The sequence below is a fragment of the Bradysia coprophila genome, unplaced genomic scaffold (genome assembly GCF_014529535.1).
Source record: "Bradysia coprophila strain Holo2 unplaced genomic scaffold, BU_Bcop_v1 contig_70, whole genome shotgun sequence".
Taxonomy (NCBI): domain Eukaryota; kingdom Metazoa; phylum Arthropoda; class Insecta; order Diptera; family Sciaridae; genus Bradysia; species Bradysia coprophila.
Window position 1 is genome coordinate 5,443,124 of NW_023503941.1, and position 71,215 is coordinate 5,514,338.

General features: G+C 37.4%; 8 protein-coding genes across 9 annotated transcripts; 4 read left to right on the forward strand and 4 right to left on the reverse strand.

Annotated features, from left to right (window-relative positions):
- Positions 1-913: 913 nt before the first annotated feature.
- On the forward strand, positions 914-4,480 carry LOC119083892 (plasma membrane calcium-transporting ATPase 3-like). 2 transcript variants are annotated; one of them, XM_037193703.1, is made up of 2 exons: positions 914-1,025; positions 1,086-4,480. In XM_037193703.1, exon 2 carries the CDS (start codon positions 1,091-1,093, stop codon positions 3,980-3,982), a length of 2,892 nt encoding a protein of 963 aa, XP_037049598.1. In that variant the 5' UTR covers positions 914-1,025; positions 1,086-1,090; the 3' UTR covers positions 3,983-4,480. The 2 variants fall into 2 exon arrangements, with proteins under 2 accessions (XP_037049598.1, XP_037049597.1); XM_037193702.1 differs by having other exon boundaries at positions 914-1,024; positions 1,078-4,480.
- An 8,263-nt stretch (positions 4,481-12,743) lies between these two features.
- LOC119083894 (neuroglian-like) lies at positions 12,744-16,757 on the reverse strand. The gene is made up of 4 exons (XM_037193704.1): positions 16,390-16,757; positions 16,191-16,320; positions 14,082-16,125; positions 12,744-12,767 (listed from the first exon to the last, which is right to left on the reverse strand). Exons 1-3 carry the CDS (start codon positions 16,493-16,495, stop codon positions 14,166-14,168), a joined length of 2,196 nt encoding a protein of 731 aa, XP_037049599.1. The 5' UTR covers positions 16,496-16,757; the 3' UTR covers positions 12,744-12,767; positions 14,082-14,165.
- Positions 16,758-19,993: 3,236 nt separating this feature from the next.
- On the reverse strand, positions 19,994-21,663 carry LOC119083943. The gene is made up of 2 exons (XM_037193758.1): positions 21,023-21,663; positions 19,994-20,882 (listed from the first exon to the last, which is right to left on the reverse strand). The coding sequence occupies exons 1-2, from the start codon at positions 21,607-21,609 to the stop codon at positions 19,994-19,996; spliced, it is 1,476 nt and encodes a 491-aa protein (XP_037049653.1). The 5' UTR covers positions 21,610-21,663.
- A 2,156-nt stretch (positions 21,664-23,819) lies between these two features.
- Positions 23,820-24,729, forward strand: LOC119083895 (DNA-binding protein SMUBP-2). The gene is made up of 3 exons (XM_037193705.1): positions 23,820-23,944; positions 24,013-24,249; positions 24,316-24,729. Exons 1-3 carry the CDS (start codon positions 23,941-23,943, stop codon positions 24,639-24,641), a joined length of 567 nt encoding a protein of 188 aa, XP_037049600.1. The 5' UTR covers positions 23,820-23,940; the 3' UTR covers positions 24,642-24,729.
- Positions 24,730-28,339: 3,610 nt separating this feature from the next.
- On the reverse strand, positions 28,340-35,255 carry LOC119083887 (magnesium-transporting ATPase, P-type 1-like). The gene is made up of 2 exons (XM_037193696.1): positions 35,002-35,255; positions 28,340-31,210 (listed from the first exon to the last, which is right to left on the reverse strand). Exons 1-2 carry the CDS (start codon positions 35,021-35,023, stop codon positions 28,410-28,412), a joined length of 2,823 nt encoding a protein of 940 aa, XP_037049591.1. The 5' UTR covers positions 35,024-35,255; the 3' UTR covers positions 28,340-28,409.
- A 7,971-nt stretch (positions 35,256-43,226) lies between these two features.
- Positions 43,227-45,604, forward strand: LOC119083554 (plexin domain-containing protein 1-like). The gene is made up of 6 exons (XM_037193272.1): positions 43,227-43,383; positions 43,725-43,969; positions 44,308-44,500; positions 44,557-44,772; positions 45,121-45,275; positions 45,339-45,604. Exons 1-6 carry the CDS (start codon positions 43,296-43,298, stop codon positions 45,501-45,503), a joined length of 1,062 nt encoding a protein of 353 aa, XP_037049167.1. The 5' UTR covers positions 43,227-43,295; the 3' UTR covers positions 45,504-45,604.
- Positions 45,605-61,071: 15,467 nt separating this feature from the next.
- Positions 61,072-61,973, forward strand: LOC119083558 (ryncolin-1-like). Its single transcript, XM_037193277.1, has one exon. It carries the CDS (start codon positions 61,086-61,088, stop codon positions 61,932-61,934), a length of 849 nt encoding a protein of 282 aa, XP_037049172.1. The 5' UTR covers positions 61,072-61,085; the 3' UTR covers positions 61,935-61,973.
- A 4,732-nt stretch (positions 61,974-66,705) lies between these two features.
- On the reverse strand, positions 66,706-68,126 carry LOC119083556. Its single transcript, XM_037193274.1, has 2 exons — positions 67,971-68,126; positions 66,706-67,908 (listed from the first exon to the last, which is right to left on the reverse strand). The coding sequence occupies exons 1-2, from the start codon at positions 68,032-68,034 to the stop codon at positions 66,818-66,820; spliced, it is 1,155 nt and encodes a 384-aa protein (XP_037049169.1). The 5' UTR covers positions 68,035-68,126; the 3' UTR covers positions 66,706-66,817.
- Between the last annotated feature and the right edge of the window lie 3,089 nt (positions 68,127-71,215).

A 71,215-nucleotide genomic window follows, 5' to 3' on the forward strand; every position in this document is an offset into this window, starting at 1 on the left:
CGGAAATGTTCGGCTATATATAGTTGCCGCGTCTCAAAAAATTTTCTTCCTTCTTTTTTTGGAAGTTAGACTGCGTCAAGTCCTCCGCTATCGCTCCGGACATGATTTTTGAACATTGGTTTTACATCTCACCTCACAAGGATGTTGCCCCGACGAGAATTCATGGCAGACTGACTTGTAGTATGCAAGAGTATACATAAGGGTACGAGTAAATACTCTTCAGTAAGTACTAGTATTTAATTATACCCTTATATATACTCCTGGAACAGCAGTATATAAAAGTTTATGATCATATACTTAAAGCATATACTTTTTGGCTCATTTTTTTTGCTCGGGAATATGCGAGATCAACACCTCGAGAGTATTTCGACATTGGGCGAGATAAATCGGTATATGCAGAAAGACCGACTGGACGACAGAGACAACCATTGACAGTACTGAGATACATTGCTCAAATCTACGCTCTATGCATATTTTAAGTGATTTAAGAAAAAGAGAAGCTGAGACGAATTGGAGAAAAATGTTTTTTCTTTTCATACATCTCGAAAATCTATAATTAGAACATTCGAACATGAATAAAGCAAAACAGAACTGTGTGATAGTCAAGAGTGTTTTTGTGACATTGATATTCAGTTCTTAGAAAAAGCTCTTTTAATCATGAACGTATGAGCTCTAAATTGACCTAAATTATAATCGTTTTACTGTTTTGGCGTCACCAGCATTACTTGTAATTTTAGGGGTCAGTCTCCCTCTTTCCGGGCACCACTTGCCCAAAGTGTTTATAGGGAAAAGGCGGCAGTGCTCGTAAGAGTACACCGATTTGAGATATTCCATAATCTTTTGTCTGTATGATTGTTACTATCACTCACTGATACAGTTGTGAGTAAACGAATTCCTGACCATCCTGACTAATTAATTCCGTCATTGTGGGTTGTTTCGCATTGAATATGCCACACAAACACGGTTTTGGTTGGTATCAATTTTACCGGTCAACGCAGTTATATCCACTGTTACTGACAACGAAGGTGAGTTTTTCTTCTCATCGAAATTTCGACAAATCTGTAAATTCGAATGAACGTTTTCAGTGACCATGGCAGAATGTTACGGACTAACGTTGAGCAGCTTATGCAAGTTAATGCAATACAGTGGTCAAGAAGGCGTCATCGAAATAAACAAGCTAGGTGGCGTTGAAGGAATCTGTGAACAATTGGGTACATCTCCGAGTAAAGGAATAACAAACTCAATAGAACATCAACGAGCCACATTCGGTAGTAATTCTACATCGACGAAAATTCGAGAAACATTTTGGACAGTACTGGGTGACGTCTTGCGCGATAAACTTCTCATGACGTTGTTGATTCTGTTTCTGATTCAGTACTTGCTGCTATTCGGAATTCACAAATTGATATTTGTGGCGGTGGTACTTTTCGTGACTGTTACGTTCGATTATTTCATTGTGCACAAGTATCGACGCTATTTCGATGTTGGGAGTGAATCGAAGCAGACTGTGACTGTAATTCGAAATGCGACTGTAACGAGCGCAGTTATTGATGACATTGTTGTGGGAGATGTGTGCATTCTAAATGAGAATAGTGTCGTACCAGCTGATGGTATTTTAATTGAAAGTGACGGTCTCAAGGTGGACGAATCGTTTATAAATGGCATGTCGTGTTATACCAAGAAAGGTAAACTTCTCGACGCAATGATACTCTGTGGCAGTAAAGTAATTGCCGGCAGTGGAATTATGGTAGTGACGGCTGTGGGAATGAACACGCGTCAAGGACAGATTAGTGAAATAATGGAAAAAAGAGCAAAGATCGGCAAAAGGAAAGAAATTGATAGTGGAGACAGTGGGCGAATTACGTTCGACGAAGAAGCAAGTATTCTCCGTCAAAAGATTCGAAAATTAATTTGGATAATTATTTGCGTTTGCCTGGTCATTGGTGGTATTGTTTTCGTTATTTTGAATGTACGGGGTAGCTCAGTACCGTTTAGTATGACCTTGGAAGAATGGGAAACCCGTTATTTGCAAAAGATTTTTGTCGAATCCATTGGTGTCTTTCTATCCGGAATACCAGAGAGCATCCTTTTAGTAGTTCCGATTACGTTGTTCCTCACGTTTATAAAGCTTTACCGGGAGAACATCCATTTACGTCGTCTAGACAAATGTGAAACGATGGGAAGTGTTTCGTCGATTTGCTTCGATAAAACTGGAACGTTGACCACGAATGAAATGGAAGTTGTACTGTCTCACATATGCGATCAGCAGCAAACGTGGACCACCGAAAGTAGCCAACCAGCTCTTCCGAATGACATCCTAAAGTTGATAGCAGAGAATATTTCCATAAACTCATCCACGCCATCAATCACGCGCATCAATACCGATGACAACGTGGCACAATTTGGAAATTACACTGAACGTGCCCTATTGCAGTTTGTTACCAAAATTGGTCTGAGCGTCCAAACAATCCGACTTGCGAACTCTACCCAGAGAGTGAACCATGTCTATCCATTCAATTCAGATCGAAAATTCATGGGCACTGCAATAAACAATGGAAACGGCTATCGACTCTTCATCAAAGGAGCGTCTGAAATTGTGCTTGGCAAATGTAATTTTATGTTCGGTCAAAACGGCGAACTGGCACAAATGACGGATACCTTGTGCGACCACCTCCAAAATGACGTTATAACGCCAATAGCTAGCAAATGTTTAAGAACGATCACCTTAGCATACCGTGACTTTATTACCGATAAAACTGCTGGTGTCCACGAAACCTATGTAGACTGCGAACCTAATTGGGACGACGAAGTGAATATTGTTCAAAATTTAACGTTTCTAGGCGTACTCGGGATTGATGATCCAATAAGACCCAACGCTGCTGACACAGTCAAGAGTCTTAAATCAATGGGAATCACCGTCCGAATGATTAGTGGTGACAACATCGAAACTGCAAAAGCGGTCGCATTAAAGTGTGGAATAATGGAAACAGATGGAGAGAATGTGGCCCTGGATGCAATAGAGTTTAATCGTTGCATTCGTGACAAGGACGGAGTTATTCAGCAAGATTTGTTCAATACTTTGACACCTAATTTGCGTGTGATTGCCAGAGCTTCACCTATCGATAAATACAACCTGATCGATGGCTTCAAACGGAATGGTGAAATTGTGGCCATGGTCGGTAACAGTGATGGAGATGCATTAGCATTGAAAAAGGCAGACATTGGAATTGCGCTCAATCGGTTGGGTGCTGGCGTGGCAAAAGACGCATCCACTGTCGTGTTAAAGGACGATAAATTAGATGGAATTGTGCGTACCGTGCTGTGGGGTCGTAATTGCTATGACTCAATTGCTAAATTTGTGCAATTTGCTTTGAGTGCCAAAGTGGTAATTGTTGCGGGCACAATTCTTAGTTCATTTTTGGTTCCCTGCATAGCCGAAACGTTTTATTGGATTGATTGGTTTCTGGCTATTGTGGCACTGATATCGACATTTTTTACACACAAAATAACGGACGATTTGTCACAGAAACGATCTTACGGACGAAGTGAATCGATAATTTCGAAGATAATGTTGAAAAACGTTTGCGTTCAGTCAATTTACCAAATTCTTGTGTTTCTTACAATTCCCTTTGTTTATAACCTGGTTTTTCGTGAATACTTGTTCGTTCCGGACGCTTTCATTTCGATGACGTTCTTTAACGTATTCAATTCAAGAAAACTTTTTGGGGAACGTAACGTCTTCGATGGAATGCGTTCAACTATTCCCTTGTTTGTCGTTTTGGTTGTTGCTTTAGTTTTACTACTTGGCTTCCTTCACATTTTTCCCTGTGGTAGTTACTGCTGCCCTCGTTTTCATTCACTTGAGTGGATTTTGACAATGTTGATTGGCTGTGGTATTTTAATCTGGCATCAATTACTATTGTGTTGTTGTAGAGAAAAACCACGTCAGTGTAAAGTTAACAAGGCAGGAGCGCTGGTTTGACTAGGGACCTGAATAATCTAGTAGCCCTATGCTAGTTTTGCGAATAAAATTTTTCAATTTATGTCAGTGTTCATTTGAGTGAGTTCATTTTCATCCAGTGTATTAGGTCCCTTATTTGACGTTTCGAAAATGAACCGCTCCTGCCTGGTTTATTTTACTCTGCCGTGGAAAAACGCGACGCACAGAATATTTCGGCGGTATGAGAAATGTGTGCTGTTGTCGGCGTTAACGAACTGTCGTAATAGCTTTTTATGGAAAGTTGAAATAATTTCTCAATAAATACGAGCAGAGAAAAGTACGAAGTCACAAAAATGTCTACAATCCAATTCCATCGATTCATTCCAGCCAACAATGCTAAGACATTTACCAAAATGTATAGAATGAATGAGAAGTAAGTAACATCAATTGGACTGTAATCGTTGCGCATGTGGCTTCTTCTCCAGCTGCAATCCACTTTAGCAATTCATGTAAATCAATATTTTCAATGCATTAAATTTCTTGAACATTTTCTGCCGGGTTTATTTTAACGTTTCATCGTTGGTATGTTACCGTCGTTGGTGATTTTTTGCTTGTTGTCATCAATATGCACACGTTCAATTGCCATCAAACACTCCCTCGCAATACGTTCGAGAAACAATAATGTGAGATTTGCAGAAATAAAACGTCAGCAGCGTGCGGAAAACTCAGGCTAATTTTCAAAAGCAAAATAAACAATAGTCTGAAACGTAAAGTATTCGATACGTGTGTCCTTACCTTGCGGAAACGTTAAAGTTAACAAAATCTTCCGAAAATAAATTGAGAGTGGCACAAAGATCGATGGAACGGAGTATGCTTGGAATTAAGCTCAGAGACAAAGAATGACAAATCAATGGAAAAGATCATACTCTGGAGACCACAGACCACCTGTGAGATGGAATAATATAGGGTGAAGTGCAGGCACGAATTGGCAACAAGTGGAAATGGATCGATCGGAATGGAAGAGAATTGGGGAGGCCTATGTCCAGCTGCGGATAGAAATAGGCTGAAAGAGAAGAAGAAGAAGTGTTACGTAGTTTTTCCTTTTCCATAAACAGGCAAATGACGCCCAAACAACAAAAAACAAAGAAATTCTATTTCGCGCTCTTAAAATTAGCTCAACCAAATCATTTTTGAAAATAGCAAATTTGCTGTCGGCGCTAGTAGTGCGTCCGCTAAGGCTGGGAAATACACTAGGATTGTGCAAATTGAGGTAAAATTGATTTTATGATTTTATTATGATCTCTATGGAATGTTGATTCCAAAATCATCAGGGGCAACTCCAAAAGCTCACTCGTTCCGCTGGGAGCGGCCGTTATGTCACTTTGGCTTCACTGAATTTTCATGCCAATTTCCAAACAGATATCGATGTGGAATAAGCTGTAAAATATTCTTAAATGTTCAAAAAAAAATTAGAAAAAAATTTTTGTTGTCAAAAAAACCAAAATGGCCGAAAATAATGGCGGAAGTTGGAGTTTCATTTTTTTCTGCTTAAAACCTAGAAATCCGATCGAAATACTAAAAAATCCCGAAAACTTTCTTCGGGAAGTTTGTAGCCAATTCAAAATCCTAAAAAATTTAAATCGGTCAAAAACTTCAAGAGATGTCTCGCCTGGAGTGCACTTTTTCATAGGGTATTTCAAAAGTGCCAAAAATATTTTGTTAATTTTTTTGGTTTTTGGTTTTGTTAACAAAGTTAAAATGTTTGTGGTAAATATGGTTATTATAAAATACAAGCAAAATAGTTGAGGTATTTTCCATACATCTGCAATACACGTACAATAATTGATAATTAAAATTGCTATCTCTCTCTCTCTCTCTCTCTCTCTTTTAAACAAAATTTTATCCGTCAATTTTACTTTTTTGTAAGTAGCTGTTGCCGGTCCTAACATTCCTAACAAGACATAAGAAACCTAATTCGATAACAGCGACATCACAAAAATCGTGAAGTCGATGGATTTACAAATTGGCATAAAGCTAGAGAACTTTTCAAAATTTTCGGCATTAGTCCCTGCTGTACACCGAAATTGCTGGTTTTCCGTTAAGATATTGGCAATTTTTACACTTTCACATGAGAGGTGAGTTTGTTTATATGAAATCGCTATGTCCTCCGCTACATACAAAGTTTGACATTCGACCCTACCTTGTGTTCATTGCTTTTTGGTTGTATGACGGTTACCGGTTACTTGACGAATATGTTTTCAACAAATACTATCAATTAACTTATTGCTCAAATAACTGTGTTGCAACTAATTCGTTCCAATCAGTTGTATCACGGTTATATAACGAATAAGTTAAGCTGAATACAACTTATTCGTTACATAATCCGTTGTAGAACGAAAAAGTTGGCAACGAATTGGTAACGTTTAGTAACCGCGGTTTTCTAAGGCTACTTGGGATGTCGAATGACAGTTGGGGTTTTGAGAGAGAATTCAATACGTTTTCTCTCAACCAATTTCAAAATCATTCGACATATTCCCTCTCCGTCGAAACGACCCAATACTCTCTCTAGCAAACAAACTCTCAGCTCTCTGTGTCAAATTCACACCTTATTTCTTTGTATTGTACGTTGTACATGTAAATTTCAAAGGCTACTTGATTCTTTCACCACCTTAATTAAAGTAGTTTGATTGCTAGAGAGGGTATTGCCCAGTCGTCATATTAACATCTCTCTGAATCGAAAACATCTCCTCTGTGCTAAGTCTTTAGCTGATTTTGGATATCTTTTGTTTCTTTATAGCACAGCTCGTCACCCATACTTGTTAGTGTTATTAGTCGGTGAGATTGGTTTTGAAATGACTACAAATAATTTGATTTGCATGCACCCCCTACGCAATAAAATTTATACGCCCTTAACTCATGTGAGTATTCGATTCGAAGCCGGTTCGTTGATACCACTTTTCATTAAATCAAATAGTCCAAGAAATACACTCGCCAACATTTTTATTTCCTAAAATGCAAAATCAAAATCATAAAGAAAATGAAACTGCCCGGAATGCTCAAGTAAAACTTAATTTGGAACCACTTTTTTCGAGAAAAATTAATTTTATGTTGAAATTGAGTTTGGGCAAATATTGCACCAATCCAACCACCGAAAAAGCCGAACAGGAGAAGAGTAGACTCCGATATTCTCCACGAATTTTCATCAAGACATTGCCGTTTATCAACGTAGTACACAAAGTAAGTCTCTATGTTGATTAAAATCCAAACCAATGCTGGATTTAACATGAAATATGCCGCTACAGTGCAAATCAGGCATATATCTGCCACATCCTGTTTCCAGATTGATGTTTGGCCTTGGTTCCGTCTACGGACTATGTACTGCCTTGAATGCATATCGCCTCGGTTTCCGGTTCGGTTTGAACCCCACTGTCGATCTCTGTGCATGTTAAGCTAGAAAATATAAAATCAATCACTGACAGCAGTTGCAATTTCTAAGGGATTATCAGTAATGATCATAAATGGCAAGTTTCTTGCATTTCAGTTAACATTAGATTCTTCAATTGAAATTCAAGTAAAGATAGATAACATTACGACACAGTAAACGCAGGCGAGAGTGGACGATTTGATGAGGGACCTGTAATTCATAAGTAGGCCTAGCTTTTAATATAAATGACAATTTATTTCATTAAAAAGATCCAAGGTTCTGAAAGAACAGGTTAAGACAGATGGGGTAAACGCACTCAGAACTAGAGATGTGCGGGCCGCCCGAAATTCAACTACCCGACCCGGCCCAGCCCGGCCCGACTGGGCTTGGGTCCGGGTTTCAAAAATTTGTCAGGCTCGGTCGGGCTCGGGTTTCAAAAACAAAGATTCGGGCTGGCCCGAATTTGTTCGTCTTTTAAAAAAATGTGAAATCTTAAAGAAAAATTTAAAGAAAAAATGCAATACAGTCCGAGAGTAAGCTTCCTTTGAAGTGTTCGATAGATTTGTAGGACTAGATTATTATAACGATAGGTAACCGAACGATTTCCACTTGGTAGGCGCGCCAATTTTAGGTTTTTTTACTTAATAAAAAAAATACGGGCCGAGTCGGGCCGGGCCGGGTTTTACTACAAAATTGTCGGGTCGGGTCGGGCTCGGGCATTAAAAATTTGTCTGGGCCGGGCTGGGTCGGGTTTTGAAAATAGGTCGGCCCGCACATTTCTACTCAGAACAGATTGTGTATGAAATCAACTTGAATCAAATGTTTTTTTTAGGAAAATTCGGAATTTTGTTTTTGTTGAGTTGCCTTTTTCATATAAACTTTGTAGCCGTTGACGAACCATACGAAAACCTCCAAAGTCGAATATCTCCGAAAATACAATATCTTTTTTGAAAAATTTCTTCTATTGTGGAAAGTATGGCTCATTAGTCTCAGAAGCCGGTATTAGGGCTCGCCCAAAAAGTGTTCCGGAAAATTCATCAACTTTGAAGTTATTTTCCCTGGCCTGGCCATTTCCTTTTTTTTCATAAAAGCAACGCACTTCAAGCAAAAGTGCTATTTATGACAGCTGTCAAATAGAGTACTTTTTGTATGAAATTTAATCCCCACTCTTTTTACAGTGTAAAATTTTGTAAGGAGCACTGTCAAGTTTCAGTACCCTATTTAGAGTACCACTTTTGCTTGAAGTGCGTTGGTAAAAGTGGTGTCATTCGAAACCTACGTTCAGGTACTTCTGACGAGATAGGCAGCTCTAATTTGGGATACTAATTCAAGTGTTTTTTGCACATACATTTCGTCACTACTTCCCCTCTCCTGATTTCTGTTCAAGGATTATGGAAAGTTCCATTTTTTGTTTGTATTGGGCGATTTTCCCCATGAAAGTTTCAATTTACTTTTACGAAAGATTTTTCATGTGACATAACTATTTAATTGGTCCCATTCCTCGATGAAATTCTTTTTTTTACTGTCTTTAACCCAATGGGTTATTAACCCATTCAAAATAATGTCAAATTCTGACGTTACAGCACTTCTTTTGTTCTAGACACTAGACTTTTTTCGTACGTTTTTGGCCATTTTTTTTCATTTTCCGGAAAAAAATTTGTTCGACAACTTCTCGTGGCAAACAAAATGGAACAAAGAAAAATCTTAAAGAACTTAAGGTGCACTTTACTTCACTTCAATTTTATTGTGTTCGTTCTACAAAGTCAACTGCTATTTAGGTCCCTAATTGGACTTTTTAACAAATAATCACTCCTACCTATGTTCACTTTGTACACGATAACATTATATCATCTCATTTAAAAAGAAAGCAACGCACTGCTCCTAGCATGAACACTGACAAATGTCCAATTTGGAGGCTTTTGTGATGAGAGCTACCGCTTAAGATTGATTGTATCGTGTGTTTTAACTCATACAACGAAAACAAGTCATCTATCTTTACGAAAGAAACGCAGTGCCTACTGTGACTTCATCAGCCTCCAAATATTTCTTATGTTCATGCTTGGAGCAGTGCGTTGAAGAAAGACATTTTTTTTAACACTAATACACAGCCAGTGAATAACGCAACGATCGATTTTTATAAATGGAAATGAATTTTGTGGCATTCTCGTCTCATTGATAATTCCTTATTCACACAGAAATGCATCTTTGATTTGAAATTAAATTGCATAAGAACGTACCTGGATGGTGAACAACACAACTATTGTAAAACGGAGAATAAATTAATGATGCACTTGTACACATTCACTTTGACAATGGATTGAGTCGGAATCGTTGCAAATTGCTTGCCGCAGCCGCATGCACATACAAAACATAAAAACATAAAAACAGTGATAAAAGAGCGAAAGAGGGGGAAAAACCAGTCTCAATACCTTATCACTTCCAATGCATTTAAACGAATACACGACATGCATTCTAGCAAAAATTTAAGTATTTATTCGTATAAGTTTCCTCTCGCTTGATTTTTACCACAATTTTAAGTTTTGATTTTTGCCTTGATTAGTTATAGTATAACCAACTTATTTCTCACACCGTTCGCTACTTTTGCAATAGATTATTTATTCATAACACTATCCAACATAATTTCACCTTAATTTGATAATGTCTATAGTTTTGATGTATCAAATCAAATACACTTTATCTTGATTTTCCCTTACGAAAAAAGCTGGTCAGAGGCAAAACGGACTGTTTTTTGTAAGTGGAAATCAAGCCGTATAGATTAAATACTATGGTTTAATAACCATAAAAAATAGTTTAGTTGTGGGGAGATAGGCGAATGTACGAATGCGTTGGTTAGAAGAGTAAAAAAGATATACACCATCATTCTCCTCTCTTCTAACCAACGCTTTCGTACGCGCCTAGCTCCCCACATCTAAACTATTTTTTTGAAATTCTAAAAAAGACTCTTCCAGTAAAATGAACAGCCCTAATGGTTTAATAATGTGAAGTAATATTACGATACCAATTTATGTTTACCAATATTTTTGATTTCCTATTTACCATTGAATTATTCTCAAATACCACTAATCCCAATAAATTAAACAAATACTAAGATAACCAATATTTTTTTCTAATCTACCATTGTTTTCTACGTAGTTTCCATGTTATTTTTAGGATTTACCACTAAGTGAAAAATAATAAAATACCAATTGGCGAAAAAGGAAGTTTGTGATACGTTACCAATATTTTACTCTATAATTCGAGTTGTTCGTTATATTTTATCGGTTTTACCAATATTATTAACGAAATACCACTATTTTTTAAGGACAAATCATTAATACCGTTTAATTTCCCCTAAAATATCGCTTGATTTAACCACGAATACCAATACTGAAAATACCACTATAGTAAAATGGAATTTACCAATCTTCAATTTACCGATAAATTATATTGAAATACCAATTATATTTGTAGATTACCAATGGATGGATATGGCAGGCATGACCACTTTAACATGTATAATTTACCAATAGATCTCTTCGTTTGGTGAAACTGATGACGGAAACGTGAGGAATGGTGGGGAAAAGTGTGCAAACTAATTGAAACCAACTTCACAATTTCACATAGTAATGAATAAGTGAGTGCGTCCAATTCTTTGAAATGAATGTAAATGAACTAAATACGGGGAATTCCCTTAGAAGCAAAGTTGGTTGTCATTAGTTTGCACACAAAACCGAACCGTCGATCGTCACGCCAGCGGTCATTTTAGTGATCTATACGAAACACGGAAAAATGATACACGGCTAATAATAAAAATTATTTTGACAGATATAACGAACCAATATTACTAATAATTTTCGCACAAAATACCAATTGCGTTACGCAACATATATTATTTCTAACCTACCGATTGAAAAATCTAGAAGAAAAATATAAACTTTGGGAAAGTCATTAAATTAACTAAAAGAAACCATAAAAAATATGGAACTACCATTTCCAGAAAATGATTTTCGGCTACATTACCAATACGTCAGATAAAGCAAAATGAGCTGGATATTTGAACAACATTCAGATTTTATTAATTGTTAGATTATTTATAATATGAATACCAGTATTTTTTCTGACACGACCATTATCAATGTCGACATGACCTTTAAACTTTCTTCTTTAAACTTGATCAGACACCGTTATTTTTAATTAAATAAACATTATTTTCACTTCGATTTACCAATTTGAAGTTACCAATGAAAATAATATGTTTTTACCAATAACGATTTTACCGATTTTTTTTTATTTTGTTAACTGTTATTGTGACTGAAATGATCGTTATTTCATTTTTTTTGCTACCAATAATAAGTTTTATTCAAATTACCATTGAATAAATACAACACGACCATCATTTCTTGGGAAAATGATCAATATCAGTTAATATTTTGAATAAATATTCAATCACCGGTATTTTATGGCAAGTTTACCATAAAAAAATCACTTCTACCATGGCCATATATTCGAATTACCAATTGAAAAAAATTAAATGATCGTTATGCACTACCACATACAAACGTGTAAGCGTATAAAATGCATTTGTAACGGTAATATCCGAAAAAATAATGGTAACATAATTTAACGAAAAAGTACTCCACTTGGTAAGCTCAGAAAAAATAATCCCTCAAATATAATTTCCAGTGAAAGAATCAAGTGGAGTGGCCTTTGGAATTTACATGTACATTATTACAGCGTAGTCGGTCAAAATGTAGAATAGTGTTTGTACAATACAAAGAAATGAGGTGTGAATTTGACACACAGAGCTGAGACTTTGTTTGCTAGAGAGAGTATTGATTCAATTCAGGAAATCTTTTTGGAGAACGAAATACATTATATTAAATCAAAAGTTTTGTATGGGTTTTCACTTTTCAGTCGACAATAGTCATTTGTGTACCTGTTTTGGACGATTGATTTTAGGCAATTTCGCGGATTGTAGGCCGAACGAAGTGAGGCTTACAAGCGAAAGTGCCTTAAATCAACCGTCCCAAACAGGTGCACATGTGAGTTTTCATGCAAAGGGCCGGAAACCCGATAAAATTCGAAACATTGCCCTCATTTTCGGCCCCGAAGCATGAAAAGGATCATTTTAACCGTAGCATCGCTTCTTGATATGAAGTACAAATATTCTCTTTTTTTAAGTGACATTAATGTAGAATCGAAACCTTACTCTTTCTTTCATAACACAATGAACATAAAGCGATAAATGCCCGAGGAAGATTGAGTTTTCGTTTTTAATTTAAAAAAAATGAAAATAAAACTAACGAATTTTCAATTAAGTTTTCTTTTATTTCTATTTCTGATTTACAGATATACTAGGTCCTTGAAATATTGTTTCAATGAAACATGAAGACTCCCAACAATCATGGGCGCAAGTCCTATTACAAGAAAAAATTTCAAAAATTTTTTTTTTGTCGTAGACTGCAGAACCATATATACAGCAAATATTGAAGTTCTACAATTCAAAGACAAATGACTCCAAATTACCATTAAAAAAAACTAGGCGTCCGTACGAGTTCAACGAGCTATCACACGTTCTTGCAGCTTAAAATTTGGCCACGCAAAAAATCTTCCAAGAAGCCCCATGTCCATACATTTTGGTCAATTTCAGTACTTTAAACGAAATGAAAAAATCCTACTGTTAGTCCGTCCGTCCGTCCGTCCGTGTTTACTATCTTCTAAAGTCTTCTTAAACACCTTTAAGTGTGTGTGTGTGTGTGGATGGGTATGGTAGAACAAATTTGTTCGCTTTTGGTATTTGGTAAGCTCTGCTCGCCTCATTTTTTTTCCTAAATTTAGGATTTTTAAAATTTTTATATTTTTAAATTTTTCAAATTTTTTAAAACTTTTCAAACATTTTTTTAATTTTTCAAATTTTTTTAAATTTTTTCAAAATTTTTTAAAATTTTTTAAATTTTTTCAAATTTTTTTAAATTTTCAAATTTTTTTAAATTTTTCAATTTTTTTTTAAATTTTTCAAAATTTTTTAAATTTTTCAAATTTTTTTAAATTTTTCAAAATTTTTTAAATTTTTCAAAATTTTTTAAATTTTTTAAATTTTTCAAAATTTTATTTTTTTTTTAATTTTTAAAATTTTTTAAATTTTTTAATTTTTTTTAAAATTTTAAATTATTTAAATTTTTCAAATTTTCCAAATTTTTTTAAATTTTTTAAATTTTTCAAATTTTTCAAATTTTTCAAGTTTTTTCAATCTTCTAATTCTTCCAAAAGAACTGATATCAGTCAAAAACACTCAAAAGAGTAAAAGTGACGCAAGTCCCTGTGCATACTTCCAAAACAACTGATATCGCTGGAGGTGACGCATTCTCCGCTTGTACGCAAAAACTGTAACAGCAAAAATTTGACCAAAGAAATTCTAGAAACAAAATTTTACCAAAAAAAATTTTGCGTCACAAAGTGGCAGATGGTTCGGACGTATTAGGACATATTCTTGCCTATTTTAAAAAATTTCTTAAAAGTACTTTCCTCAACATCTGCCACTTGTGACGCAAAATTTTTTTGGTAAAATTTTGTTTCTAGAATTTCTTTGGTCAAATTTTTGCTGTAACAGTTTTTGCGTACAAGCGCAGAATGCGTCACCTCCAGCGATATCAGTTGTTTTGGAAGTATGCACAGGGACTTGCGTCACTTTTACTCTTTTGAGTGTTTTTGACTGATTTTATTATCCATCAGAGTCTAAGCCTGATGGGAAGTAATAGAGCGATTTGATTCGTAGTCGAGAAGAATGTTTATGCTAGAATCTTAGTTGTGGTGTTTCCCTAACTCTGGTTGGGATGTACAAGATTCACTCTGTGCACTTGGATTTGATGGACCAAGTTTATTGTAAGCAATAACTCGGAATGTATAAGTGCTGACTCCACTCATTGGAAAATTAAAATTAATCTTAAACTCATACGATGGAAGCTTTTCGAAAGCATTTGTCCAAACGTCTGGCGTATTTGATGTTTTATATTGCACGTTGTAGTAAATAATTGGTGAACGATTGTCACCCAATGGTCGCCATGATATCGTCGCAGAACGAGAATCACAATCAAGAGAAGTTACTTGTGGAGGATTTGGAACATCTTGTACCAGCAACATAAAGTCCGCACGAGCCTCATCCAAATCAGTCTTTGCAACACAAGTATAAATACCCGTATCTAACTCGTGACTTCTGTTTGAAATAGTGAATTCGTTATTTTTTAATCGGACCAATCGCTCGTCATCTTCAAAATTGACTTCCTCCCCATCTTTCAACCATACGACATTCAAATCAAGAGATGAATCAGCGACAACATTACAACGGAATGTTGCTGGCTCCCCAGCAGCGATGGCGTAAAATTGTGGCTCGTCTGTAATAATTCGTGTATGTTCTTTGACAACCAACATACCTTGTCCCTCAATGTCGCCAAATTTATTATGTGCATGGCATGTATATTGCCCAGCATCGGCAAAACCGATGTTGTGAATGGTCAAGTCACCATTCGCCAGGGTTTGATAGCGTTCCCCGGTCACATCTGATTCATTTCGACTCCATTTTACTTCCGGCGCAGGAAGACCGAAAACCCGACAACGGAAGGTGACATCATGACCATCGACGCTGGACACATTCTGTGGTCGTTCAACAAATTCTGGTGGCAAATCCAAAACATTTAAATAAACATCCTTGTACACATACCCAAATGCGTTGGTTGCGTTGCATCCATAATTTCCTGTATCGCTTGATTTCAATTCACTAATATAAATGCTATTGTGGCCAACACGACGACGTGGTTCGTCAGGAGATTCTTCAATTGGTTTACCATTATGAATCCATTTGATAACTGGTTCCGGAACACCAGCAGCTTCACATTTGAATTCCACATTTTCATCTGTGGCCGCGGTTCTGGTCTCAGGCTCTAAAGTGAAATATGGAGCCCCATGCACTTCCAAATTAATCAAGTGCATTTGTGCATTTCCAACACCGTTTGATACTTCACAAGTGTATGATCCGGCATCGTCCAACTTAGCATTATCTATGATCAACGATTTGCCATAGTTTCCTTGCCTTATTCCATCATCATTCCAATGAATTGTTTCTCCATTTTTTGTCCACATTATTTGGGGCAATGGCGTCCCACCGTAGATGCAGTACAATTCAACTGTTTTTCCCTTGAGTGCAGCTGCGTTTTTTCTTGTAGCGTATTGGAATGTTGGTGGGTATCGATATGATGAGATTTCATCTCTTTCTTCAACCATTACCGATACTCGATGCCCTAACTTGTATTGATTTCGAGACGCTGACGTTATCGAACAAGCATAAAAATTGTTACCAGTTGCATCGGAACGTGTCACAGTTGAAAAATGTAAATTTCCCTCAGGATCGACAGTCATACGTGAATTGTTGATACTCCTGATGCCGCCGTCATCATGTATAAGTACCCACTTTACTTCTGGTTTGGGTGTACCAGCTGGTGGTGAACATTGCAATGTCAATGGTTCTCCTTCAATGGCTGTAACAGATTTTGGCAACGTATCCGCAAAATCGTTCAGTTCAGATTTGCGGACTAGCACTGAATTCGATGTAGCGATCCCGTGCTCATTTTCAGCAAAACATTGATATTGGCCCGAGTCTTCGTCAAGTGGTCGAGTTATCGCAATTGTGCCACGTCGTGGTTGTTGCAATATTCGATCATCATGTGCGTACCAATCGAAACTTTCTCCATTTTTGGTCCAACGATATCTGAGCAATTGAATGCAAGAATTTTCATTATTTATTTTTTCTAATGTTATGCAAAGTGCATTTACGTTGGTTCTGGTTCCCCTGTAGCTTCACACTCAATCAAAAATGGTTTGTCCATTCTGTGCGGTTCAAGTGCCACTTGAAAAAATAATTCGTCATTCGGTGGCTGTTTGATAAAGTTGGGCGGCGAATGAACTGCGAAACGGAAATCGATAACTTACGCACTAAACAAATAAATCAAGCGAAATAACAGACTTCACTTACTCAATGCTTGGGCTTGAAGATGGAATGCGGCAAGCAAAATCATCAACATATTTACTTCGTACTGCATTATGGAAGTGAGTTCGATTTTTGTTTTACTCCGAATCATGCTATTCTATTCAGGCTTCCGTTAAATTATAATTTTTGAAAATGACACATCTCAGTTCGGTCTCCCGTAAAATAAACTTTTTTTGTAATATTCTGACGTGGTCAAATATGAGTTCAAAAAAACAGAAAAGAAATACTTCCTATCCGTGCTGTTACGATGATGTCTGAGGGCAAACTGGTGGATAGATTAATTCGGTGTGCGAGTGATTAGTAGGAGTGAAAAGGTTATCTAAAATAACCGGCGAGTTTGTATTCTATTAACTGTGCAAGTTTATTCTTTTTTCAATGTACTAAACATCTTCAAAAGACTTCATGTTCCATTTAATAGACTCAGCTCGTGGTGTACCATCAATGCTGAACTCGCCATATGGTACTTCGGGCGATTCCCGATGGGCCTTTTGTTCTGAGTGAGGCAAAGACACGAATGGTCTTTTTCAGATTTTCATAGATTCATCGTTCAAACTCCTCAGGCACATCATGTCCCCACGTAAGTAAAAATTTTCCGGAGGACTAAGGAGCATATACAGTAAGTTTTTGACTTCCCCCTGCAAGGGGTATCCCTCAAATTATGTTTATTGGGCATCCGTACGAATCCGAATCACTATCACACATCAAAATCAGTTGTCAGGAAGCCGAGATATGAATTTTCAAAGATTAACAATTTACATACAAACAAGGCATCAGAACAGTCGGAGTGTTTGCTGCGACTTAGCCCCGTACAACCCGTAATCCTATTTCGTCCGCAACCATAATACGTCCGTAGCCCTAATAAGCCCGGAACCCCAATACGTCTACAACCCTCCAATGCGTCTGTTACCAAAATGCAAGTCAAGTTGGGCATGGTCAAATTTACTGAAAGTGTTCATTTTTAAAATTGCACATAGCGCAATTACGAAAGCCCGTACGAAGTACCTCTCAAATAAAACCAACAATTTACGACATTATTTTAGAAACCCAAAATTTTTTGCCAACTTTCCATTGGGTATTCAATTACCTCTCAAATAAAACAAAAATTAGCAAAATCGGATGAGATTTACTCGATTTATGTGCAAAAAACACTTAGGGCCGAGTAGCGGCCTTAGTCCAAGGGCCCAAATTTTAAACTTTTTTCGCCACGTTCTTTTCGGTATTCAATTACCTTCCATAAAAAACTAAATCTAGCAAAATCGGATGAGATTTACTCGATTTATGTGCAAAAAACACTTAGGGCCGAGTAGCGGCCTTAGTCCAAGGACTCAAATTTAAAACTTTTTTTGCCATCATTCTATTCGGCATTCAATTATCTCTCAAATGAAACAAAATCTAGCAAAATCGGATGAGATTTACTCGATTTATGTGCAAAAAACACTTAGGGCCGAGTAGCGGCCTTAGTCCAAGGGCCCAAATTTTAAACTTTTTTCGCCATCATTCTATTCGGCATTCAATTATCTCTCAAATGAAACAAAAACTAGCAAAATCGGATGAGATTTACTCGATTTATGTGCAAAAAACACTTAGGGCCGAGTAACGACCTTTGAGCCCTCCCAACAAGCCCACGTTGCATCTTACCCAAAAACAATGTTCAGCAACTTTGTTCTACTCGTCAATACCTTTCATTTGATATATCACAAGCAGCTATTGCGATTCGGTAGATATCGTCGAAAGACTGAAAAACACCTATAGGGCCCTAGCTCTGGAAGGGCCGACCCTACCATGCCCATTTTCGAACTTGACCTTACTTTTGTCGATACCAATCGGGGAAAGAAAGAATTTTGAAAAATGGTTGTAATTTACTCAAGCTAGAGGGGTCACGGACAGACGGACGGACGGACATTTTTTTTATTGCGGATTCGTCATCTATGAACATAACCAAATGCTTTGCCCTTACTGTCTGCTTCCAATTCGACGTGTTACAAACGGCATATTAATCTTATAAGCCCCCAGTACTTCGTACGGGGCTAAAAACACCAAATTCAACATTTTTAAGATAATTAAATCAGTCAAAAACACTCAAAAGAGTAAAAGTGACGCAAGTCCCTGTGCATACTTCCAAAACAACTGATATCGCTGGAGGTGACGCATTCTGCGCTTGTACGCAAAAACTGTAACAGCATATTCTTGCCTATTTTAAAAAATTTCTTAAAAGTACTTTCCTCAACATCTGCCACTTATGACGCAAAATTTTTTTGGTAAAATTTTGTTTCTAGAATTTCTTTGGTCAAATTTTTGCTGTTATAGTTTTTGCGTACAAGCGCAGAATGCGTCACCTCCAGCGATATCAGTTGTTTTGGAAGTATGCACAGGGACTTGCGTCACTTTTACTCTTTTGAGTGTTTTTGACTGATATCAGTTCTTTTGGAAGAATTAGTAGATTGAAAAAATTTAAAAAATTTGAAAAATTTAAAAATTTTTGAAAAATTTGAAAAATCTAAAAAAATTTGATAGCGTATAGCGATTTCATATAAACAAACCTCTCATGGGAGGTGAGTTTGTTTATATGAAATCGCTAAGTCCTCCGGTTTGTATGAACAGACCATACCTGGTTTGTACATTCATTAGACGATTTAGACGATGCTGCGACATTTGAAATTCCCGCTGAAAACTGTTTCAAGCAGTCATTTCAAAGGAATTGAACAGACCCGCGTGGTGAATTTCATATTAAAAGTTTGGTCCACATGACAGTCCTTTGTTGAAAAACCGAACGCTATTCATACCATTCTATTCACAATGAAGTTAGCTGATTGCCTATATTATTCTACTGACATTATGTCACCAAAATATTTTTTTTTTTGAAAATTTTGAATGTTGTTGTGATGATGCTCAGAATAATATTTATGTTTTTCGGAGATTCAGTGTTCGTATGAAATAAATATGTGCATTATTGGTAGCATCGGATTAATTATATACTGAAATAGCGAAGTAAAGATCGATCTTACTTTTAATGAGAAACTCTTTCAACCTGTGTTTCTGCAGCGATAAATTGTTTGAAAATGTAGAACTACGATGCTGAAATTTGTTCAAACGTTTTTCTTTTAATAATGAGAGCAAATAGAATCGTGCTATTGAATCAGACGAAACATAGAATTTCGAAAATCTGTGGAGTCTAGCAGTTCACGTTCAATGCAACTTTAACTTGTTATAAAAACCAGATGTCATTCGAATCGTCATTTACAGTTTTTCAAGCAAATGTGAACTGGGGAATTTATAAATCTGTTTACAATTGCGAATTAAAAATATCTAGAAATCATTGTTGAGCCGATATATTTTATTATTGTTTTTTTTTTTTTACTAGTAAAGTCTGGTCAATTCATAGTATCTGTTGTGATTGACCCAAAAGATTAAAGTAAGAGAGTGGCAACAAATAGAGTGGCACTTTCTGTAGCTTTTTTTTGCAAGGGTTAGGCTGGAATCTCGAGCTAGACTTCAGAAACAACACAAACTCCTTTTTGTTAAAAAATTCGATTTTATTCCATTTCAAAAGTTTGTATCCGATTATGGAATTTAAATAATCTGTTTACAATCACGAGTTAAAAATATCTGAATATTTCCCAATTTTTTTTGTCTTTCGTTTGTGTATTATTGCGAGTTCCTGGATGTGATTATGACCCATCGGCAAAACATTGATCTTACCTGACAAATACCGGTTAATGTCATAGCAAAACGATGTAATAGCCTCGTACACACATAACTCCTTCATTTTTAGCGTCATTTCCAAATCGTGGTCTGGACAACCCATAGTATCTGTTGCGATTGACTCAACGTTTGTGATCAGTTTCTTTTTTAGTGATGTCTCGAAGCAGATATGCGGAATTGCACAGTTTAAGCGACGAAACACTTTGGTGCAATTCTCAATGAAACTGGTCTCTATCATTGGCAAGACATTTTTACAATTCTGGCAGTGAATGGGCTTTATCAGTTTTCGGTAAATCGAACCAGAAATTCGAGATAAGGATCCGATCTCGAAGTAACTTTCGAGCTCATTTTCGGGCTGAGGATCGAACACTATCAGATCGTCAAAGTTCGCCATGTGTGATGCAACTTTGCTTTCAACCAAAGTTATGTTATCGTTATGTCGCGGCTCAAAAACAATCATTTCCTCCATGTCATTGTCGCAATATTCATGATCAGATGAATAATTCTCGATTGGGTCAAACGCAATAATTTCGTCGACATTGCTTGCAACAGCTGACGGTTCTTTGTTGCAGCTGACAACGAAGTCATGAATATTTTGCAGTATCGAAACGGATTGGTCTTGCTCACAATTCGAATGTAATGAATTCGTACCGGTGATGTTGTTAATAACCATGGTTGCGTAGTTTGTGCGATATTCTCGCGGTGTAGGTTTGTTCGCCTGATTACATGTCTTCACACATCCGAAAAAATTTTCAAGTCCGTCCTGGCTCGTATCTCTGCAAAGATTTTATTTCCCTTAGCTTGCCTCGGATTTATGCACAATAGATCGGCGATTTAAATGTAATTTAGGGTAAAAAAAACTCAAATCAACCGTCAATAAAATACCAAATTACGATAAGATCAAATACAAAAATACCTTATTGAAACTTGAGGAACATCCAATTGTAAGCAGGATGTTGAAAATTCCACATAGCCTCTGAGAGTGGATTCGAGTTTCTTCAAAACCGATGATCTGTTATTGACTTTTCCATCCGTCTTGTCAATAAAATACATTTTTGGCAAGACTGTTAGTGCATGATTCCAGAATGAAAAATGTATGGAATTCATTTTCACAGCACTTTTCAACGTATCACCTTCTTGCTTTTCGGAACCATTCATGCTGTCGAATATGTCATTCATAAGAAACAACAGCTGTGCTGTACCAGCAAAATCCTGTGGCAACTTATTTTCTTCAATAAAATCGAGCATAACGGAGCCGCACGCGTTGCTGAAAATTTGCGTTGCTAACGACACTTTCATTTTTAATTTCACTGGTGCTAAGTGCTCGTCAGTCAATTTCACTAGTTTCCGCATGCTGGTTTGGGTCTCCGAATCCTTTCGATACATTTTATAAATATGATCCCACGAAGCAATCTGTTTAGAGCCGACAGATTCTGTATCGTTCTTGCACCAGCGCTGTTCTACATAATGAACCAGATCCTTAGTCTCGAGGTTGTTTCTCATTGTTTTTATCAAGTGAGACGGATCGTAGCAGTGAATTATTCGACGACCGTTTACCGTATACACCAACAACCGCCCATCATTTCTTGGTGGACGGTTAGGATTGGACAACAAATTAACTGCGTTCGCGTTCGTGCCGACTTGATCGCACACAGACAGTAATGGGTTCAGACCTTTATAATTAAAAGAAGGACTTTAGTTGTCTTATCACTTTCACACGACAATGCTCTTACCTATGTTAATCGTGGCCCCGATCATGAGTTTAATTAGTTCAACTAATTCAAACGCAAACAGACCGTTTGTGTAGAAGTAACCCACCGACTGTTTAAATTGTATTTTGATGCCTCTGACCATGAAAGTCAGAGCGTGTGTTGCAAATTTAGGTATTCTTGAATTGGTCAGTTGAACAAAACCCTCGATGATGTCTTGAGTAGAGCAGTAGTCTAAGTGCTCTTGTAAAGACACTTCATCCCACATTATCGTACAGTACTTGTCTGCTTCTGGCCATTCATCTACCACATTTTTCACAGCTTTGAGCACTTTGAAATCGACTCCGGTTGTGAATATCATATTTGCACTGTGCCGTCCCAAAGTTTTTTTAGTTGGTAAGACGAACCCGGATCCCAAAAATCTGTAGAGTTTCGGTCCTTGTTTATATATGGCGAGGCACATGCTTTTTTGTTTTGCAGTATATCGCCTGCCGTGCTTCGGTCTACCCCGGTTGGTTATTTGCATTTTGATGAATTCCAACTGCATTTCGTTCAAGGCGGTGCTTAAGTAGCCGATGACTTTCTTATCGTTGACTTTGTTTTCCTTGAGCTTGAACTGCAAGGACGACACTCTCTTCTTCAATTCTTTGATCTGACGAAGCAGTCTGCTCTCCTGTAATAAAAATCCTACCATGTACATCAGCTCCCAATAAAAAAAGCGAAACACAGAACTCATGTTATTAAGACAACGAACAGAATGCACCCATTGTAGATCTTTGAGCTTTACTTATTTTGAATTTTGTAGAATTCATGCAATTAATTTAGACGCACAACGCAAACATAAAGAACAAAAACATGTATTTAAAAAAGACAGCACAAGACATGACGACACAGTTGATGCTGCAGCAGCCAACAAATAGACAAACCGTGATTCTCCACTGCTGATAGGACCTTTCGCCATAGTCCCGCCATAGCTCATTGGTACTCGACACTTCACGGTCGTTCATGGAATCCACATTAATCCATTCATCTTCAGATTCCTCCTTGTCGATCTTTGACTAAAATGTGTGTTAAAAATGAGAACGTTTTCAAAACGGTGTTAAAGAAATGTTTACGTTTGGTAAAGATATCGAATCAGTTATTTGGCGATGTCGTTGTTGATGATGTTTCACTGGTGGCATTGGACTGGATGATTTTAGTGAATCGGAATTTGCAGTGTTCTTAAATTAAAAGTTTTTTAAAAGTTAGACACGAAGCATTTCACTTCAATTTGTTTACTTACTCCATCGGTCAAACGCTTGGCTGGTTGTTTTGGTTTAGATGGTTTTAATGTTTCGGCCGAGTTCTTAAATTAAAAGTTTTTAAAAAGTTAGACACGAAACTTTTCACTGCAATTTGTTTACTAACAACTGTTCTTTTGGGCAAAGGTGTTGCTGGTTGATTCGATGATTCGGCGTTTGAACAATGCTTAAAATTGAAAGATTTAAAAAAATAAATAAATTTGGCTCAAATCAATTTACTGATGTTTGTCAACTTACAACAATTTCATCCGGTAACGGTAAAAAACGACTCGGTACTGAGTTGGGCACAAGCACGCTTTTATCTTTCCCATTCGGTGCAAAATCGCTTTCATCGAAATGTTTTTTACAGACTTTATGATAAGAACGGGCCAGTTTATTTTCATTCAACAAATCCTTTAAATTATCACTTTTTATGGCTGTAATCCATTTCTCTGCCATAGATTTGTTGGATGGAAAGCTATGTAAACCATTCTTTGAAACAGTTTTACATCCACGTACACAGCACTGAAACACCATATTTTGAGTATATTTTTGTGAATTAAAAAGTTAAATCATGCAAGTAGGCAAACTATTATAAAACACGGTTGCCATTCAAAATTATGTATTTTCAAAACAAAACGAGCGCAGATAAATGACAGTTCGAAAAACGCAGCTTACTTCATACTGCTTAGAAATTTAAAACTAAATGAACGAAACCACAACAATGGACTGTATCCCCCGTGGGTTATGTGCACGACAACAACAATATTCTGTCAAAACATAGCGAATGTCGAATAAATAGCGGAGGAAGTTTGCTGTGCCCAATTTTGATCATTCAATCAATCATGTGTAAGTGAATGTCTTTTGACGCAATGTTTGCTTAGCCAACAATCAAAATTTCTCCAATTCGTCGTTAGCTAACGTAAATTCTACCGGGACAAAAAAGAAGAAAAAGAAACCAACACAAGCAAAACAACCCACACAGCCCCCAACACAACTCGACTCAAACCCAAACAATGATCCATCCACAAATCAACTGTTCGAATCCATTCCCAATGAACACGGTCCGGACAAGCTGATATTGAACACCAATCACACCTTGGAAATGCTCGAACAAATACCTAGCAATGTTGTCCAAGAGAAATTGGACGATGGTAAGCGGATCATGATTGTCGCCCTTTCAGTTTACGGTTCTCAATATTTCGTTCGTATTCGTTCAGTTTTAGCTGCCGTCAAGCAGCTCGATTCAACCTGTGATTACACTCGGTGTAAAGCCAAAACGGCACTGATGTTCCAAGACTGTGCACTGTGCAAGCAGAGGTTCTGTTTCAAGCACGGACTGCCAGAAGTTCACGGTTGCGGTGATGCCGTGAAGCGACAGGAGCGCGAACAGTTTCTGCATCCGACACCGTTGAAAACGATTCGACAGGAGGCCGAGTTGAAAAAGGCTAGAGATCGAATGGAACAGAAACTGAAGGATATGAGTTTGTCTAGGAAAGCGAAGCCGGCGACGTCTGGTGATAGTAGAAAAACGAAGAAGAAATGATGAAAATGGGAAACGATCTCGGTAATTTTATTGCAGTTTTGCGGTTTTTCCATCTTTGTGTTAATAAACCGTAAAGAAAATCGCGAAATTTCTCTTTTATTTATGCAAAATGTAAGACTCTAGTGACGCTAGTCCTCTAGACAAAAATGTTTTGGGGAAATTCTGTAGAAACTGGCATTATCGTTAAATGTTAAAGTCGGAGGCACTTGTGTCATAAAAAAGGATACTAATAAACGACCGATAAATTAATTCAAAACTACCGATAAAAAATAATAAATGACCGATAAATACGGTACCGATAGAAAATAATAAATTATCGATAGACAAATTCACAAGTACCGATAAAAATATTCAAAACTACCGATAACTTTTTACCGATAAAAAGTGATAAAATACCGATAAATTAATAATTTTACGACTATTCATCGGTCAAATTCCATTTTCTATCGGTAGTTCATTATTTTCTATCGGTAGTTCATTGTTTTCTGTCGGTAGTTCATCACTGGGGCCTTTCTGTTGATTTTTCTTCGATTTCAAATGGAAATTTTTAACTGGGGCCTTTCTGTCGAGCTTTCTGTTAATTTTTCTTCGATTTAGAATCAAATTTCTTCTACTGAGGCCTTTCTTTAATTTTTTCGATTTCTAATCGAAATGTTTCCACTCAGGGCCTTTCTGTTAATTTTTTCCCGATTTCAAATCAGAATTTTCCAATTGAGGCCTTTCTGTTAATTTTTTTTGATTTCCAATCGAAATGTTTCCACTCAGGGCCTTTCTGTTAATTTTTTCGATTTCGAATGGAAATTTTTTTACTGATGGCCTTTCTGTTAATTTTTTTCGATTTCCAATGGAAATTTTTCTACTGAGGGGCTTTCTGTTAGTTTTTTTCGATTTCCAATCAAAATTTTCCAACTGAGTCCTTTCTGTTAATTTTTTTCGATTTCCTATCAAAATTTTTCTACTCAGGCCTTTCTGTTAATTTTTTTTCGATTTCCAATCAGTAGGATTTCCAATATGTTCGCTAAAATGGGCTGCATTTGTTTGAACACTAAATGGTTGAAATTTAAAGAAGCCCTCCCGGGACTTCGCCCAACTGAGGCAAAAGGGCCTTCGGGAATCGCCCTAACGCCCAGTATGGCCAGTTCGGGCCTGGACGGGGAGCCTCACGACATTTATAAATTGGTTTTTGTTATGTTTTCATTTCTCTATTATTACTTCCGTTATTTTTTTCTATTTTGTTTTTTATATTTTTCGTATTGTCTAAAAAATCTTGAGCACTAAAAATTTATGTTTGACCAATCGATAACAACAATTGACCATTAACATTAAGTATTATAAACTGCCGATAGAAAAAATTAAAGTTACCGATAGAAAATGATGAACTACCGATACAAAATAATGAACTACCGATAAAAAATAATTAATGATCGATAGAAAGTATTAAACTACCGACAGAAAATTATGAATTACCGATGGAAAGTAATAAACTACCGATAGAAAATGATAAATGATCGATAAAACGACCAGTTTATCGGTACTTTAGTACTTTTTATCGGTAAAAAGTTATCGGTAGTTTTGAATATTTTTATCGGAACTTGGGAATTTCGCTATCGGTAATTTATTATTTTTTATCGGTAGCGAGTTTATCGGTCATTTATTATTTTTTATCGGTAGTTTTGAATTAATTTATCGGTAGAATATAATATCCCATAAAAAAACAGGTCCGCTCGCGAAAAAGTCGATTTTCGAAGCACCGGAATTCTTGCACAGATTTTCGTTTCCAATCCAATGCGCTAACTGAAAGCATATATGAAAAAATGAACATGTCGTATATGTCTCTCGTTCATATATGCTAAAAGTCTCTAACAACGTGAAGCGATCGGATTGACACAAGCACCTGGACTACTTTTATTAAAATTATTCGTGTAATGGCATCGAAGAATGAAATTACAAGCATTTTTCCTTCGTAATTAACACACTACATGGATCTTATTACAATAATGCTTTGATTTGACATTTGTCCATTCGTTTCACGACAATGCTATAGACTGGTTATGATGAAAGAGAAAGAGATATTTTGACAAGTACCCCAAGTTATAATAAACTGGTCTTCGGTCCTCTCGCTCTCAACATATGTACCACGTTAAAAGAGAAGCAAATACTTTGACAAGTACCCCAAGCCAAGTTTTAATAACTAGTCTTCGGTTTTCTCGCTCTGATCATAACAGACTATTCAATCCTGTTACTTTGGCTTTCGAATTAAAATTTCACGTTTACCTCAAGTCATTCATCAGTATCTTTTGATTGCGCTCTCCATTGAACTATTTTCAAATGATTGCAGATTTGCATCGAACCAATACGTAAAATATTCATCGAAAATCGATGATTTTTCAACTAGAAGCTTTCTTGGATTCAAGTTACAATCAATATCGCTAAAACAAGTTTCTATTCTGCTTCAGATTGTCCTGAATATTCGACGACATGAGTGTTGAAAACTTTCTTAAACAAACGGCGACTAGTCGTCGTTTTTTAGGAATTCGCCGTTTCTTCACGAAGTTGTCCATTCTTTTCGCAGTTTCTTCACATTTCCACTTTTTGTAAAAGCAATACTCCTTTTACAAAATGTTAGGAAACGTAGATGTCCTGAAGAAACGTGGTTGTCACCACTTTCATCCGAATCCACCGTAACTTTTTACGGCTTAAAAAAAGTTAAATTTTCGAATCTAATAGGATTTTGTACATATCCGAATATATGCGGATTGGAGGAATGTTGGTGAACAGATAACGTGTCCAATTCAAGTTTCCAGCAATCCATTCTTTTCTACTCGTAAAATGCTTCTTCCATGAGGAAATTCAGTACGCTTTCTCTCATTTCTTCTTCTTCTTCTTCTTCTTCTTGCATGCGTTGCTGGTTGGACTGGTTGGAACTCTCAAAAATTAAGATTATCAGTTCTCTCCGCTTAGAAAAGCTGTATAAGTCCACGTTGACTCTTCAGTTCGTCTTTGGACATCCATAGTCTTCCAATCCGTTCAAGTGTCTTTTTTTGTGGTACTCGTAAAGTTATGATTTTGTTGTGGATAGCAACCAGAGCCAGAGAAACTGTACGAACGAAGCGATTCGTGCACAAATCTCGAGTGCTTGTTGCCATCAACAGTATTCGATTGTGTTTGACTACTTTACTCGATCTTCCCACGATGTCAATTTCCCTACTTTCTGCGATGGAACGTCGACCATCATCAGCAGTAATATGGTTCGATCTCGAACGGTAGTTTCTACTCGGTAATAGTTTATTTCTGAGCCCAGAAACCCCAAAAACCACAAGTTAAAAGCTAGCGATGTTGAAGATTCAACAATATGTAAAGATGATGTCACACGGAGTGAAATTATTGCAGCATCGGGCATAATTAGAAAAACGTATATTAAAGACACCGCAAAAATCAGAAGAAAAGCGGACTAGACGGTTTTCCATAGAAATTGGGGTCCTCTAAAATTTCCAAAAGGTTTCTATCGAAAAAATGTCAAAGACTTGAGAAAAACCAAAAAGATTGAGATTAAGTCTTTTCAACTCCTTTCAGCAGCTCTGTCGATCATACTGTAACTCAAAGAATCAGACTGGTACTGGTGTTGAAACTATCACGAATCAAAGACCTGTGTTGCGTAGTTTAGTTCAGCTCTGATGGACAAGAAGGTTAGACAAGACTTTTCCATTGTTAAAAGCAAAAATTTTATTTAGTCTAAGGGAATACAAAACACACGGACCTTATACGTCGTTAGAACCATTCGTTGAAAAGTCGCTTATAAATAACTTTTGCCAGCTGAGCTGCAATTGCGTAGGACAGCAAAGCTCCTGCAACATACGGATACACCATCGATTCCAATACCACCATTTGCAGCCAATTCCGGAACAGCGGTATGAACGGAATGACTATACCAATGGTCATGATTATAACCGTCATCAGTATAACCGGCAATGAGGCAGTGGATTGAATAAACGGAATCTTCGGCGTTCTGATCATATGGACGATCAGTGTTTGCGTCAACAGTCCAACAGTAAACCATGTGGTTTGGAAGAGCGTTACATCATTGTCCGGTGTCTGTATACCGAAGTAGTAGTACATGTACAGAAATGTGGTGATGTCGAAGACGGATGACCAGGGACCGATCCACACCATGAACCGTAGAACCGATTTCATTGACCAGCGATGGGGAACGATCAGAAATTCCGGATCCATGTGGTCCCATGGGATGGATATTTGCGAAATGTCGTACAGTAGATTCTGGACGACCACATGGATCGGAAGCATCGGAAGGAATGGCAGCCAACTGGAGGCGACTAGCATGGAGAAAACGTTACCAAAGTTCGATGAAACGGCCATCACAATGTACTTGAGAGTGTTGCCATAGGTTGAACGGCCAAAAATCACTCCGTCGACCACAACACCCAGATCTTTCTCCAGAAGTATAATGTCGGCCGATTCTTTCGCAATGTCTGTCCCGCTATCAACTGAAATTCCAACGTCAGCCTCAACGAGTGCTGTGGAATCGTTGATGCCATCACCGAGAAAACCGACGATGTGTCCGTTTCGTCGAAGTGCACGAACAATGTCGGCCTTTTGCATCGGAGTCAGTTTCGAAAATATTGTGCTGCGTTCCGCCAGATCGGATAATTCGGCATCATTGAGCCCGTCAAGGTCGCTGGATGTTACCACTTGCTGAACGGGCAGTCGAATTTCTTCGCAAATCTTCTGGCAAACAACCGAAGAATCGCCGGTCAACACTTTCACGTTGACATTGTTGATCATCAAGTCTCTGATTGCCTGTGCAGCCGATTCCTTCGGAGGATCGAGGAAAGCCAAAAATCCCACAAACGTTAGATCGTTTTCACAGGATACATCGAAGCTTCCCGGAAATTTGTCGAATTTCTTGTAAGCCACGGCAAGTATCCGAAGTCCTTCTCGGCTTTGATCCTCTGCAAATTCTTTCAATCGATTGTGGAGGTCTGACGTTAAATCGGTAATGGCATAGTCATTAGGAATGAAGAAGTCTTCGTTCAAATTGTCGGTAGAGATTCGCGTACAGCAGCTTAACATCTCATCGACGGCTCCTTTACAAATTAAAATGTTTTTGCTGTCATCTCCCTTCTCTTTCAAAATGACCGAAGTCTTTCTGCGCTCAAAGTCGAACGGAATTTCGTCAATCTTTTCGAATCGGCCGGTAACATTCTCATCGGCCGGGATATCCACCGACAAACTAACGACAGATTTTTGGAAATAAAATGAGTCGTAGAACAGTAGCACAGCCGTGTCCATGGGACTGCTGTTGACAGCCTGGAAATATGAATTCAAATACGCCATGTGCAACGGAAGATCTGATTCCATTCCCAACGGGTTCACGTGCTTTGTGAGTGTGACCACACTTTTCGTCAACGTTCCTGTTTTGTCCGTACACAGCACATCCATTCCACCGAGATTAACCACAGCGTCCAAGCTCTTAACGATGCATTTCCGTTTAGCCAGCTGATACGCTCCTTTAGCTAGCGTTGTGTTCACAATCATTGGCAACATTTCGGGCGTCAATCCCACTGCCACTGACAGTGAAAACAGTAACGCGTCGGTCCAGCCACTGTGAAGTAAACCTTGTAATAGGAAAACGGGTGGAACAAGACAGGCCATCGTTAGAAAGAAGATCCAAGAGATCCGACGAACACCAAGCTGGAAGGCATTCTGAGGTCGACGCGTTGCAATATCATCAGCCATCATTCCGAAATATGTGCGCGGTCCGGTAGCATAAACAATCGCTGTTGCCACACCGGAAATAACCGATGTGCCCATGTAACACATATCGGGTCGATCTAGGTCGGCTTTCATTTCCAGTCGATCTATGTCGCTGCTTTCCAGACCGGTCTGTATTCCGAAGATATTTTTCACCATGTCCTTGAAGCCTGTTCTACGTGTTTTCTTCCGTCGCTGATGCACCAATTGTTCAGGACTTCTGTCGATTAGAATCTCAGTGTGGGGTTTCGATTCGTCACTACTGCTTCGGTCAATCGCTTCTCTTGAGACAGTGTACTTTTCCACGGGAATAGCTTCTCCCGTCAACGATGCCTGCGATATGTACAAGTCTTTCGACGAATGAATGATCAGATCTGCCGGTATTAGATTTCCCGGCTCTAATTTCACCCAATCACTGGGCACAAGCAATGCAGTGTCAATTTCCATTTCTTCAACACTACCCGTACCGTCCCGACAACGCATTACTTTTACTTTCTTCGACACCATCGACAAAAGACTTTGAGCCGCTCGCAACGATTTCCATTCCTGATGGAATCGGATCACTGACGACAGGGTGACCATCACCAACATGATTGCCATTGTGTCAAAATCTTCAATGATTCCTGATGCTGTGGCTAGTATTGCCAACAGGATGTTGAAAGGGTGTACAAGCGCCGTGTACAGCACTTTGTACCATGGCGTTTTCTTGCCCGTTTCGATTTCATTGTAACCGTAGGTGACCAGATGCTCTTTGGCTTGAGTCTCGCTCAGGGGGCTCAGGGGGAAATTGGCATGTTGTGCTGAAAAGACGGAAAATTGCCGTTAATTCCGTACGATCTCATGCAAAATATCAAACAAGTCTGGGCAGGAAACACACGAATAGTTTTTATGTCGATTGGATCGACAATCACGCTGAGTTTTCCATTGTTTTACCTGTGGTGAATATCGGATTACACTGGAAAACGCAGCGTAGTTGTCGATCTCAGTCACTCACAACCATAGAGTTATACTCGAGAGGTGGCATGGTGGCGCTGTCGATCAAAGGAAACCACAAAAATATATGGGAAACCAGACATGTTGAAATAATGACAGCGCCACCTTGAAATCTCTCGAGTTTAACTCTATGCTCAAAACTGTTCGTGTGTTTTCACGTTTAGTCTTGTGTCGGTAGTTTGAAAAATATTGATAGCACACCCTAGCAACTGTCCGTGCGCCATAGAAAACATATTGTAAGATGCTGTTTGGATTGCAATTCAAACATTTTACATTTCAATAATTAATGTAGTCTAGATAAACGATAAGCTTGTGTGTGTGTGTGTGGATGTGTTCGACGTGCTTTCTTGCTTATCAGTTACAAGAATCGCAGTCGTTGATAATTTTAATTAAAATTTCTTGTGTAATATACGCTAGACGGTCGCTCATAAAAATAATTTTAATCGGTTTATTGGGGCTCCGAAAATGAACACAACAACGCTGATAAACGAGAAATAAATTAGCTCCCCAATAGCGGTCGCTAATCCGCGTCTGTAATTAAGAATCAAGAACGCAAACCAGACACTGTCAATTTTAAATTGCCGAAACCGGCAAAAGACGATACGTTTGTCATTGTTTAGGCTGTGGTGAACATCGGATTTGCTACAGAAGATGCAAATCGTCGGTTTCAGCCATTCAAAATTGACAGTGTGTTTTCGACGTAAGATGAATCAACAGTAACATTTCCATCTTTTTTCAGGAAAGTACTTTTCCCGTGATGATTCACATCATGGTGAATTTTGCGACCGAAAGTTTTTTTTTTATAAATATAAAGTCATCAGAAGTGGTGAGTTTTCGACCTGTGTGACCTCCTCAAAGTTTACAGCCTTGGGGACAATCTATACATTCTGCAAAGTGAGCAAAGTATATAAACACTGAAGGTAATGCAGGTGAATCAGGTGAATTACCTTCAGTGTTTATATACTTTGATTGATAATGAGTGTGAAGAAACGACATGTTTCTTCATACTCACGCACAAAATGATAATGAGTGGCTGTACCCACCAATGCTGTAGAATTAAGGAGAAACACACCACTTCTGATAACACACCACTCCCCAAAGTATAGGTTTGTTCCAAGGTCATTTTGAAATGTCAAATTTCATCCACAGAAGGCAACTTAACCTCAACTTTCAGGTTGACGAAAATTTTAACGAAAAAATTTCAAAGAAATTGGTTGACGTTTAGGTTATGTTCATCTCTGTGGATGAAATCGTCGGCGTTCGTATTGTCAAAGTTCGGGTTTACAGTTATTTGGAACAAGCCTATATAGCCTTGGATTTTACTTATAAAAAATTGACCACATCATCACGGCGACGACAATCGTCACGGTAGGTGAATTTTTTGTTTGAAAAACTACCATCGAGTGTTTTGTGCATATAACTGGGGTATTAGTCTGGGTTCTTATGTCGAAAAAATCGTTCTGCTCAGTTCAGAACTTTCCGAACCAAATTTGTTTCTTGGGTGTTTTGAACCCGTAAATAACGGTAAAAACCGGTTTTAGTGAAAAACTTAAAAGTGAACTATCTCCGTCACAACTGAATATTTTTCGATTGTTGGGCCAGAATCTCAAAGGTAGGCTCAATACCTATAACCGGTTGAACAACTTTTTCTTGGAAAATGGAAAATTCACTGAGTTATCCTAGGTTCTCTGAAAAGTTTACCGGAAAAACCGCTAATTTTGAACTGAATTTCTAAATCAAATTTGACGTTAAGGCTCGCGTTGGAAAGGTACTTTCAGATCTAGGCGAAATAGCTTGCAAGTATTAGTTTAGTGGAACGTGTGATATATCGCTAGGAAGCACCATCTTTTCCCACAGACATTTTTGCTAAATAAAATGAGAAATTTACTGAACTTTTTGAATGCTATTTATCACTTTAACCGAATAAATTACAAGGGCGAGGTGCCGTTGAATGTTTTCCCACAATATGACCATTCTTGAAGGTCATCTAAGTACTCCCAAGTGCTCCCAACGCTAGAACTCAAGGATTATGTGAGCATCCATCAGGTTTTTTGGACTCTATTTTGTATTCATGGAAAGGTGCGGTTAGTTCCTAAAATTTGATCACTCCTCAGAAATATCAGCTGCAAAAATCTTCCACATAACAATGATAATGACGTATAGTGAAGATGAGAGTGAGGATGAGGTTGATGAATTTTATGTCTACGTTAGATTTCTGTGTAGTGAATTCAGAAACAACAACAGAATATCAAAATATGACTTCTGCTGAAGCTATTGATGTAACATTAGTACACAGTTTAAATGATTTACCACCGAAATTTAGCGAACTTATTATCGCTGATCGGATTGGTCCGGCAACAACTAATGCACGGGATCGATCGACACACCAAAATTTGACTGATATTTTCACAGCGGAAATGGAAAAGTGTTTTGATGAAAACTCTGATATTTGGTTGGCAATAATCTTATCACAACGAATTCTCGTCAGAGAAATTGTAAATTGCAACAATTCAAGAAGGATGCTAGGTCAAACTTAACCTTTAGAATTGAATTCTACACATTCTAACAAAAGATTCGTGATTTGTGGTATTTCATATGAAGTTCAATAGAGACCGATGGAGGTATTCAAAAACCTTATACAAATCTTACCGCAAATCAAGGTCCAAGAGAATCGTTATTCGCGGTATAATTTATTTTACATGCTAATGCATCGTAAAGTGCACTTTACGTCACTGCTTGTGACAGGGAAAATGCACTTACCGTCCATAAACATGTAAAATGTGTTACGTCACTGCTTGTAAATGTAAAGATCATGTTCGGAAACGTGATAATCACATTTGATTTGATTTCTAAAACTTTAATTTGATTTCGATGTTTGATCCTCTACTGGGGGAGCTATTTCACTATTTTTTGCTGAAGGACCCTGACTTTCAGTCAAGGGAATCACAGAAACTGAAAATCCTAAGCGAAGTGTTTAGCTGACCTGAGTGGTATTGTTTTACTTAAAAGCGGCGCAGAGCAGCCATCAGATTTTCTCTAATAACAAATGTAATGAGCCGAACAACAAATTTTAACAAGAATATCGCTCGCTGCGCTCGCGTATTTTGTGACGTTTACAAAGATTCACAAAAAAGTCTGTAGGTAGAGCGTACCCATCACCCAAACGTAGAAATCGTAGTAGGCGCGGATGTACTGCTCATTGTAAAAAAAACTAAAACTGGAAATGATTTTTTCGCACACCATATGTTTGGGGCTTGCGCCCCATTCCATTTGGAGGTCTGGTTACGGCCCTAAGTAAAGAAGATGCCCGCGCATAGCTTCTATCAGTGAATTAAGCTCGAAACGGGAACTTTCGTAAAATTCAAACATTTTGAGATCTTCTTAGCACATTTTTGTTGAGCGACATAGTAGGACATAGTAGACGGGCAAATAACATGTTTCTGGTATTTTACTAAAATTTGGTTTTTACACTGACGACAACAGTCACTATAACCACTAATTCAAACCGACAATATTTTCCACACCTTGCTCACATGAATGTTTATTAATTTTTACGGACGAGACACAATATCTCCGCGAACACTAGATCTAGACTTACCAGTACGATTGTTCGTATTCATCGCGATTCAATCAAAAGCACCGTAACTTCATTAATAAAGAACATTAAACTGTCGACTAGAAATTCACATTAAAACAAATGCGCTGAAGCTTATACGATGTTTTGGGTTACTTATATGCATTTACCGTTGGGACACTATACAGCAAGTAGTTTTCATAATTCGTCACTACTCTTTATACTCGCGCTTTTATGGCGGTACTTGAACTTCTCCATTGTATAGCCGTGTGTCTACGAGTGTTGTATTTTGCTGTCGATTAGTTCCTTAGCGTTATCTATTGCCAATTGAAAAATGATTACGAAGAATGTAATTTCTTAATTGCTAAAATCAAGGTTGTTTCTGTTCTGCAAGTGAATTTGTATTATGGAAAACAATGGATTTCCCCGAACACACATGCAGTACGAATGTTTCGGCAGTAAGTATTTGTCACTAAATAATACTGATTCGTCACACGGCGCGTGTGTGTAGTGACTGATTCTTATTCTAGAAATGGTTCTCGCTAAAATGTTATTCATAATTTAATGGTTGGTTATCTACGCCCAACGGAACCAGATTATTTACATAGCAACGACGCTGAAACTGGAGATAGAGGCTTGGGATCTCATTCAATTTTCAACGAGGAGATCACAGATCACTTTCAAATCAAGTCGAATCTTTCAGCGATTTTAGGGGCAGCTATCTCAAACATTTTAGTACGTTCTGCTGTGATTTCCGAGCAAAGTTTTAGTACAATTTTAGTTTCCGAAGAAAAATCAGAGAGTTGATAACAGAAGACATCCCGCCTCTCCGTTATGATCTATCTGGAAAAAATGGTCATTGAAGGAACCTCCTAATACTTAGTTTCCTCTTACCAACAAAGTACTCCGTGTGAGAGACAAAATTCAACTTTTTCAATTTTTTCTTTGTTTACTTGACAGTTCGCTCTCTCACGGCTCTCTCACGGAGTACTTTTTGTTGAGTGGAATGGACACTTAATGAGATCTTGCAGTTTGAATAGACGTGTTTGTATAAATCTACTACATTTTGTCATAAAATTACTTGTGTCGCCATCGCTCTGTTTTTTGTGAGCTAACTTCACTACTATGATAGGTGACATTTCTACCGTGTGATTATCGTCCAGAACGCGATAATATCGCGCAGAAGACAAAAATATGCAGTTCTGGGCAATATTATCGTTCAGAGGTGATATTAGATCGATAAAGCGATAATTATCATCCAAAACGCGATAATATCACCCGATGGGCGATATTATTACACACAATATTCTGGACGATATTATCATCTTCTGATGGGCGAAATTATCATTTTTGAGTTCAGCTAGAGTCAATTTTCCTTTCACAAAAACTTATAACTAAATATTAGTAGTACTATTCGGCCAGAGCGATATTATCGGACACCCTTGGCGATAATATAACCCAGAAGATGATATCATCTCTTTCTGGGCGATAATGATTGCAATTTCGATCGATAATATCATCTCTGAGCGAGCGACAATATCGTTCAGAAGTGCATATTGTCGTCTTCTGGGCGATATCGACCGGGATAATAATCAAGGATATTTACCAAAGTGAAGTTTTTAGCACTCACCAGAAATTAGAGCGCAAAGAATCGAGTACTGAAAATAATTGTGGCGCTTCCAACGGCCAATGGTGATTTCTTATGTGTGACGACAAGAAGCTTGAAGCAAAAGAAACACCGTTCGAGATACGACTTCCTTACACGGTGAGATACTGTTTTAGGTTTTTTTTTTCGTTTATGAGTTATTTGGGGTGCTGAAGCAAAATTGATAGAGACTCTTCCTTCTTGTTAACATCGACGAAAGAAGTTGACAATTATTTGAGAAATCCTGTTACTGTTCGTTAGATGTTTCCGGTGACACACTTATGTGCTTACCTCGTGCCCGTCGAATTGTGTTTTCTCTATAGAATCAATTCTTTAACTTGCTAGAACTTTCTTTACTTTCCAAGACTCGCTTCGATCTCTAGCGCTGGTCTAGTTTTTTGTTTTCGTATTTTACCACTCACTAGTGTACACTCAGTCCCAAATGGTTTAACGAAGCAACGTGAGAAGGTCGTGCAGCGTTAAATCACACCATACACGTAATAAAGGTGACCTCACAGTCAGACAAAACGGAATGAAAACGGATGAGTGTGAGGCCACCTTAAGGAAGCGTTCATTTTTTCGGTAGCTCGTCCACTTAAAATTTAAATTCTAAAGCGCACTTACAGCGTCAATTAGGCATCTTGATGACTAAGTATTTCGTCGAATTAAATTTCAAGATTTTGCAATTGTCTCGTACTGTCAATACTGAAATTCGCCATCAACTTACAGAACAGACTTATTTATCGTCTCACCAATAAAAGGTTCGATAATGTAATCTATCTGGTTGTCGATCTTTGTAAACACATTGTATCGTAGCATTGTTCTATAATCATAAATTTGCTATTACATTGCATGAACTTTATTGCTCTTTGCTAGTATAATACACTGCGACGCATACCGACATAATAGAATTTTGTGTAGATACGAAGAAAGTTCAACAAAAAAATTTTTGAACCATACCACTTATCAGTGTTGACTTTTACGTTGATATACGTGTTACGAAATCGAAATAAAAACGATTTCTGCAATTTCCGATTCAAGTTTCTGAGTGTGCACTTGTTGTCTGTTCCTAGTCATTTAAAAGAGTTCAGACATCCCACTCGCCTTTAAATTCCAACACTGAGACCGAGGGGTAACTCACTTCTAGATTAAATGGATTAAATGGATTTAATGGATTAAATGGAATAAAAATTGGATTAAATGGATTATATAGGAAAAAAGTTCATTTTACCAAATACTGTAAAAGTCTTAAAAATTGTTGATTTTGATCGAGCCACGTACTACAACTCATACTACAATGTTAAAAAGCGAAAAAATCCACTTTTAGGAGTTTTTGGTGTAAAGTGGATTAAATGGATTAAATAAATTTAATACCATTTTTCACAAAAAATTTTTTCCTATACCTCACGAGTACTTAAACGAGCTGGGGATCGTGCAAATCTATTTTTCGCAATTACTTTACAAATTTTTCAGGTCGGTAGCCTAATTATTTCGGTAAAACTAAATTTTTTTTTTTGATTAAATGGATTAAATGGATTTAATGGATTAAATGGAAGTGCGTCACCCCTCGACTGAGACGCAAAATCTTTGTGTCTGGTGAAACTTTTACGGTTTCGGTCCTTACGATGTATGTTTGGTCGGTGGAGGCTTGGTGTCTATCATTTCTGTTAAATATAAAAATATTGATCCCAATAAAAATCTCTTCGAGAAAAGTGTGACGCAGTCTTTGAAGTACAATTTCTAAAATGAATGATATCGCTAGAGTTGACGCTTTCAGCTTCGTTACGCAAAAATTAAATTTTACACCCAATTTTAGTTCAAAAAACCAAAAAAAATTTGACTGGAAACAACCAAAATTTTACCAAAAAAATCTGCGTCGCATGTGGCAGATAAATTGCTGGTCTGTTGCTGAACATTTGCCACTTTGCGACGCAGATTTTTTTGGTAAAATTTTGGTTGTTTCCAGTCAAATTTTTTTTGGTAAAAATTATTTGGCAGATGATGAGAAAACCTAAGCCAGCTTGTTTGAACTAAAATTGGGTGTAAAATTTAATTTTTGCGTAACGAAGCTGAAAGCGTCAACTCTAGCGATATCATTCATTTTAGAAATTGTACTTCAAAGACTGCGTCACACTTTTCTCGAAGAGATTTTTATTGAGATATCAGTCGTTTTAGAAGTTTTAGAACACTGCTTTTTATAACAGTTTATAACAGAAATTCGGAAATTTGGCGAAATTTGAAAATTTGAGGAAATTCGAAAATGTGACGAAATTCGAAAATTTGACGAAAATCGAAAATTTGACGAAAATCGAAAATTTGACGAAAATCGAAAATTTGACGAAAATCGACAATTTGTCGAAAATCGACAATTTGACGAAAATCGAAAATTTGACGAAATTAGAAAATTTGACGAAAATCGAAAATTTGACGAAATTCGATTTGACGAAATTCGAAAATTTGACGAAATTCGAAAATTTGACGAAAATCGATTTGACGAAATTCCAAAATTTGACGAAATTCGAAAATTTGTCGAAAATCGATAATTTGACGAAGAAAGTAATTCTCTATCTGACACCATTCAAGAAATATCTCCAAAACCCCAAGTGACCCACCCATTTCCAACTTTCGACATTTTTCACATATGCCCCTCTGTTCTACTCGTAAAACTCTGAGACTTTGCCGAAGAAAGTAACTCTCTATCTGCCACCATTCAAGAAATATCTCCAAAACCCCAATTGACCCATTAATTTCCAATTTTTGACATTTTTCACATATGCCCCTTTGTTCTACTCGTAAAACTCTGAGACTTTGCCGAAGAAAGTAATTCTCTATCTCTCATAACCCAAAAAAATATTAGTCCTTTCATCCTACGCTCGAGTAGCTCAAAATTTGGTCACTCTAATCACTCTAGCTCAAACGAATCTGCCCCGATTTTTTTAATTTCGAATCGTGTTACGAATACCTTTCATTTGATGGGTCGCACGCCTCTGTAGGTTTCAATACAGCTCAGCTACAGCCGAAAACGCGTTCCCGACCCTCGAAAACCACACTCAGAAACCACTTCGAGGCCAATAAAACAAAATTCTGGTTTTTCCTGGGGTAATGGCGTATCACATTTTCATTTTTATGCCCACCCTGAGACTCCTGCAAAATTTCATGGAGGATAGATAGATAGATAGATAGATAGATAGATAGATAGATAGATAGATAGATAGATAGTCGTTTTGCTCGTATTTGAAGCGAGAATATGATAGAATATGTTTTGTGGTGATATAAACCAAAGGGTAGAAACTGAAATGTTCGGCTATATATAGTTGCCGCGTCTCAAAAAAATTTCTTCGTTCTTTTTTTGGAAGTTAGACTGCGTCAAGTCCTCCGCTATCGCTCCTGACATGATGAATCAAGACATCGCTCATCTGAACCATAACGACACAAGATAGACATATTTCACACATATGTTGTTGTGTTAAATCGTCTTTGTTAGCATTAGCATTTAGTAATGAAAAGAACGATCTAAAATTGTATTTTCATTTTGTTTATGATTCGCCAGATGTACACACATGTAATAGTTATTTTTTACCGAGTGGAACATTAGTTATTTACGTATTTGTATCACTTCGTTCGGGCTACAACTCGCGAAATTGCCTAAAATATACCGTCCACAACAGATACGTAAACTTTTCATGCTGAGGGCCTAATTTACAAGAAAAATTCCGTAATTTATGCCCAGGGCAGGAAAATCATTTTACAAGCTTGCAGGTTGTGTTTTGCACTAAAAACACAACATGCACGCATGGAAAACGTTGGGTTCAATGGTTAGGTTCACCTCTGGAAGAAATAGGAAATATCAACTCTAGCGAAATTGCGGTACTTGCTTCGCTCTCACCGCAAACAACGCTTTTGTTGGAACAATGGAAGGCCGTGTCAAACTTATTAAGTTAGTATTTCATTCGCGCATTATTTCCTTCATTTTTTTTGACAAAAAAATTGGAGTTAGGAGGCATTGATCAATATGTGACACGAAGTTTCTAATTTTCTAATTTTTTTTTTTCAATGTCGACGTCGTCGTCACACTCGAAATTCTTTCATGTACGTTTTGAGGGCACTAGGACAAATTTTGTAGCGTTGCAAATTTTGGAAAATGATGGGAACGGTGATTGCTTGTTCATGTCAATTTTGCAATTTCTGAAGCACAATGGCGAAATGTACGAACCGATGACAAGTGTGACCGAATTGCGACACATAATCGTCAACTATATATCGCATTCATCGAACTGGAATCGATTTGTCGATACGATTCAGTTTAATTTGGAACGCCAACTTCCGATTCTTGGAAAGGAAAACTACACCGAGGCCTTGACAAGCAAAGCTTATCGCAATTATATGACAGAACGATTTCAGTACGGTACGTTTGCTGAATTACAAGCCGCATCGGAGATATTCGATTTTGTTTACGTTGTATTCCGCAAAGAAGAACGTCGGTCGAAAGATGGAACGTATCAGACATGGTATAATTGTTACAGTAGCGACGATCACACGTTCAAATAGAAAATGTTTCTATTCTTTTCTGGAATGCCGTCGTCTGGACACTTTCAATTTATGCAGCCAATTTTGCCGACAAACAATTTTGTAGTTCCTCAGGGCAGCTACAAGACAAGTAACGAATATTGCTCTTCGGACAATTCGTACAGCGTCATATCAGTGAAGCAAAGTCACCACCACCGGCGAATGCGTTTCGAAAATTTGTGAGTGCAATGTGAGATTAGCGTGTGAATTGGATATGTTCAAAACAAAATTGCCGGAGTAAAATCACACTTCATTCACAAGAATCAACGTTTTACTGTTTCGACTTTTAATTTTTGTACATTTCCCGCATCTCAAAAGTTTCCCCGTTTCCCGTTCGGATTTCTTGAGATTTGATCAATGAATCACACATCTTCAGAAGCCGTTTAACTTTGCTTGCGTTATCACTGCAGTCGTAAGCCAAATCACCGCATCGCATTAAGCTTTTTTTTTGTATTCCAGTGAAATCTTTCACTTTTCCAATGAAATCCAAAAAAGATAAAAGCTTTCGAAAGCTATCTAAAGCACACACACAGTATGCAAACAGTGTTTTGGCTTTTAACATGGCAGATCAGCTGCAAACGGAATTACTTCACACAAAATTCAAATTCTGAAGCGCACTTACGGCGTGAATAGTTTAAGTGCTTAATTCGTTCATTATACTAGTAAAAGCATGCATCCTCAAGTCTAGTATGATTCGGACTATTAGTAAAATCTGCAATAGTACGTTACGGACCTACGAGGTACGTTTTATGGGAAAATGCACTTACTGTCCACAAACATGTAAAATGTGTTAAGTCATTGCTTGTAAATGCTTGTTTAGGCACGTGTGATTACTACACTCGCCTTCGGCTCTTTCCGCAAACCTCACACTTGCCTAAACAAATATTTACAAACAGTGACGCAACATACTATTACTGTGTATGCTAAGAGTGTATTGGTGTGACTTTCCCATCTCTATGCACGGGGGAGTACTTTTCGCAGGGCATGCACCAATACACTCTCAGCTATTACAGTAAAATATCGTTCATGATAGGTTTCTTCCATCGTACGGTAAAAACGAATTTTGACAGGCCGAAAACAACCGACCGTCATCCACAGAAGCAAACAAAACCGCAACTTAAACAAATTTGTTCGTTAAAACTTCAAATTGAGGTTGTGTTGGCTTCTCTGTGGATGACGATTGACATTTTGAACGGCCTAGGAAAAAACCTGTACCACAATACACACTCGATGTGTACTTTCGCTTGGGCTCCACGCGTGCCACGTACATATCTTGTGTGTGTTGGGTATCATGAGATATACTATTACAGGCTAAGGTCCGGTAAGCACTTTCTCACAGTCAGAAACAGTGATGTAAAGTGCACTTTATCGCGCGCTGGCATGTAAAGACAATTTTATATTCACTTTATCAAACAAACATGTTGCGACGACAAGTTCTCTGTCACATAAGAAATGGTTTCAATTTCGTGTTCCAGATATCGCTTGTACCCATACTGACTGTAATTGATTCTTCAACATTTCGCCACGTTCAATGACTTTTTCCGAAATAAATTTCCATTTGGGTCAAGTCACTGTTGAACATTAATTTTCTGTCGCATTCATTAATCTCTAGATGAATTAAAGATACGATTTTCAACCGAGTACGAATTTTAATGAAATCATGGCTTGACAAATACCATACTTCTTGCTTGCATTCGAAAACATTTTGTTTATGAGATTAATCAGATTCCGTTTGTCATATCTACCGATTGCATTTTCACAAAAATAAACTCGAGTAATTTCGTCGTATTTTGGTCGGCGGATATTTTTATGAATGTAGCCAGGAAGACTGGAAGTTTTTAAAATTGGCAAACATTTCTTCATCATCACGTCTCCTCACGTCATATACAAATATTACCTTCGACCTCCGATACTTGATTTACAATGTTCTATAGAATGTGATGATGAAAGAGAAGAAGATATTTTGACAAGTACAACAAGGCAAGTTAAAATTGATAAAAGAGTTCAATTGGGGTGAAATTAACACATTACAACGTCAACAGCGACAACAATTGCATTCTGGTATACTGAAGCAAAGCGAAGAGAATACAAGCATTCAGTGGGAACGATGGCTCGCATACGGTTTGTGCTATTGCAGTCGATTGTGATAAATTTGATTTTTTTTGCACCATTTTCCACATCCACTGAGTTTTCTGGTAATGTGAAACCTGTGCCTGAGTCAAACGAAATTGCATGTTCAATTCACGCCGTGAGTGCGCTTCAGAATTTGAATTTTAAGTGAACGATTGACCGAAAAATTAACGAAAAAATATATTTCAATCAGAGAAATGATAACAGACGGCGCAGCGCTAACTGTTACCATTTCTATGATTTCAACGCTTTCATTGGGACGATTTAAAGCTGCGTTAGAAGGACCTTTTCACGTTCTTTTTTCAATTGTCAGCACTTACGGCGTGAATTGCGATAATTTGTCCTATCGACACTTGAGTGTAATGACATATGAATCTGACGAAGCCAAACTTATTTTGGGTACTAGACAATTTAGGCTCATCACATCGCCATGAAACATCCGAGAATGATGAACAGGGGAACAATATCGAGATCAACAATAAAACCACCAACACACAAACCTCGACACAAACAACACCAACGAAAACGTTTGAGTCCATATATTACAATAGCGAAATAATGGTCAACAAAACGTTATCGGATGAGTACTGGTCAGATGGCAAAAATTTCACAGTCAGCCAATTACTTTCAACATCAGTCCGCAGAGCTATCGTAAGTTTATTTTATTGCCTCACCCCTGCGAAAGTTGACCATTAAATGCCATCAGTTTGCACCCTGCGAAACATTCGTTTTACATGTATTTCTTTGTGATAATCAACTTTCGGAAGGGGGAACGCAATAAAACGGAATACATTAGATTTTGAAACGACTTTGAGATCCTCGTAAACTCGCTTATGAGTCTTTGAGCATCTTGCTTCGATAACTGTTTTTCGACAAGTGTAGTTGTTTACTTCGCCGTCGACTCGGATATACAAACTCTACCGTTGTCGAAAAGACAGTTGACAGCTTTCGAAGTATGTGGCATCTAAAATAACGACAAACTTTCACAGGAGGTACCGCTGACATTTGCCTTTCCATATTATGGCGATCCCTTGCATAATATAATAATTGCATCTGGGGGTTTCCTGTTTACCGGAGGTAGAGCTCGCTCATCGTTAACAAGAATGCAGTACATTGCACCATTAATGATGAACTTCAACGCCAGTTTATCAAATGTCACAACCGTGAAGTATTCTGACAATGGTCAGTTTGAATTGCTCCACTCTTGTTCAGAATAATCTTTTATGCTCGTTGTGTAGGAACTGCATTTACGGTCGTATGGGAAAAGATTCCGCTGCAGGAGAAAGCGAATAAAATATTGCGACTTTTCACATTTGGTGTGACTATTCACGAATCAGGCCATATAACATTTGCATACCGTGTCATACCAGTGCCATTAAATGAGAACTTAAGTAGTGTACTCAAAGTGGGTCTATCTGATGGTTATTCCTTCTATAAAAAAATGAAACCTTTAAGTAAGTATTTATTGGTTACATCAGCAGTTACAATTTACAGCGCGCAGCCCTACGGGACATGTTACACAATTTTTCGAAACAGAAGTGACAGTCCGAAAAAGAAATGTCTACTTTCTCCCCTTTCAAAATAATAGGGAATAAAATGTCTATTTTCTCGCCCGGACTTTCATCAAACAAAACGTCAAAATGACATCATTTTCTCACGGTCTTTCTCAATGGAGAAAGTAAAATTAATCACACCGGACATAATGAAAAAAGGTTTATCTTAAGTTCTCCTCTTGCCATGACAAAATTGCGATGTGAGGAGAAAATAGACGTTTTCTCACTTGAACTGTCACTTTGTTTTAGATATTTCTTTCTTACGCGCTGACGAATATGATGTCGTTAAGTTTGATTGGGAATACATTCAAAACGAAACGCTGATCTATAATTCGCCGCGACCAACTTGTTTACAACACACAAATTGCGAAGCATGCGTTCAACCAACCGAAAATATGTCACACGTAAATGAAAAGAGAAATGCAGTTCGTCTGAACAAATTCAAATAATATCATTACTTCCATTAGAGGCTTAAATGCTCATGGTGTCAAGCAGCGAAATGTTGCTCTAGCAGATCTGATCGCAACAAAAAAGAATGGGATAACAATACTTGTCTAGGTGGCATTTCAGACGCAGAGTCCTGTCCAGCCCATAATGTAAGTCGCTTCAACGAGCATACAGACATACTTTAAAAATAAATGCTGGAAGCAGAAAACTATTTAGTTACATACATGGAACAAGATTCTTTGTACTTTGATATTGAAATTGACAAAAATAAAAACTAGCCTGGCGAACGATATTCACTTTTAAATTTTTGGCGGACTTATGGAGTGAATTATAGTTATTTACTTATCGATTGATGGGGCCGAAAGAGTTACGACAAAAGGTGAAAAATGTAAGCCCAAGGGCCGAAAGTGACAGAAAACACCTATAAAATAGTCATTTGTGTACCTGATTTGCACGATTGATTTTAGGCGATTTCGCGGAAAGTGCCTAAAATCAATCGTCCAAAGCAGGTGCACATGTGAGTTTTCATGCAAAGGGCCGAAAACTCAAGAAAAAATCAAAAATGACCCTCATTTTTGGCCCGAAGCATGAACAAAATATTTGCGTATGGTAACTGTGCAGTTCTTTTTGCAACACAGCTGAACATTAGTTTTCAGCATATCTGTATATTCTTCGTAAATGTTGAATGTTGAACGGAATGTCAGTTCTATGTACAGCTAAGATGTACTACTGCACTGTTAAGTTACCAAATGTACTTGTCGCGAATTTGTACAGCAGATCAGTACATGATTTTTGACAGACCCAAAGTACTATTGAGATGTAAAATGTACAATAAAGCTGAACGAATGACAGTTTGAATGTAACTCGTGGTAGCTGACCGAATGACAGTTTGAATAATTCAAATTGAATGTAGGTCGTGGAAACTTCCATAATATCAAGACTAAAAACTGCATGAAATTTCAAGACAATTCTAGATTTTTTCGTAATTCATAAATTCAGCGGTGAATAAAATAAATGAAATGGAATATGAAAGCTCATGATTTTTTTTAGTATAATCGATGGTAAAAGCGACGGTAATAGCAGATTTTCTGATGCCTATACTCGCATCTTTTATCCTTCCGGATATCAATTTAAAGTATTTTATATTCCTTATACAATGGAATCTTTGATGAAATCAAATCAAATTTAATACTAACTATTTTCAGTTTCGGCAAAATTTCTATTAAAGTACGATAAATGTAGAAACCAGATTTTATGTAACGAAGACGCATTATGTGTAACTGAAGTTTTATTAACGCACCGAGTTCTACATAAATAACTATTTTCGTAAACAAATTATAGATTTTTTCCAAGCAACAGTTTCGCCGAACAAAATGATCCAAGCACGAACCGACTATTATCATCAACTATAACTATCACCGACTACAGTCATCTATAGAGAAACATAACCTAAATATTTTTTCATGTTACAGGGAGCCCACTCAAAATTCGCCCTCCTTTTTAAGGTATAAAGGAGGATATTTCGATAATTTAAGGAGCATTTCAGGAGTTTTTAAATATGAGATTTTGGGTTAAATTTGATGAATTCGAAATTTTTTTGACTTTCCAAAGTCATGTTAAGGATATATGAAGTAGTTTTTTTGGTGTTTCTCAAAGAATATTTTTGGAAAATATTTTCCGAATTTTTCACAAATATTTTATCGAAGATTTTTCCAAAAAATGTTTACTCTAGATGAGATACCCAACGTACCCCTATGTTCACGCAGTTAGATTTAAAAAAAAATTAGCCTAGTTTCTTACTTTTGTCTTTTTTTTGATTTTTAGCCCCGTACGAAGTACGAAGGGGCTTATAGGATTACGATGCCGTGTGTAATTGATGGAATTCGAAGCAGACGGTAAGGGCAAAGTGTTTGCCTATGTTTATAGATGACGAATCCGCAATAAAAGTTTGGACCGTCTGTCCGTCTGTCCGTCTGTCCGTCACGTCGATATCTTGAGTAAATCAAATCCGATTTCAAAAAAAAAAATTTTCCCTGAAAGATAGTCAAAATAGTGAGGCTAAGTTCGAAGATGGGCATATTCGGGTCGGCCCTTCGTGAGTTAGGGCCACCTAAGTGATTTAAGGTCTTTTGGTGATATTTATGGCAAAATAAACGATGGAAATGTAAATGACACGGCAAATGATAGGTATTGTCAATACCAATCCAGGAAAAAAAAGTTTTTTAAAATCGGGTGAGTGGACCGTGAGTTAGGGCCTTAGAAGTGAAAAGCTACTAGGGCCCTATGTGTATTTTACATAGAACTCAAGTAAATTTCATCCGTTTTTCGTAATTTTTGTTTCATTTGAAAGATAATCGAACACCGAATAGAATGTTGTTGAAAAAAAAATTAAATTTGGGTCCTCGGACTAAGGCCGCTACTAGGGAAAACGGATGAAATTTGCTCGAGTTATATGTAAAATACACATAGGGCCCTATGTGTATTTTACATATAACTCGAGCAAATTTCATCCGTTTTTCGTAATTTTTGTTTCATTTGAAAGGTAATCAAAGGCCGAATAGAATGTTGTTGAAAAAAAATTAAATTTGGGTCCTCGGACTAAGGCCGCTACTAGGGCCCTATGTGTATTTTACATATAACTCGAGCAAATTTCATCCGTTTTTCGTAATTTTTGTTTCATTTGAAAGATAATCGAACACCGAATAGAATGTTGTTGAAAAAAAATTAAATTTGGGTCCTCGGACTAAGGCCGCTACTAGGGCCCTATGTGTATTTTACATATAACTCGAGCAAATTTCATCCGTTTTTCGTAATTTTTGTTTCATTTGAAAGGTAATCAAAGGCCGAATAGAATGTTGTTGAAAAAAAATTAAATTTGGGTCCTCGGACTAAGGCCGCTACTAGGGCCCTATGCGTATTTTACATACAACTCGAGTAAATTTCATCCGTTTTTCGTAATTTTTGTTTCATTTGAAAGGTAATCAAAGGCCGAATAGAATGTTGTTGAAAAAAAATTAAATTTGGGTCCTCGGACTAAGGCCGCTACTAGGGCCCTATGCGTATTTTACATACAACTCGAGTAAATTTCATCCGTTTTTCGTAATTTTTGTTTCATTTGAAAGATAATCGAACACCGAATAGAATGTTGTTGAAAAAAAAATTAAATTTGGGTCCTCGGACTAAGGCCGCTACTAGGGCCCTATGTGTCCGTTTTTCGTAATTTTTGTTTCATTTGGAAGGTAATCAAAGGCCGAATAGAATGTTGTTGAAAAAAAAATTAAATTTGGGTCCTCGGACTAAGGCCGCTACTAGGGCCCTATGCGTATTTTACATACAACTCGAGTAAATTTCATCCGTTTTTCGTAATTTTTGTTTCATTTGAAAGATAATCGAACACCGAATAGAATGTTGTTGAAAAAAAAATTAAATTTGGGTCCTCGGACTAAGGCCGCTACTAGGGCCCTATGTGTATTTTACATATAACTCGAGCTAATTTCATCCGTTTTTCGTATTTTTTGTTTCTTTTGGAAGGTAATCAAAGGCCGAATAGAATGTAGTTGAAAAAAAAATTGGATCCTCGGACTGAGGCCGATACTAGGCCCTATGTGTATTTATACTCAATAAATTAAAATTTTAGGGCTATTTGAAATTTTTGTTTTATTTGAAAGGAACGTCGTACGGGGCTTCGTAATTGCGCTATGCGCAATTTCTAAGATGTACACATTACATAATAATTTTACTTTAACTACTTTAACCGGCGCATAGACTTACGGTCAAAGTAGGGTGACAGACGCACTAGGGTCACGTACGCAATAGATATACGGGTTTGTGCGGGGCTCAGTCGCAGCAAACGCTCCGACTGTTCTGATGGCTCGTTTTGATTTCATCTTCTTGCTACTTGTAATGCCTGTAATGCCTTGGCCACTGATGACTTATTTAATTTACGTTCGCTAACTACAGCTGACGAAGTGTTATTACCATCATCAATTAACTTGTCGGCGACTTTTAACTTTAAAGTCTCCTCAGCTATTTCAGCTTCGATGCTTTGAATGTTGGCCTCTTTCTTATGCTTTTCGTTTTTGTCTGACTCGTTTTGTTTCGATTTGGTAATAACGCCTTTCGCTCTTTTTCTACAACTAAATGTAAAAAATATCTTTTACGGGCCGACGAGCAGAGGTCTAACAATTTTCGAATAATTGGAAAATCTTCCACTTTATCGTAGAAATACAAAGTATTCTAACTCTATCCGAATAGCCGCAATCGTTTCTTCTAAGAGCTGCTCCTTGAAATTTCGAGAAACACAAATTTATTGACGCTAAATCCTCGCTCAGGATCAGCATTCCTATAGGGATTGCAAACCGAACCCGTTTTGAAAAACCGCGGTTTCGGTTTTTTATGTCACAAAACCCGCGGTTAGCCGGTTAACCGCGGTTTTTCGGAACAGCAAAATCTAAAGCAAATTCTTAAACAAGTCTAATTGGTTCCACTACTTTTTAGCGTTTAGAAGGTGCTCTTTTATTTATTGCATTCGCTTTTCGTAATTAACAAAATGAAAAGACTATTTTTTGGGCTTTCTTCTTTAAAAAAATGTAATTGAAAATCGTAATGCGGAAAATAGTCGCCTCTTATTACCCCTGTTACGCACAATGGATGCAACTCGGTGAAAAGTAAATGTTAAAGCATCTTCAAAATGTCTTCCTCGGGCTTACTTTAAGAATATTTTTGATTTTCTTAAAATGATCTCCTTTACCTTTACCAAATATACCGACCTGAAAGGAAAACGTCATCAACTCAGAGGCGACAAAACCTGTACCTCTGAGTTGATCACGTTGTCCCCTTATAATCAGACCTATCAGGCCCCTTATTTTAACGTATTTTAGTTAGTTCTATTTCACAAAATTTTGAGTATCAGCACGGAAACGGAAATTTGTTGTTAGAACGAACTAAGATAATTTATCTTATAATACTATTCACATTTTAAGTTAGCCTTTTCATGTTTACGAAAGCTATTGGTAGGAATAACAATTTTCTTTTACAGAGACTGATGGCTGGCGAAATTATCTGCAATTAGCTCAAAACGTTGCTGAAATGATACCAATACACAAAATAAATGCTTAAATTCTCCCAAAAACTAGAGATTTCTAACGCTTCATTGAAAACCCGAAAACCGCGGTTTTCTTGATAAAAAACCGCGGTTTTTAAACGCCCAAAATCGCCCGGTTAACCGGTTCGGTTTAAACCGGTTTGTAATACCTAATATGATTGAGGAATAAATACGCATTGTCTAACTTAACCAAACTTTTCTCAAACACGATACACACCAGACGAAAGTTAACAATTGATTGACAATAAATGATTTTAAGTTACCAGCAGCATCAACACAATCGATGAAAAGAACAATTGAAGCAATAGGGTTTTGCAAGTACCTTTTAGCACTATCGATATCATTTGTTAATTATTTAGGTTTCATGAGCTTTTTTTGGTGAAGTAAGTGAGATACGGTTTTGAATATAGATATACAGTCAGAATTAAAATGTTAGACGTTTTAACTAGAGTGAAACTAAAAATAAGGAGTTTGAGGAGATTAAGGAGGTTTCAGGAGGATTTTTGAAAATCAAGGAGATTTAAGGAATCAAGGAGGAGTGGGCTCCCTGATGTTACTACTGACATTTTCTTTCTTAGTAATATTGAGGTTATAGTCTTATGGACCACAATAAATTATTTTAGTGTTACTTCTCGCTCAGTGATTTTTGTCCCCCACTAAATACGTCGAAAATTATGCCGACGAAAGTCCTGTTTTCTTGTTGATCAATAAAATAATTGTAAATGACGATAAATTCTATTTTGAATATCAACAACTTAATACAATCCGTTTTATCAAGAGGTAAAAGGCTTTAAAAGCTGTTGTGAGGAATTCTTTTGAAAATCCACCTATCCAAATAGGACCCATTTCGTCTATGATGGATATATACATGGTTTGAAAGGTTGCCCTTAAATCTCAAAAAAGGCCTCAGATAGTCTCTAGTCACTTTTGGTTGCTAGTGGCTGACCTTAGAAGGTCGAAAAAGGATTTTTTTCGGACTCATTTTACGGCTGCCAAATGTGAGTGATCCAAATGTGAGCGCATGCCTAGTTTGGACTAAGTTCGGACAATCAGTTTCAAAAAATGAAAACTACTAATTAAAAAAACACATTTTTCGAAGTAAATCAAATTTTCGGGTTTTTTCAATTATTTTCGATATTTTGACATTACATTACAGCACAACAGTATAAGAATATGAGAACTTTTGAAGTTCAATTTCACAATACTGCTCAACTGAACATTAATGTTCAGAAAAACAGTACTATGGAGACGTATGTACGATATCACAAGATCTCTTTGACATAATGTTTGCCAAACACAAGTTCTGAGTTGGCGCATGAGTAAGATAGTGGACTAGAGTGTCGGAGTACAATTTTTGTACAATTTTTCATTTTGGATCAGGCAATCAACGTTCGCTCAACTGTAAATTTATACAGCTGTGCTGTAAATAGTACTGCTACGTTAACATAATGTACTTGTCGCGAATTTGTACAGTATATTCGTACAAAGACTACAGCTGAGCTGGACAAGATTTTTTTAGGTGTGGTCTTCTGTCCTCTCACTATCAACGTACCGCGTTGAAAGAGAAGCAAATACTTTGACAAGTACCCCAAGGCAAGTTATAATAACTAGTCTTCGGTTTTCTCGCTCTGATCAAAACACTCGTAAGTACGTTTAAAATTGATAAAAAGAACGAGAAGGGTAAAACTAACGCAGCTAGTGCCATTAGTTGTGTGTTATTCCGTATTCAGCTGTGAAAGCAAGGATGGTGCCACCAGAAAATTGAGAACTAGTTCTATTGTTGCTATAAAAGTGAGCAGATGTCGCCACTGTAGAAATGATGAAAATGATGATTCACCAGAATCAAAGGCACAGAAACGTGTCTGTCATTCCAGAAAGTTTAAAGGAGAACATGAACGATGCGACCGTTGTTGAATTGCGTAAAATTCTGCATAGTGACGGTCGCCATAAGTAGAATGTTTATTTTTGGTGATTTGGAAAGTTGTGCCACAATTTCGCGGTCGCCGTCAGTATGGTCCTCATGAACATGTGCGTTATACATGCTGGATTGTCTGCACACGGAATGGCAATCTATAACGGAACCAATGGATAGTCTATCCGGCGGCAAACCGAAAGTCTTAAATTCACCGAACGAATGCAACAGACAATGTAAGTGTTATCAATGAAAGTATAAACCGTTGTTGACGTTCATTGAGTGTTATGCTAAAAGTGCACAAGTTCGACAGTGACGAGGCACCTTGCAGACGAGTGCGTTTGGTGGCACCTTGCAGACGAGTGCGTTTGGTAGCCACCTTGCAGACGAGTGCGTTTGGTAGCACCTTACAGACGACTGCGTTTGGTGGCACCTTACAGTCGATTGCGTTTGGTGGCACCTTGCAGACGAGTGCGTTTGGTGGCACCCTGCAAATCTGTTCAATTTGATGACTCAATTTTGCTCAAAGTTTCTTTCAATAAAAATGTTCGATGCTTGATCTGTGCTATGGAAAGCAGGAAACATAATTCGTTTTTGGATCTTTCACTCGACATTGCTGAAAAGTATAACGGATTCCTCTTTTGTTAGTTTTGTCATCTAAATTTTATTTCAGAAAAAGTGCATGTGAACTCTATCAAATTGTAAGTTTACAGCTTGAAGCGTTTCTTCATATCCTGGTATTAATTTAGCACGGTTAAAGTACATGTGCAAATCATTTTCGTTGTAATTATCGATGTAATGTGATATATTTGTCCAAAACATTTCGTCAGCTCCGCATATCTCCTGTTCACTTCTACAGAGTTCGCAATCGAAAGTAATTCTTGTAACCGTCTTCAACGAGGCAACCATGTCAATTAGATCATAAGGCACCTGATCAAATCGACCTTGCACAAATATCGTTCGAAGGTTTGTTAATCCGATCCGGTAGCAGGGTCGCAGAACATGTCTCAATTCTTGTCTCGTTGTATAGTTATCATCGCCCATCAACAACCGTAGCCTGTGACAACCTCTTCGAATTTCATCTCCGAAAACCGGTATAAGATTGTCGAGGAGGAATGGAACAACGTCGGAAGTTATATTTAAGCCATTTGCGCTGATTTTGTGTCTGTAATATTCTCGAACAGCCGCGTTATGATGCATATCGTTGCGAGTTGCGATACAATAATTAATTAAAGATTGGTCAGTTAAATTCTCGAAAATCGCGACTAGGCAGTCATAATTTAGAACTGATTTTCTTTGATAGCCAGAATATGACATTTTTTCACTTTGAATTTTAAACTGAGAATTTTACAAAAGTCTGACTGTATTGGCCGAACTGAACTGAAACGAAATGAATAGAAAATTGATAATTTTGAAAGCAAAACCTACCCAGTTTTTGAAAAACAGTAAAAGTCAAACCAACGCATCTAGCAGGGCCGCCGACTTCTAAGGACAAGTGAGGCCTTGGCACCACTACTCGAAGGTTGATTCATACTGAGCACCAGCACTTTTACAGCAAAATAAATAAAAAGGGTCTCATGGGCACCACTACTCACAAATACAAGTCAGCGCCTCTGGAATCTAGTGTCACTATTTGTAGTCCGTATTCAGCTGTGAAAGCAAGGATGGCGCCACTATGTTTGCTAGATGATGTAAATGATGAGTATGATCTGATGCAAGACTCGCCCTATGGGGAAATCCCTTCACGATATTCTTATAACAGAGGCGTTTCAAAATGTTTTTCTTTTCATTTGATCCAAAGTATGTGAACACGGAAATTCAAACAACAAATAAACAAACGCCCATTCTTTCATAAATAAGTGCTCCCCTTTCCAAATTTTTGACAGCTTACTCTGAATCAAGGTAAATGGACGGAGGTGATGTCATATATAACCGAATCAGATGTGCAGTGGCACGAAAGTTCGCTATAAACACAATAGGCACAACATTTTGTAAAACACAAGTAAGTCATGGTCAACCATTAAAAAAAAGGTGTCATTAGCATCGAACTATTGTGCTAGGCCGCATGCCGTTAGTCTTATGTTGATACGTATTCAGCTGTTGGTGGTTCCACTAGAGAAAGGGAGAACTAATGTTGAATCTTAAATTCAGCTATGAAAATGCAAAGATGCCGCTACTAGGGAAAAAGGTAAAAAAAAACTCACCAGACTTGCCCTTAAAATTCGTCAAACTCAACTAGAACTTTGTTGCGTCGCAGCAGTTTTCGAATCATCATGAATGTCCTTGTGAGAAAATGGTTGTAAATTCAGAAAGAATCCAGGTTTCGGCATGTTGTCTTAAACTTAGATGTGGAAGACATTGAGAATTTAATGATTCTGGCTAAGGAAACAGATAGAGCTAGAGAAACCCTTTACCTCCATCTTACATTTCCTGTGACTCAGTAGGGAAGGCTTTCGCAAAATTTGTAACGTTCAAGAGAAGTCGGCCGATAAAATTGAATGAAAATCAGAAATTCATTTTTGGGCCGATTTCTGTTGAGACAATGGACCCGATATGCTTAGAAAATAAACATTTCTATTGATAGAACAATTACGGAGCTACAGAATTTTAATGAAAGTTGAGGGTGAGGAACCTTGCTCTAATTTTTATGGTCAATCAAACAGCCTTTCATCCGACTTCATCAGGATTTCAATAAACTAACACTTTTAGAGCTCAACATTTTCTTAAATTCTTGTCCCTCTTGTTCTTGTGTCTTCCGTTTTCATTTCATGTTTGTTTCATTGAGACTTAATCCATACCTGCTTTGAAACCTGGAGGGTTACCGGGAAAATTTTTATGAAAGTTGCATGCTACCTGTAATTCACCTGACAGCTTTGAGCTTTGAAGCTCTGATCGGATCCCTAAATCATAATAAGCGTGCATTCTGTTTGAATTATTATAGCAATGGTACAAGCTCGTGGTGGGGATCAAAAAGTAGATTGGAATTGACGCAAAGTTTCTGCTATACTATCTCTAGAGGTTACATTGTTAAATGCTAATGTGCAAGACTAGAAAAATAGAAGAGTTTCGAGCTCCGCTAGCGAAATTTCGCAAATCTAATATGGTTTCCAACCCGTTTTAGGTGGTTTTTTAAAAGAGTGAGTGAATGGACTGAAAATAGTTGAAAAAAGTGAGAAATCGAGCAAATAGTTGCTCACTTTTTAACATGTTGAAATTAGTTGGAAAAAGTGAGAAAAGTGAGTGCGTGGAATCCCTGGAGATTACTCCAAAACACACTGAACTTGATGCGCAGTAGGTTAAATCGACTGGGAGGGTCCTGTCAGTTTAAATGGTTTATATGTTGGAAAGAATAATTGGCACATTTGCAAATACTGTCTATTGCCGCATGTCATACACATGTAGCTGGAGACCAATTCGTAGTGCAAAACGATAGTCTCACGATTATCACGGTGAGCTTGAAAGAACTTTCAGTCGAAATCACGGGAACATGGGATTTTCAGCTTGAAACTTGTCAGGGGACTCCCAGCATTGTTTTTATGCAAAAATTAAAATAGTCGAACCGGTCCTTTTTCAACTTCGTCGATTTTTTTTTTGATGTTTCGACCTCGGTAAACTTCGGGCACTGCCGTAACCTACCAGTACAACTATTTCGCAATAGAATTTTCTTAGTCACTTAGCTCTGTGTCTAAGCTTTGTGATGATTACACACATTCTATTGGTCAAGTGCAGCAAGTGAACTTTTAGGTGTATTGTGTGACCCATACTCCGAGAACTACGAAATATACGAAAGTGAATTTTGTCTCAAGCAAAATTAAATATTTATGTGTACGTACTCTTTATAGGTTGATTAGAGCGAGGATGAGCACCTTACTATTACGGTTACGTTTTTTCCCAAGTCAGTTGAAGAACAGATACCGACGAACATATCAGGCTCTACGTATGAAAATAACCATTTTAAATTATCAGAAGGAATGTTAAAATAACTCGAAGACGAAATGATGATGCGCAGTGATTGATATTCCAGTTTTAATACGTATGGGATACTCACTGATTAACCACTGGTTGATAACTGATTAACCATCACCGATTAACCATTGGTTAATCACCGACTAACCACTGGTTAATCATTGTAATCACTACGGAAAAAGAGTGAGCAACCCCTCGACTCTATTTGGCAGATGTCACTCAAAGCACTTTTGCTTGAAGTGCGTTGGTTCCATACAATGTAGCTATTTAGCTAATAAACGACCTCTACGGTGCATCTCAAGTGCCAATGTCCTTTGCATTTTGTTCAGCATCCACTTAAAGCTTACAAGTTTTGAATAACAATCCGTTTCCGTTTTTTCGTAAGAAACAACTCGTGATACGTAAAAAAAACTATTTTTAAAGAAAATAGTTTCCATGAGTGAATCAGTGTCATTTCTATTTTTTTCGTATTTTTAAATTTCACTTCGAACATGAGAAATTGTTGCAATAATTTTAGATTTAGTCAAATGTATGAAAATCCCATTACGTTGCCAAAACTACTGCGAGATATTTTGCATTTAATTAACGCAAAAATTATGTAATTTGACTTTCGTGAGATCTTCGCTACGAGATGGCATATAGGTTGTATTATAATGTTGAATGGCACTGGCACATACAGCACTTTGTCAATTTTACAGTGCTTGTCATGTTGAACACCAGTTGAAACAAATTGGAGACAATTCCTTTCAAATAGAAATTTGTATTTATTATATATATACCATGGGGCACTATCTTTGTTGATTTATTAGGTGTTCTCTCCGCAGTGACAAATGGATAGGTATTATAGACAAAAGATGAATTTGCTGCGAATTAGTCACGAAAGCCACCCAAAAATGACAATTCAATTTTGTTGAGAAAAATATTTTCTTTTAGTTACGTCGCGTGTCCTCAGTTGTCAGTAGAACGTTGGACCATCGTTTCGATCTGAGAGAAAACAATGAACGTCTTCCGACGTTCCGACGTGTAATGAAGAATATCATTTCTCAATGTGACAGTGACACCGACATATAGTGATCTGATAACACTATACCAATTTGAACACGAACAAGTCTAGCGAATCATAAATGAAATGAAATTTCAATTCATCATTAGCCTTGCCGACTCGTGGCGGGTCAGTGGTGAGCTGCCTAAAACATTTGTTCGACTTTCTTACTTTCTTACTCTTTGTTTACGACAAATCAAAACGGTGCCGTTCACACCAAGGCTGTATACTTTGGGGAGGTCACGCAGATCGCCATTTTATTAGATACGCGGGAACACACCTTTTCCATACAAACAAATTCACCAAAATTGAATTTGTATGGCGTGGTGAATTTTCTGTATGAAACGTGGTGTGTAACCCGCGTATCTGCATCTGCGTGACCTCCCCAAAGTATACAGCCTTGGTTCACACGACGGGTCAAGGTGTCTGCATGATTGTCATCGCCGTGATGATGTGGTGAATTTTTGTTGTACACGTAAAATCATCAGACGTGGTGTGTTCCCGCGTATCTAATAAAATGGCGGTCTGCTTGACCTTCCCAAAGTTTCCAGCCTTGGGTGTCTGGAGATTGTTTAGAAATTGGCTGCGACCCTTGCGCAATAATTTAACATTTACATTTCCTGACACGATATAATCACGCAGATATGCGACCACCGATTAGTTTCTTTAAATGTTCCCAAATTCGCTTGAGGTGATACACTATAAAATCGCGATCACAAAAAAAAATTCCGAATATTAAAGCATGTTACCTCTCCTGCATCTAAAAATATAACCCGTGTAGCGTCTTGAAAATATGGAATTTTTTTTTTATAATTTTATTAATCTCACATCATCTGTGAGCAATCCAACATAATTTTTTAATATTTTTTTTTTTCAACTCGTGGACCATGTAAATTTATAAAAATAATATTCGGTGAATCAAAAAGTGGTTATGTCGGCGGAGAAGAATATTGTTACGGTAATTTGACTAAAAATAAATTCAAATTCTCAAAATAGGTTTGTGCATTAAAAGTTAAAGAAGTTCTCTGTTAACAAAATTATTTTTTATTAGGCACTTTCATCACTGAAATGATACAGTTGACAAGAATGTGGTAAAAATATTTTCATAAAAAAAATGTTGACGGCGGAGTCGAGACTCAATATGTTTTACAGTTATGAAAAAACCATTTCCACTCCTCTAATAATTAGAAATCTTTAGTTTGTTCATCAGATATAATGATCAAAAATTGTTAGAATAAAAAGAATTGGACAATTCTACCTGTGAGTAGCGCAGCAAACCAATGAAAGCATAGAATAAGAACGGAGAGCTGCGGGAAAACCAGCAAGGGGTTTGCACCGTTTGCACATGCATATGCGAAATTATGAAAGTTTTTTCAAACCTTCATAAGCCCCCATGCGACTTTTTGATTCTTCTATAGATTCGAAGTACAATAGATTATGGATCTGAGCACTACTTCACAGGACTCTCGATGCTTGACGCTCTCGGCAAGTCGGTCACTTCTCTCCCTTCATCGAACAATATTTGCATGGACAATGTGATCGAAAAATTAATTTCCTGACAAATGATTTTGACTTTTAGATTTCGTATCTCAAAAGACCAACTCGAAGGCAGTGCCATCGCTGATTTTTGCGGTAGTGACGATAACAATTTCCACAATCTATATGTTTACATTTGTTCAATTGTCAACCACAGATAGTCATCATTATACGTGGTTAACTCGAATGCTAGGCATTCATCACATCAACAACGAATCTGTGCCATGAAGACAGGCAGATAAATTTAATACGTCTTTCGACATTTTGCACTAATATGCAGCTCAAAATAGCTATTTTACTAACGTGTTAGCAACAAGATTGTCTGTTCAGCAGTGGGATCCTCACTTTTAAGAAATGTCAATATTTACGCACTTGTGCACAAATATAAATGAAAATCCATTTACACACTACTTTTGATCGCCCTGCTATACATAAATACCATTTCTCATAAGGCCATGGCGACAGTGGTACTCGTTGCAACGCTCTATCGAACACTATACCGATTTGCACACGAAAAAGTCTAGCGAATCATAGTTGAAATATAATTGCTAAACTTCTGGTAATGGTGCTTTTAGCACAGGCTGGCAATGAGTAAGGAAGGCTGGTCTGGTGATGAGTTTAAATTACATTTCAATTATGATTCGCTAGACTTTCTGTCGCCATGGTCTGATGAGAAATGGTATTTTTGAACTGCATATTTATGCATATTAAGGTCTCAAAACAGAAAATATGTCGGTTTTGAAAATTATGTATTTCATCGACCTTGTCCAGACCTTTCCAAAGAACAGCCATTTTTTGAATTAGACCTCATTAAGATGAAAGTCGAGGAAATTTTCGCTCAAAATTATCTTTTTTGTAGCGTTTTATGCAGCGCTGCAGCACAATTAAAATTGACTAAATTTATATTTTCTGGAACTCATCGAGACATTTCTAACTATCCATCGCATGTTAAAATCTGTAAAAATTTCGATATATTTTTAAACAAAAGAAAATCGTCGATTTTAGGAAATATCATGGAAAATTTCATTAGAAATTGTCCGTCCCAAGTTCCCACCCCTAACTTTATTTCCTCATATCTTTGGAACAAGAGCTCCAAGTGGCACCAAATTTCACTTTAGGAAATCTGATGAAATTTGACACAGAGAGGTGCGGGAAAAGGTAGGAACATACACAGTTTTGCTTGCTTTCTCGCCAATAGCTACTACCATTTCAAAAACCCGATGGTCTTAAAAATTAAATATTTTGTTTCGTCTCGTCAATATCTTTCATTTGATGTATGGCCCACCATTTTTAAGCGAAAGCATCCAGCTTGAAAAACTGATGAAAAATAAGCAAAACACGCTTTTTTGCTTGCTTTCTCCACAATTATAGTTCCTGATCGACCAACCAGATTTTCCTACAACTGTAATCAAGGACCATCTCAATAGAACAAACTGACAAATTAAAATGAAAAATCATTTATGTAAGTGTGTGTGTGTGTGTGTGTGTCAGCTCCGTGTACAGACAATAAAAAGACACTCTTAATGTCAAAAACAAAACAAAGTTGACGTTTTCGTGTTAGTGATGTGTGTGTGATATAATTGTTCAATGAATTTCGGGTCATAATTCCTCTAGGTAGTCTACCATCACTGTTATATTCTGATTCATCTCGATGTTTTTGCTCAAAATTCGTGTGCGACATGTCAAATGAAAGGTATTGACGAGTCGAAACAAAGTACTTCCATTTAAAGAAAATCTGTTCGGCCGATCAGTAGTTATTGGCAAGAATGCGAGCAATACTGCGTATATCATCCTATTTTTCCTGTCTTCTTACACTATACATTTTCCTCACTATGCTTTTTGACGATTGACTTATGAGTGTTAATGCTGGTAGCAGTGCTTTGATGAGCATCATCGTCTATTTAAAGATATTGATGTTTAATGTTTTGTTGTCATTTTTGATAAAACATGCGATTAGTGCATGCCGGCAAATTAAATCAAGTCAAATGAAACAATAAAACCGATTGACTATCGATATAAAGATGCGACAATACCGGGGGGGTAATTTTGTTCGTTTATTGTCGACCATTTTCTTTGAAAATGTCATTAATCAAAATCATAATTTAATCACGTCTGTCCAATAAAGGCGGCAAGATTGACGAGAGATACCTATAAAAGACGAGCGAACTGACAAAAATGTCAGTGTCGAGCAAAAGACGTAGCCAAAAATGAATCGGCTTGCGATTTCTGTTGTACTTTTCATCTGTAGTTCAGCTTTCGTTTGCGAGGCTGCCAGTGATTGTTCCTGTGAACTGTACGTGTTACAAACCCTTCAGGCTGAAAAGGAGAACGCTTTGGCATCCGCAAAAGAGTTGCCTTTCACTTATTTTGAGGACTGCCAAGATGCGTTTAATCAAGGGTATGTGAAAAGTGGCGTTTATCCCATAAAACCACCATCATCGGCAAGGCCTTTTAAAGTGTGGTGCGACATGGAAACTGATGGAGGTGGCTGGATTGTTATACAAACGCGATTCGATGGATTAGAGGATTTCTACAGGACATGGGTCGAATACCGAAATGGATTCGGCAGTGTATTCAGTGAACATTGGCTCGGTCTCAACTACATTCGTCATATAACGCAAAATGGGGACTACGAATTGCTAATCGAATTTACTGGGTACAGACCCGGAGAGTATGCTAATGCTAGATATTCAACGTTTATGGTTGGCTCTGAGGATGAGAAATACAGACTGTATGTGGGCAAATACAGCAGTGACTACGGAAAAATAAAAGACGCCTTAACAACGCACAACGGAAGCATGTTCACCACGAAAGACAGTGACAACGATGAGCATACGAACAACTGTTCTGCTGACATGGCAAAAGGAGGTTGGTGGTACAAAAAGTGTTACGGGTCGAATTTGAACGGAGTTTGGATGAGCGAAGCAAAAGCATTGGCGACTGAGGGAACGCAAACAACTTCAAATGTGAGCGGACTAACATGGAGATATGTTTTTGGTAATCTAAATACATTTTACAGTTTGAAAAGCGTCGAAATGAAGGTAAGGCGCTGTTGATTGCATTTTTGATTTGAAATAAAATATTCTGAAGCATAATGCACGTTTCTGTTGTCGGGTTTTTCCATCATCGCTTCTCAGTTTGTGTGACTAATGCTTAAGTGTCAATTCCACTCAACAAAAAGTACTCCGTGAGAGAGCAAGCTGTCAAATAAACAAAGAAAAAATTGAAAAAATTCAATTTTGTCTCTCACACGGAGTACTTTGTTGGTAAGAGGAACTAAGCATTAAGGTCATTTGTATAAGGATTCATTTCCTTCTTGTTCCTTGATTAATAAAATGAATTGAATGAACTTTAGAAGAGACCTATTCGAATTTTGATTGAGTTGATCATACAGTAATTTGTGACTGTTCGAAATATTTTCACCAATTGAAATGCGCTTTCAGCAAACTTTTTTTTCCTCGAAAGCTGTTGACCAGACGCGTAGGTTAAAGCTCCATATTAGGTCGGTGGCCAAAAATCTCGGGGAGATACCACCATAAAAATGTATGCTTGTTTTCAGCAAATTTTTGAAAATTCTAGTTTATTTCACGAAACCTGAACCGATTTCACTAAACTTTTTTTTTGCTGAAAGCTATTGATAAGACGCGTAGTTTGACACCAATACACGGAAAATTCGTGGATTTCATTAAAGGCTGTGTAACTTATAATGTGGCTGCAGTTCTTAAAATATAGCTGCAAGACTTATAAAAATATAGCTACTGGACGCATATCCTATTAATGTTGGTTATTTACCTGCAATGTGAGTTACACAACTATATTATAGATTACAGAGCTACATTATGCATCGACAACACATGTTATAGCGGTGTCGGGGAATCTCGCACACGCGATCATAGTATGCGTCCTTTTACGACATGTAACGAAAAGTCATGACTGTGCGAGATTCACCACTTAGAGGTGAATCTCGCACACCATGAATTTGTGTGGTGTGCGAGATTACCCTACCCCGTTATAGCTAGGATTTGCATATTGTGGCTGTGTACTCTATATCATAGCTGTGTAACGCATATTTGACGTTTGAAAAATATAGCTGTGTGCTGCATATCATAAAATGTATGGGACCATGCAAGTTGTGATTCGTACTGACGCTTGGTCGGACTCAATGTTAACAGATAAAGAAAAATCGTAAAATAGCTTGGCTGATTTTAATAAAGCTTGATTGTCAGGTTATAGAAATACCTCTTCAATAGTCAAAATCCGTGGAAACACAGACGAATGAAAGTATATATCAGTATATATCAGAAATTTCAATACATTAGAAACGAATTAAGCGAAGTAACTGCTCCCAAATGTCAAACTAGGCATTTCACAGAAAACAATCGAATTGGCGATTCTTCACGCAGGCAGTCTCAATTTACTTTCTTTCAGAACCTGAAACAATGCTCCAATGACAACTCACCAAAGTAAAAATGCTAAATATGAAAACTACAGACTTGAATTAGGCTGTGTGCCTTATAATATAGCTGCAGAATTTATATTGCGGTAACAACGCTTCGAAATAAGAACGTGTTAAAGCGCAAGCAAAATTAGCACAACAGCAGCATAGGTGACGGTCGGATTCTCAGGTTAAGTATCAATGGGCGCGGTTAGTACTTGGATGGGTGACCGCAAAATTCATGAAAGTTTAGGAAAAAATTTTATTTCTCGAGATAGATTTGAAACGCGTCTCACAGCTATAATATAGGTTACACAGCTATTTTAACTACAGTCTTCGCAATATGCATTACACAGCTATATGCCAAAAAATGGGGGTGCTAAGTCCACTTATAGATCTCACACGCATATTGGGATTTTCCGTGCAAATGGCACGAAATTAATTTTTTTTGAAGATTTTTAGTTCATTCTGCTTTGAAGTAAGGTAAAATCACTTCGACCCAAACGTTGCCGAAATTACATTTTTTCAAATAAAAACTGAAAATCGGTGTCATTCGAAAGCTGGAGCATATGACTTCACGAGAAAAATAACTTTGAGTCAATCAGGTTAGTTGGGTGACTAAAGTAGGTGAAAACAGCTTTCCAGTGGTGATAAAAGTCATCCTCGAATTTTAACTCGTCGAGGTTATCTCGAAAAATTTTGTAACAACTTTTTTTAACCGGGTTTGAGCCAAAGCAACATTTTCTTTGGGGTAATAACCACCAATTGTGAAAACAAAAATTGCTGGCTATTTATGACCTCCGAAAAATATCACTTTTTTAAACATATCTCCCCCAAATGTTGGGTTACCAACCTCATATTGAGCTTAAACTGCGCGTCTTGACCATAGCTTTCAGGGGAAAAAAAGTTTCCTTAAATTAGTTTGTATTTGGTGAAAATATTTCGAAAAGTCACAAACGTGTAACGCAACTAACCGCCGACTTTTGCGATCACACCAGTCACACTTCGCAGGCTAAAAATTCCAATTCTTGTTGGTATGAAAGCACTATGTATCCTGAGTATTAGAAAATTTATAGACTGCTTTGTTACCGCAAAACATAGCCAACACAATTAACTTTATGACTCACAGATAACAAAATTTGTAACGCAACTAACCCAGATAGGTATTGGTCTGTATACGTGAGAGTGTATTGGTGAGCTATGATATGAATCGGTTGGTAGGGAAAGTAAACGGTCGAGAAGGAAAGTAACGGTTGGGAAGGAATGCACCAACACACTCCCACTATTACAGAAAAATAACTTTCAAAATACCCCAATACACACTCGATGTGTGTTTTCGCTTGGGCTTCGCCCGCGCGTGCACACACATCTTGTGTGTATTGGGGTATGTTGAAATATACTATTTTGAAAATTCTTCGATTTTTGGATGGCTAGCGAGAAGTGATCAAAAACCGAAAACATGCACTTTTCATCAGGAAATTTCTCCGGCTACATGACAGCCACAAGGGGCGTGTGGGGTGTCATTGGAAAGGTAATTGAATGTACTTTCGGGGCAAATACTCGATCATGCGGGAAAGAACGCAACCATGACGAGTTACGAGCAGTTGAAAGTATGGGTAAAAGTTTGATTATTTAGGCCTTAGAGTAATTCTACCTAGAGAGGAAATTTGTACGACGAAATGTGGTCCCAACATCATTTTGTATAATATACACATTTCGTATAATTTTACACCAACACATGTATGCTTTGACGTTTTTTCGCTATTGATATTTCAATTTGCCCTCTTAATTAAGAGGGCAAACACACATACCAATAAACATTTCGTATTTTATGTTGGGACCACATATTTTACGTAATTTTGTTCGAAATTTCCTCTCTAGGTATAATTACTCTTAGATTTAGGCGAACTTGTGACGGTTTCTGTGCATCCGAAAAGCAACAAAAACATCAAAAAACTGTTTTCCCTAATTGGTACTGGTCCTAGCTTTCGAATGACACCAGACATGCTTGGGTACTGGTATGATGACCGCAAGTTTGACGTGCAAATACAGCACTCATCTATTCACTAGTGATTTTCATACATAAAGTTCACTCGGTCAATGCGGAATAATTATACGAGTTACTCCAACAAAACTCCATTTTCTCCGTGGAGTTTTCTCGTGGAAAGCACGAAAACAAGAATAGACCGGCTAAAGCCTGGGAGGTCTTTTTTCTAATTTCTGTTTGGAACTACCAACCACCAACTATTGGACCTACCAAAACTACCACATTTTCGAATTGCAATGTAAACTGTGAACTATCGGTTATCAGATAACAGATAATTATTATTTGCCTGGTGTCGATATGCTCATTGTGGCTTTGCAATTTTGAATGTCAATCCAGCTCGGAACTACCAACTACCAAAGCTACCAACTACCAAATTTTCGATTTATAAATAGGCGAGCATGTAGAATAATTTCGTCAGTCGGTGCGTAGTTCTCGAATAGTAAACATCTCTTCCCCAAAAATTACGTTTGGAAGTCAATAGGTTATGGAATTTGTTTATGTACTGTCCGTTTGACAAACGGATCGCCACGGTTCAGCAGTGGGTTTCGAACTTTTGTTTTTTACACGTTGGCACACGTGCTCTTGTCAGATTCAAGATTGTTTTTACGAAGGTTACGCTGATTATACTTTGTGAAAAAGGCCAATACCTTGCAAATATGTCACATCTTGGACACTGCAATATCTGCAACATGAAAAAACTAAATGTTCGAAACCCACTGAAACCCCGTGCTTCCATCTACGTAATATACACATACTAGATGAGCCAATCTTAATCTATTATAGCCTTGGTAGTCCAACTACCAACTACCAAATTTTCGAATTGCAATGTTAACTGTGAGCTATCGGTGATCAGATAACAAATAATTATTATTTGCCTGGTGTCGATATGCTCATGGTGGCTTTGCAATTTTGAATGTTAATCCAGCTCGAAACTACCAACCACCAAAAATACCAACTACCGACTGAGAGCTACCAAAACTTCCAAATTTGTGGAACAGACAGACGGACACACAGACAGACAGACAGACAGACAAACCGGCCATAATAGGGTATTTTTTCTAGAAGAAAAAAGACCTAAAAATGAATTTTCGTTTGTGCTGTGTGATTAACCTTATCTTCTCCACTCAGAATGACGTTTTATTGACGCTTGGTCTCATGACAATTCAGCGGAAAAAGTGTCTATTTTCTACCATCTTGTTTTGACAGGGGAAAAAATGGAGATTTTCTTCCTCGAACTGTTTGTGTTTTAAAAAATTGATTTTTTTTTTGTTTCGTAGAGAAGAACGATTAATCGCACATTATTATGAAAAGCGGTGTGTTCACCTCTGTAAGAAAATACAAAAAATCCAACTCGCCAAACAAATATCTATTTAATCAAGCGAAAAATGATCTTTAAGATTCATTTATCTGCACACTAATTGAATTTCCTTTGTCTTTGATCAATAAAAATTTGTTGACTATGGAGCTGCCGTTGTCAACGTGGCTGGGTCTGGAGTGGTCGTTGTAAGCTGTTCATAGCAATAATTTTCAACTGGTGCTGGACAAATGTATTTCTTGCTGCAACTACGCGTATCGGGATTGAAACGTGTACCTTCCGGACAATAGCGTATTTCGTAGGTCAGCTCGTAAATTCCGACTTGTTGGGCTTCATCTCGGCATTCAATGTAGCTGTCACATTCGTCTGACTTATAATTGAAGTATTTACCAGGACCGTTGCTGCAGGCATCTTTTGAACAGGTTTCATTCGGATCGTAATTGTTGTAGCATCGTCCCAAATTAGGGGAAAAGAACGTGTCGACGGGACAATCGTTTCTCAAAATAATTTGCCTTTTTTCGTAGTTGTTGTCATAATATTCGCAACTTATATAAGATGCAGCGTCGCTGACATATGGGTTAGGAATCAAGGGATTGAGTAGGTTATATGTACCACATGGATCGATGCCACCATGTGGATCAATTCCGTCACAATTGTAAAACGAGTCACATTTTTGTAGGAACGGATTGAATTTGGTACTTTCCGGACAAGTCACTATTTCCGGAAATAGTAGTGACCCACCATACCCTAGACGGGTATTATATTTCGAACATCGTACGAAAGTTGTGCAATCATTCCCATTGGCATCCTCAAATTCCCCTTCCACAGAGCACTCATAAGTCGAACATTTGTTGTTACTGTTACATCCCCTTTGGGGATTGAATGACGCTCCGGCATAACATACCTCGGTTACTGCTTGTGGAAGTACTAAGCTTTCACCATTGTTGTAGACGGACGATGTCTGACAGTAAAAGTATTCTGAACAATCAAGGGAATATTTGTCGGGTATGCGATCGTAGTCAAAGTCTTCGCAAGGGTTCGTAATGTATGGTATAGTTCTCGTGGCACAATCGTAGGTACTGAAACATCCTTTCAACTCGGGCGAGAAATATGTATCACCAGTGCACTGGTGAGATGCGACATCTAGATTGGTATTACAACTGAAGAATGATTTGCAATCATCGGAATCGGGGTCTGGAAATAGTCCCCTTTCTGTGCATGTGAGTGCAGAGGCTGTGAACAGCAAAGGTTAAAATTAATTTTAATTCAAAGTACCTACAACAGGCGAAAATTACCTTGAGCCGTGACGCTAAGAAAAGCGAATGCTACAGCAGCACAACGCATTGTCTTCTCGTTCATGGATACTCGCTGAATACAATAATTTCGAAGAGTGAAGAAACTCTGCCGATATATTCGGTCGAACTATTACTGTCGAGCCTCAACCTAACAGTCTTTTTATAATGCGGAGACTAGATCTACTTTTGGATTGATGATGTCAACTCTGCATATTTAACGCAATGGGGTATGCTCATGGTATATTTTCGATTTATCAGTTTTGAATACAGTTGGAAAATATGTGACTTCTGTCATTCATAAATAATGACTTCTCCTGCAAAATGACGTCATTTATCACGACCTATTACATATACACAGGCAGGAGTGTGGCTTTGGCGAAGGTTCTGTAATTCATAGGAAAACACAGTTCGGATATAGACTAAGGTTAGCTCGTTTGGTATGTGCTTATTGAGGGATTCTTTTGAAAAACATCCTACCGAAATCGGACGTTTTCTATTGGAATATTTGCCTAGAAAGGACTTCGACCCTAGAAGTCAAAACCACTTTCAAAAAAAATCTTCGAAGCTTGTGTGGCTGGTGAAAGCAAAGTATCTAAACACTGAAGGTATCGCAGACCCTCAGGTAATAGCAAGAAATACGGATCCCGACTTTCCGGTGAATATAAGATTGATTATGTTGCATCTCTGATGTTTGACGTAATAATGTTGTCAATGTTGTCGCATGTGGCAGATAAATTTTCTTGCTGGTCTGTTCCTGAGCATTTGCCACTTTGCGACGCAGATTTTTTTGGTAAAATTTTGGTTGTTTCCAGTCAAATTTTTTTTGGTAAAAATTATTTGGCAGATGATGAGAAAAACTAAGCCAGCTTGTTTGAACTAAAATGGGGTGTAAAATTTAATTTTTGCGTAACGACGCTGAAAGCGTCAACTCTAGCAATATCATTCATTTTAGAAATTGTACTTCAAAGACTGCGTCACACTTTTCTCGAAGAGATTTTTTTTGGGATATCAGTCGTTTTAGAAGTTTTAGAACACTGCTTTTAATAACAGTTTATAACAGAAATTCGAAAATTTGACAAAATTCGAAAATTTGACGAAATTTGAAGATTTGACGAAATACGAAAATTTGACGAAATTCGAAAATTTGACGAAATTCGAAAATTTGTCAAAATTGGAAAACTTGACGAAATTTGAAAATTTTACGAAATTTAACGAAAATCGAAAATTTGACGAAATTCGAAAATTTAACGAAAATCGAAAATTTGACAAAAATCGAAAATTTGACGAAATTTGAAAATTTGACGAAATTCGAAAATTTGACAAAATTGGAAAACTTGACGAAATTTGAAAATTTTACGAAATTTAACGAAAATCGAAAATTTGACGAAATTCGAAAATTTAACGAAAATCGAAAATTTGACGAAATTTAACGAAAATCGAAAATTTGACGAAATTCGAAAATTTGACGAAAACCGAAAATTTGACGAAGAAAGTAACTATCTATCTTTCATAACCCAAAAAAATATTAGTCCTTTCATTCTACGCTCGAGTAGCTCAAAATTTGGTCACTCTAATCACTCTAGCTCAAACGAATCTGACCCGATTTTTTTAATTATTTTTTTGTTCGAATCGTGTTACAAATACCTTTCATTTGATGGGTCGCACGCCTCTGTAGGTTTCAATACAGCTAAGCTACAGCCGAAAACGCGTTCCCGACCCTCGAAAACCACACTCAGAAACCACTTCGAGGCCAATAAAATAAAATTCTGGTTTTTCCTGGGGTAATAGCGTATCACAATTTCATTTTTATGTCCATCCTGAGGTTCCTGCAAAATTTCATGGAGATTGGCTGACTAGTTTCCGAGATCGTCCGTCGATAGATAGATAGATAGACAGATAGATAGATAGACAGATAGATAGACAGATAGATAGACAGATAGATAGAAACATACAGAGTAAGTTGAAAGATTTTGATTGTTTGGGAAAAGTTAATTTGATGTATTTTCTATGAAAAGTGCCAATTTCAAAACGATGTATCTCCGGTAATTTTAAAGCTACATAGTCGAGTGATAGCTCGTTTTGCTCGTATTTGAAGCGCGAATAAGATACAGGCCAAAGAAAGAACCTTAAATTCTCGCCTATATATAGTTGCCGCATCTCAAAAAAATTTCTTCGTTCTTTTTTTGGAAGTTAGACTGCGTCAAGTCCTCCGCTAACGCTCCGGACATGATTATTGTGAATGACGCGGCGCGAGATTCCTAGCAACCGACCAACGACATCTCTATTGTTCCTTTACTTAGTGCTTCTAATTTTCTTCTAATAATAAAGTCTGTTGCTGTAAAGTTTCAATAGGGAAGAGACTGTATCTTTCAAAGGTTGAAGGCGCTGAAAAGATGAAGTCTGTTGATGGCCTGCCTCGGATCAATAAAATTCACACCAAAAATCCACTTTTCATCTATTTATCCCTAGTTATGTCAAAAACTATTTCTCAAGTGCTCTGTCACTTGCTTTTGTTTTGAACGATGGTGTAATAAAATCTGTAAATGGATTGAGTTGAGTTGAAAACTAAATAATTTTGACGTTTGTTGGATGAAATCGCATACCTTTTGTTGACAGTTTATGAATTCTACAAACACTCTCTAGCAAACACACTTCGTTTTGACGCTGTCAAAATACCACCTTGTTTGTGTGTTTGTAGAATCGTCCGCAGTTAACTAGTTTCTAATTTTACATGTGAAATGCAAAGGCTACGTTGCATTTTCACCACCTTTAAGAATGTAGTTAGGTTACTAGAGAGGGTACCAGTTCTACTATTATAAGAACGTGTACACAATGTACTGCCATCTTCTGGCAGTACCTTTGCAAATGCACGAGTGAATGCGAATCTCCCAACAAATTTCACCCAAATAATATGGAGCATAACTTACTACAAAGCTCACACACTTAATATTGAAACGGTTGTTAAAACATTTGCGCGACCTTGATACGGGCAAGCCGAAAATATTTACTTTTATTGGGAATATGGCAAATAACACGTCAACTCTCTATTCACTTTTAGAATTTGTTACAAAAATGATATCGAATACACGTTTGCTTGAAAAGATGTATTTTTGTTGCAGAATATTTTCGGCTGTGGAACATATTTAAACGAAAGCCAATTCTAGTTGATGTCTTTAGCGCAAACAATACGAGGAGCGGAATGGAAGTTTTGCTATGCAAGTGCACTGGTTTGTATAGATTTTCCA

Bases quoted from the DNA above. Each gene is read 5' to 3' on its own strand.
- LOC119083554 (XM_037193272.1), top strand. From the start codon at position 43,296: ATGGCTCGCATACGGTTTGTGCTATTGCAGTCGATTGTGATAAATTTG. The intron at 43,970-44,307 runs GTAAGTTTATTT...AAACTTTCACAG, and splicing joins CATCAGTCCGCAGAGCTATC to GAGGTACCGCTGACATTTGC. The intron at 45,276-45,338 runs GTAAATGAAAAG...TACTTCCATTAG, and splicing joins CAACCGAAAATATGTCACAC to AGGCTTAAATGCTCATGGTG.
- LOC119083558 (XM_037193277.1), top strand. From the start codon at position 61,086: ATGAATCGGCTTGCGATTTCTGTTGTACTTTTCATCTGTAGTTCAGCT.
- LOC119083895 (XM_037193705.1), top strand. The intron at 24,250-24,315 runs GTAAGCGGATCA...GTATTCGTTCAG, and splicing joins CCAAGAGAAATTGGACGATG to TTTTAGCTGCCGTCAAGCAG.
- LOC119083892 (XM_037193702.1), top strand. From the start codon at position 948: ATGCCACACAAACACGGTTTTGGTTGGTATCAATTTTACCGGTCAACG. The intron at 1,025-1,077 runs GGTGAGTTTTTC...ATTCGAATGAAC, and splicing joins CCACTGTTACTGACAACGAA to GTTTTCAGTGACCATGGCAG.
- LOC119083556 (XM_037193274.1), bottom strand. From the start codon at position 68,034: ATGAACGAGAAGACAATGCGTTGTGCTGCTGTAGCATTCGCTTTTCTT. The intron at 67,909-67,970 runs GTAATTTTCGCC...TGCTGTTCACAG, and splicing joins TCTTAGCGTCACGGCTCAAG to CCTCTGCACTCACATGCACA.
- LOC119083943 (XM_037193758.1), bottom strand. From the start codon at position 21,609: ATGAGAAACAACCTCGAGACTAAGGATCTGGTTCATTATGTAGAACAG. The intron at 20,883-21,022 runs GTATTTTTGTAT...AAATCTTTGCAG, and splicing joins GTTCCTCAAGTTTCAATAAG to AGATACGAGCCAGGACGGAC.
- LOC119083894 (XM_037193704.1), bottom strand. From the start codon at position 16,495: ATGATTCGGAGTAAAACAAAAATCGAACTCACTTCCATAATGCAGTAC. The intron at 16,321-16,389 runs GTAAGTGAAGTC...TCCGTTTCGCAG, and splicing joins TCTTCAAGCCCAAGCATTGA to TTCATTCGCCGCCCAACTTT. The intron at 16,126-16,190 runs GTAAATGCACTT...TCAATTGCTCAG, and splicing joins ACAGGGGAACCAGAACCAAC to ATATCGTTGGACCAAAAATG.
- LOC119083887 (XM_037193696.1), bottom strand. From the start codon at position 35,023: ATGAATACGAACAATCGTACTG. The intron at 31,211-35,001 runs GTAAGTCTAGAT...CCGTCTTTTCAG, and splicing joins GAATACGAACAATCGTACTG to CACAACATGCCAATTTCCCC.